Source organism: Diabrotica virgifera, chromosome 7 (genome assembly GCF_917563875.1).
Source record: "Diabrotica virgifera virgifera chromosome 7, PGI_DIABVI_V3a".
Taxonomy (NCBI): domain Eukaryota; kingdom Metazoa; phylum Arthropoda; class Insecta; order Coleoptera; family Chrysomelidae; genus Diabrotica; species Diabrotica virgifera.
In genome coordinates this window covers 146520802-146592890 of record NC_065449.1, presented here as the reverse complement: position 1 = coordinate 146592890, position 72089 = coordinate 146520802, and the positions used below count along the sequence as shown (strand labels likewise).

General features: G+C 31.7%; 1 protein-coding gene across 5 annotated transcripts; it reads right to left on the bottom strand.

The window, feature by feature from the left end:
* Positions 1-19869: 19869 nt before the first annotated feature.
* On the bottom strand, positions 19870-69570 carry LOC126888279 (uncharacterized). 5 transcript variants are annotated; one of them, XM_050656393.1, is made up of 2 exons: positions 69396-69570; positions 19870-20096 (listed from the first exon to the last, which is right to left on the bottom strand). In XM_050656393.1, the coding sequence occupies exons 1-2, from the start codon at positions 69504-69506 to the stop codon at positions 19959-19961; spliced, it is 249 nt and encodes an 82-aa protein (XP_050512350.1). In that variant the 5' UTR covers positions 69507-69570; the 3' UTR covers positions 19870-19958. The 5 variants fall into 5 exon arrangements, with proteins under 5 accessions (XP_050512350.1, XP_050512351.1, XP_050512347.1 ...); XM_050656394.1 differs by lacking the exon at positions 69396-69570 and adding an exon at positions 47137-47279; XM_050656390.1 differs by lacking the exon at positions 19870-20096 and adding an exon at positions 30044-30290 and having other exon boundaries at positions 69396-69550.
* Positions 69571-72089: the final 2519 nt, after the last annotated feature.

Genomic DNA, 72089 nt, shown 5'->3' with positions numbered 1-72089 from the left:
TTTTGGTATTATTCCGCTAACACAAAAATTTTGCTTTCATGAGTTCAAAGAGTTGTATTTTCTCCTAACTTTAAAACATTCTGTGAAAAAATTGAAGAGCTGATTTTATTTCATAGTCCTGTCATATTATCCCGGAGGCGTCTCTAAAATTTTGTTTTTTGAATTATCCGAATATCTCTTTTCTTGTAAGAGCTGTACTAACTAAAAACACTGATTTACTCATAAAATATAGGTTGAATTTATAAGATTAGAATGGCCCGCATGCTGCCCAGACCTTAATCATATTGAGTATTTATGAGATGAATTTAAAAAATACTATTCGCCGTCATCCTAGGCCTCCAGAAAATTTGGTGCAGTTATGGCCATGGTAGTGGAATATCGGGCTATTCACTGGGAAAGGATAACACATCCTTATTCGATGCCAAACAGATTGCGAGCAGTCGTTGCTGCAAGAGGTGGACATACCCGCTTTTGAATTGTTTTGTTGTTAATTTTGTTTTGTTTTGTTAATTTCAGTGTGTTTGATATTTTTAATTAAAAAAACCTTCAAAGCAGTGTTTTTACTTACAACTCTTACAAGAAAAGAGATATTCGGATAATTCAAAAAACAAAACCTTGGCGATAATAATAATATAGTGAAATAAAATCAGCATTTCCAATTTTTCCACAGAATGTTTTAAAGTTAGGATAAAATACAAGGCTTCCATTCACCCTCGTATAATAACATCTAAGTAAAAAAAGTTTGTTACTGGAATAATGAAAAACACCACCAATACACGTACCTAGGTACAAACTGATGCAAAAATTTTGAACAGGGGTCGTGTGATAGCTCATTTGAAAGGTAATTCAATTCTCTATTCATCAATATAACCAATCAATATAATCAATATAAGTTATTGTCAAAATAACTGTCAAAGTTTAAATACATAATTCAAAGTTTCTCTTCGAATTTTGTGATTTAACCACAGATTATTTAACGTAGATAAAATTTGTTCAGTCCATTCTTGTATCGGCATATCGAAGTAATTTAGTACAGCAAAAAAACACCCTGTTCGGGACTGTGACAAGCCCAGTCCAGGAAAACTAATACACAGGTACGCAAATGATGATAAATATATTTTTCAAAATATGTTTCCATCCGGGATAAATACAGAGTTTAGTAATAATTCAATAACCAACCCACAAATGTATCAACAAGTCAACACACAAGGGCAACTAGCCATGAATGTACAAACCACGCCATATCTAATATCGATGTCGCAACCAGCACCAACTAAACCAATGCCACCTAACTTGTACCCTCCACTACCACAGACACAAATTCCATTAGTGCCGATCACATATCATAGTTCTGCTTCAAATTATCAATTACAACGATTGCCATCCACCAGTGAAGAAGAGGAAGAAATCAACGAACCAGCTAGCAGCAACGATTGGCAAGAAATTAGAAGCTCAAAAAAAAAGAAAAATCAGAAAAACAACAGACAATGCAAACAGTACAAATATTATTGTAACAGAAAATAGATTTGAAGCGCTAGAAAATGAAGTAGTCCCTCCCAAGGAGACCAACACAGCAAACCCTCCACCAATTTTCATACACGGTGTACAAAACTATCAAAAAATGGTACAAAAAATTAAGGATGTAGCAGAAAGGGAAGAATATCATACAAAAAGTTTAACTAACAATGTCGTAAAATTAAGTTGTGGCACGCCAGATACATATAGAAAAATGGTTAGATATTTTAATGAACATAACATTTATCACCATACATATCAGTTAAAACTGGATCGAGCCTATAGAGTTGTAATAAAATACCTTCACCACTCTACTAACACCGAGGATATAAAAAACGAACTCCTAAAACTGGGTCATAAAGTTCGAAATATAATAAATGCACAACACAGAATTACTAAAGAGCCACTTAATTTGTTCTTCGTGGATCTCGAACCGGCAGCAAATAACAAAGATATTTATAACTTAAGGGGGCTACAGAATAGAGTTATTGAAATTGAACTCCAAGTCATATTGCAATAAACCATTTGTATGCGTCAAATGCGGAGGAGCCCACAATACGACAACTTGTAAGAAGACTAGAGACACTCCAGCAAAATGTGCATTATGTGGTGGGGATCACCCCGCAAATTATAAAGGATGTGAACATTAACAAAAAATTTATAATATTAATAACAGGTATCATAACAGAGGAAACGTATTAAATCCAGCAATAAATCAAATACATACACAACCCAGAATATATACACAACCCAGGATTCAGAATCAGTATGAAAGTTACGCTCAAGCTGCAGCAAATAATCAGAACAATAACGAAGATACAGCGAGTATACTTACCAAATTTCTAGAAGAGTTTAAAAATTTATTTAACCAGCTAATGCAACAAAACAGTATTGTGCTCAACATGATTTCCATGCTAGTAAATAAAGTAAACTAACAATGTCTAAGTTCATAAGAATTACCCAATGGAATGCCAATGGTCTTCCTAATCATAAAGAAGATATAAAACTATTTCTGGAACAAAATTTCATTGACATACTACTAGTAAGTGAAACCCATTTTACAGACAGAACCTACTTCAAGATACCTAAGTATAAATTATATTACACAAATCACCCAGATGGTACAGCCCACGGAGGTTCAGCCATATTGATAAGAGAAACTATAAAACATTATGAAATGCTAAAGTACGAAACAAATCACATTCAAGCAACATCGATAAAAATACAAACTCTTCCATATGATATAACTGTCACAGCAATTTATTGTCCGCCCAGGCACAGACTTACAAAAGAAGATCTTCTACCCTTTTCGAAACTCTAGGGCCAAAATTTATAGCAGGTGGAGATTACAACTGTAAACATACGCTATGGGGTTCACGCCTAACAACCACCAAAGGCAGAGAGCTAGCAAAAGTTATACAGGATAAAAGCTACTCATTCCTATCGACGGGATCACCGACATATTGGCCAACCGATCCAAATAAAACACCAGACCTATTGGATTTCTTTATTACAAACGGAATATCTCAATCATATACAGATGTAGTACCAAGTTTTGATTTATCATCAGATCATAGTCCCATAATTGCCACAATTAGCACAACGGTGATAATCAAAAAACCAACACCTCGACTGCATAACTTCAAAACAAACTGGGACACATACCGGCTAATCATAGAACAGGAAGTAAATCTACTAGTGAGATTGCAAACTCCCGAACAAATAGAAAAAGAAACTAATAATCTAATCAACTTACTTCAAAATGCTGCCAAACAGTCTACCCCTCAACCTGGACAAAAAATATTTTCAACCAACATTCCTCTTGAAATAAAAAGACTAGTAGCAGAAAAACGAAAAGCTAGATCAATTTGGCAAAGAACTCACAGACCAGACGACAGGACAATTTATAATAACAAAACAAGAAACTTAAAAACAGCTCTAGAACAGCTGAGAAACAACTCATTTGAAAACTATGTATCAAACCTTTCGCGTCAAGATAACTCTATCTGGAAACCAATCAAAAACAAAAATAAACCAATAAATACTTCACCTCCAATTCGGAAAAACTCATTACCACCAGGACCATGGGCAAAAAGCAACAAAGAAAAAGCTGATTTATTTGCTGAACATCTAACTGAAGTCTTCAAGCCACACGACAATGACCAAGTACAAGAAGTAGAGCAGGAACTAGCCTTACCAATTAATCAACGAGAGCGACTAACTTTAATTACACCGAAGGAGATCAAAGATGAAATTAATCATTTGAATGAAAAGAAGGCACCAGGCACTGATCTCATAACAGCAACAATGCTAAAACAACTTCCTAAAAAAGGTATAATGAAGTTATTGTACATATTAAATGCAATCTTAAGACTTAATTATTGGCCTATATCACTAAAAATTGCCCAAGTAATTATGATACCGAAACCTGGTAAAACTTTAACGGATGTTTCATCATACCGCCCAATAAGTCTACTGCCAATAATGTCAAAACTTCTTGAAAAGCTGTTACTTAAAAGAATTATGAGCGACCTAGAATTCCAAAACTGGATCCCAGAACACCAATTTGGATTCCAGCAAGGTCATTCTACAGTGCAACAATGCCATCGCATATCAAATGTAATTAATAGAGCTTTGGACAATAAACAGTATTGCACAGCAGCCTTTCTGGATATCAGCCAAGCATTTGATAAGGTATGGCACCCAGGATTACTTTATAAAATCAAAAAATCCCTACCCAACAAATACTTTGACTTATTAAAATCATATCTAAATCACAGAGAATTTGAAACTAAAGTGGAGGATGAACTATCAAATCGTAACAAAATTCAATCAGGAGTCCCACAAGGTAGTATATTGGGTCCACTTCTTTATGTACTGTACACATCCGATTTACAACCTCTCCACAAACCACCATTGGAACTTTCGCTGATGACACAGCAATATTTGCAACTGAAGAGGATCCAAGAGCTGCAGTATTAAAACTTCAAGAACACCTAGACCAAATTGGACAGTGGTTAAAGAAATGGAAGATAAAAGCTAACGAAACTAAGTCAACACATATAACTTTCACAGTAAGGAAAGACCAATGCCCAAATATTAGCCTTAATCAAGTCAACATACCATAACAGAACATCGTCAAATACCTGGGGCTTCATCTTGATTCTAAATTAAACTGGAAACAACACATTTTAAAGAAGAAGAAACAAATTGAGTTGAGAGTGAAAGAAATTAATTGGCTTATAGGTAGAAAATCTCGACTCTCAATTGAGAACAAACTGCTGATCTATAAAACAGTCATCAAACCTATATGGACGTACGGTATAGAACTATGGAGTTGTGGCAGCAAATCAAACACAAAAATTATCCAAAGAACTCAATCAAAAATTCTACGCACCATCGCAAATGCCCCGTGGTACATTTCCAACCAAACCCTTCATACAGACCTAAACATTCCGTTAGTCAGCACAGTAATTCAAGAAAAAGCCAACAGACATCACGAGAAATTGGAAGATCACCCCAACCAATTAATATTACCATTACTACAGCCACTAAACAACAGAAGATTGCGAAGATTATGGCCCATAGATCTTCGCTGAAACTGAGGTGAAACCGCTGGGTGATGTACCTCATAACGCCATTTTAGTGTACAATAATACATTGATATATAAAATCCACAAGGAAAAGAAAAAGTTTTCCTGTAATTGGCTGTATACCATCAATCACAAAATTGGAAAGAAATCCTTTGTAAAAGGTATAAAATTTTTTTTTATTAAAAATTCCTTAAAAGGGCTACATCACAACAAAACGTTTTCGATTTTTATAAAAAATCATCATCAGTGTTCGATAAACTGGATGCTAGCTGAGCCACAAAAGAAAAATATCTGGGTAAAAACCCTTTACATAAAATATAGATGCCTTAAAAGTGCATACTTCAAGAAAAAGGCCTGTGATGGTCACATGGCAAACAGGATAATGCCCTAAGGTAAGGTATACAGGTTTCCCAACACGTGGGATCCAAATTGAGTTGATCACATTTCAATGACTTAATGGCAACAGTTGCCATTAAGTCATTATACCTTACCATAGGGCATTATCCTGTTTGCCATGTGACCATCACAGGCCTTTTTCTTGAAGTATGCACTTTTAAGGCATCTATATTTTATGTAAAGGGTTTTTACCCAGATATTTTTCTTTTGTGGCTCAGCTAGCATCCAGTTTATCGAACACTGATGATGATTTTTTATAAAAATCGAAAACGTTTTGTTGTGATGTAGACCTTTTAAGGGATTTTTAATAAAAAAAAATTTTATACCTTTTACAAAGGATTTCTTTCCAATTTTGACATTGATATATGTTATTGTACTTGTTATCAAATTAGCTTATAGAATATGTAATTCTGATGGTTAATAAATGCTTACAAAAAAAAATCAATATAACCAATACCTAATTATTTATACAGAGTGTCACACAAAAATTTTTGGATTAAATTTACTGACATAAAAAGAAGAATGCAAGTCATTTATTTAATTCAAAATACATTTTACTGCTCTCAGAAAACAGAAAAAAATGTTTTTTTGAAAAATAATCATTGCTTTTCGCTTAAATTAAATGTTCAAACTGTCAAGAGGAAGGTGGGTGGCTGCTTTAATACTGAATTTAAGTAAAAAACAATATTTATTTGTCAAATAAACATTATTTTCTGTTTTCTGATAGGGGTAAAATGTATTTTGAGTTAAATAAATTACACACATTATTCTTTTTATGTCAATAAATTTAATCCAAAAATTTTTTTTGACACCCTGCACAAATAATTATGTTAATGTTTATATTACAGAATAGAGAATTGACTTACCTTTCAAATGAGCTATCACACGACCCCTATTCTCATTAAAAAAATGTAGATGATGTCATCACGCCAAGATAGGTGACGTCACTAGTATGATATATATGCCAAAAAGTCGCAATTTAAAAATAAAAATTTACCTCTTTCGGGATTTTTCTCCAAAATCGTCCTTTCTCGAGAAAATGAATTTAGTCCAACCTTTACGTAATCACTGCATACACAATTGGTGTAGAATGTAAACATACAACCCCGTGACGTCACGAGGCGTTTTGGGGTGGCTGGTATTCTTGTTCTCATGATCATTTTTCAGTGCGTCATTAATTATGACGTCATATACTGTATTGGGCGTGTCGAGACTTATTTCATGTAATTATTGACGAATCTGACATATGCTAGAATCGTACTTAGCCATAGGTGAAAAGCTTGTGGAATTAAACTAATTAGTAATTTAGCAGATTTGATTTTTACACAATATGTTAACGTGTCGTAGGTATTTTTTATAAAGGGGAATAAAATTAAAAAATAAACAATATTGTTAAGAGGATCGGTACGTTTTTGCGGCTGCAATGCTATTCAAATGGGGATTCATTTCTTTCGAATCCTGAGAAAACTAATAAGTATTTTTAAAAAATTTAAGCGCAGAATGAAAGATTACGTCATTAGCAAGGGCTGAAAGTCCCTGAGAACTTCTATAATGTTTATTTTAATAAGTTACAGCAAAAACCCATAGTGAAAAACTTATCACATTTATTAACTGAATTAATAATTTGCAATTATACAAAAAATAACAGTTATCCAAGAACATTCAAAAGCCATCTCTTTAAGCTAGTTATGACATTGTCAAGTAGAATGACATTCTAGTAATATGTACATATCCATACCCCCGGTTATTAGACTTTATTACGGTTGTCTTGTCCGACGGTGGTGGGGAGACTTATATTTTTGACTTTACGTCACAAGAGTTTACATTCACATATTTTAAAACTATTTTCGATCATTGAATGTGTGTTATTGTGTATATATGTGTATTATTTGTGCTTTTATGAAATAATAAGACAAATAGTACACATTTTATCTTATACCGGGTGGTGAATCGTAAAAACGGCCATAGGAAACTCAATGTAAAATTCTGAATTGTTGAATTCCTGCTTCCCTAATTATTCTATATCAAAAGTCATGAGATAATACTTGTAGAGAATTAAAATCTGTATTAAAATCAAAAGTTAAAATTGTTCTACGATTTAAATGCATTCCAAAATTTTGAAAAATATGATACATTTGCCACAACAGGTATGCGTGTAAAAGTAAGGCCACACGTTACTATGCTGACAGTGCTCACACCATTGACTGAATAAAAAAATCTTTATTATTAATCCTTTCTCCGCAACTGAGGGTACCTTATCAAGTGTATTGATTTTAAACAATAGATAATAAAATAAAAATATTGACAGTTCAAAAATGTGAACATTATTGCATTGTGTGTGGCCTAAGTTTGGGCTTAAAACTAAAATGTATTACATTTTTACAAAATTTTGGAATATGTTTAATTACGTAGACCAATTTTAACAGTTATTTCCAATACAGATTTCAATCCTCTTCAAATAGTTTCTAATGTCTTTTGATGTAAAATAATTATTAGGGAAGCTGGAATTCAATAGTTCAGAATTTTACATTGAGTTAATGCAAAACTTTGACGCATGTCAAAATTCTCAATGTGTTTTAATTGTATTCATTTTTTCGAATCCTGAGAAAACTAATAAATATTTTTGAAAAATTTAAACTCAGAATGAAAGACTACATTATTACTGAGGGCTGAAAGTCCCTGAAAACTTCCATAATGTTTATTTTAATAAGTTACAGGGCTGAAAATAAAAGAGAAGTGTGATATTTAGTTTCAAATATTTCATTCAATAGAATCTGCTTGTTTATTCTAAGGGGCTTTCCGCCCTCGGTAATAATGTAATCTTGCATCCTGCGTTTAAATTTTTCTAAAATACTTGGTTTTCTCAGGATTCGAAAAAAATCATATTAGGATTCAAATGACAGTAAACTCTTGTGACGTAATCTCACCCTTAATGTTTATTGGTTAGTCGATTTAGGCAACCGTAGTAATGTCTAAGAACCGTGTCCATACCAGTGTGAATTTTAATACACGTAATTTGCCATGTAAAGACAGAAAAGCTAGGGATAGCCGTAAAATATTTGCGAATTATGTACCCATAGCCTTAATTAAATTTATAAATATGGAAACATTAAAAAATGACACAAAACTATCCATAAATTGTTTTTATTTTCTTCTCTCGGTGCTGTCTCCGCTTCAAAAGTTGGCAATCATCAGAGAGATCTTTATTTCTGAAACCGCAGCTCTAAATAATTCATTGTTATTACATTCAAACCAGTTCCTAAGGTTCTTCAGCCATGAGTTAAGTCTTCTTACTATGGATCTTTTTCTTGCATAATGAACTGGAGTATTAGATATACTTCTCTCATCACATGTCCCACATATCTCAGTTTTCTTCTTATTTGTTAGTTCTTCTCGTTCCTTATGCGTAAGTCTCATTACTTCCACGTTGGCTATTCTATCTACTCATGAGATATTTAGCACTCTTTGGTACATCTCGAATGTCTCTAGTCTCCTCACGCCAATGACTAACTTTTAACGAACTAAATTCTAAACCAAAACAAAAAATAATGCACAAAAACGTTGTGAAACACAAGGGAAGTCGAATTCGAAATTTCAAAATGACAGGTACACAAAATACTGACCTGAATAATAACCGTCACTTGACTCTTTGACACTTTGACACTTTGACATAAAAATGGCCAAAATGGACAAAGTTTTCGTCAAATGTTCGTAATACGTGTATTTGATTGGCTAGAAAAAACGCGCATTCTAAATATCAACGAATCAAACGTAGGTTAGGAATAGACACCTTATGTATATAACTATTGTAATGCTGCATTATTTTTGTGTTTAATCACGGAGCTACCGCTTTTTCCGTCTCATCTAACTTAATGCATTAGAGAGAAATCGAAAAACTGTGACGCACTGAAAAATGATCATGAGAACAAGAATATAAGTTGAATTTTTAGTCGTTTTTATGGGCCCAACGAAAGACAAACAAAACTTTTTTTATCTTTGATACAGGTTCTAAATTATGATCTGTTGTGATTTATACCATTTTTTTCGAATTTAAAATTTTATACAAGTTCCCTATCCATTGTCCAGGAGAAAATAGACAGTAAGCGAGGGAGAGACAGGAGAAGACACTCGTGGTTCCAAAATCTGCATAAGTGGTTCGGGCTAACATCAGTCGAACTATTCAGAATTGCCACAAGCAAGATCAGAATTGCCATGTTCATAGCCAACAACAAGAAAAAGCAATTCTGTTAATATGTTATATTGGGATCTAAAAATACACAAACATGAGAATACTCTCATTAATTAGGACATTTAAAATTAAAAATAGGTTGTTCCAAGAAAGGCGATCTACCATCTAAGTCCTACTAAAACAATTTCAGTATCGTATTTCTTGTCTTATTCACGGTATCATTTTCATCCCACATAAAAATTAAATAAAAGAAAAATCGAGAAAAAAAAATTATTATAAAAGTACAAAACGATACTTACCAACTGAGGGATAACTACGTAATCATAATAGGGTATGTAGTGGGCAGTGGTTAGAGTTATGACAGCTAAAGCAAACAAGGTAAACCTCAACATGTTGAAGATATTTGGATATAATTTTTAAATAAAGAATTTTAGAAAAAAACATGTTTTTATATTTTAGTTGATGTACAAGTAGGTACATTGTAGGCACAATTAATTATATGAGATGATTATCTACGAGATAATTACGTATTGTTTTATACAGACTAAAATAAAAAACTAATTAACGCTTCTTTATTATAAAATAACATGATAGGAAATATTTTATTAGCAATCACACCTTATTCGATATTTTGATTAAAAGATAAGAATCCGTTTTCAAAATACAATAATTTATTCAATTAAAAGTTGCAGACAAGTTAATCCGCAGATATTAAAAAAACAACTAGAAATATGTTAAAAGCGCATATTGTAAACCGATTATTATACACTGAACGGCAAAAAAGTGGCAACCCTATAAATTTCCGAAAATAAAAATTCATTGGAAGTTTTATACACTGTTTCCATATTGCATCTCAATAAATATTTATTGCGATCACAATAGATATTGCGATTGTGACAGTCTGTGTCTTAGTTTTACGTTTATGTTGTTGTTTTCTGCAGTCGCTGTTTATGGTAGGGAAGCCCAAGCGGGGATTTTTTCCGTTACTCAAGCGCGTCATATTATCACATGGGGAGACGCCTGGTACCCTGTAAATGTATCCCTACCATATATTGGCTCTTAATACAGGGGAGTTCGTTAAGGGGGATCCGAAGAAAAAATCTATTCTTAGAAAAACTCGAAATCGCCATATTAAGAGCTGACCATTTGAGCGGGGCGTAAGGAAATGGGCGAGTTACAAAGTTTCACAAAAAAGCGGATATTTAGCGAAATTGACGTTAGATCGAAAAACTAAAAAATACAAAAATTGAAGAAAGACTTCTGTGTAAAAGGTATATTTATTAAAACCCCAATAAAGGGCTACATTAAAAGACAGAACGTTTTCGCTCTAGGGAGAGCATCATCAGTGTTCTGAGCCTAAAATAAGTACAACCATAATTAGTGAAGACAAGAGTAAAAAAATTTAAAGGTTGACCAAGATAAAAAATTTGGTTATACTTACAAGCTCTACATGCTAAGCCACCAAAAATACATAGGTTAAAACCCTTAAAACGCCGACCAAATGTCTTACATTGGCGTGTATTATGTTAAACCCTGGCGATGGGTGAAAATGAAATAGATATACCTCACAGCATTATATGACTCTACCACGTGTATGTGGGTGGTTGAGTTGATTTCTCTGTCTTCACAAAGAGAAAGGTGAAAGTCAACTAATTACAGGTGACAGGTAAGAAAGCGTTTCTGACTGATGACAGCACAAGACAGACGGTCCAACATGAAGATTTGTGAACTGATATGTAGTTAGGTACACTAGCCAATAGTTTTTAAAAATTTATTTGTAGCAAAATACGATAATAACAACAAACATCATATGCTGGGATTATAAGTATCCACTATTAAACTACCAAGAATGATATACAAAGTGGAAGTAACGTTATTTGAAAACCAATTGTCAGTGGGGTTTAATAAGTGCATTATCAAAAATAGGCAACCAACCATACATGAGTGTATTTTAAATAAAATGAAGATCTTGTTTTTGTTTTAATAGTTGAAAAATAATAATTTGCCCATATGATCTAATGCATTTAGGGCAGAGAAAATAAGTGATTTTTTTTTTCTTTTTCTCCTTTTTTTTTTCTTTTTCTCCTTTTTTTTCTTTTTTTTTTCTTTTTTTTTCCTTTTTTTTCCTTTTTTTTTTCTTTTTTTTTCTTTTTTTTTTCCTTTTTTTTTCTTTTTTTTCTTTTTTCTCTTTTTTTTTCCTTTTTGTCTTTCTTTTTTCTTCTTTTTTCTTTTTTTTTTCTTTTTTTTTCTTTTTTTTTTCTTTTTTTTTCTTTTTTTTCAATACTATTAAACATAGTGAAGGCAATGTCTAGGTTGAAATGTCTAGTAAAAAAAAATATTCACTTTTTTCTCTGCCCCAAATGCATTAGATCATATGGGCAAATTATTATTTTGCAACTATTAAAACAAAAATAAGATCTTCATTTTATTTAAAATACACTCATGTATGGTTGGTTGCCTATCTTTGATAATGCACTTATTAAACCCCACTGACAATTGGTTTTCAAATAACGTTACTTCCACTTTGTATATCATTCTTGGTAGTTTAATAGTGAATACTTATAATCCCAGCATATGATGTTTGTGGTTATTATCGTATTTTGCTACAAATAAATTTTTAAAAACTATTGGCTCGTGTACCTAACTACATATCAGTTCACAACTCTTCATGTTAAACCGTCTGTTTTGTGCTGTCATCAGTCAGAAACGCTTTCTTACCTGTCACCTGTAATTAGTTGACTTACACCTTTCTCTTTGTGAAGACAGTGAAATCAACTCAACCACCCACATACACGTGGTAGAGTCATATAATGCTGTGAGGTATATCTTTTTCATTTTCACCCATCGCCAGGGTTTAACATAATACACGCCAATGTAAGACTTTTGGTCGGCGTTTTAAGGGTTTTAACCTATGTATTTTTGGTGGCTTAGCATGTAGAGCTTGTAAGTATAACCTAATTTTTTATCTTGGTCAACCTTTAAATTTTTTTACTCTTGTCTTCACTAATTATGATTGTACTTATTTTAGGCTTAGAACACTGATGATGCTCTCTTTAGAGCGAAAACGTTCTGTCTTTTAATGTAGCCCTTTATTGGGGTTTTAATAAATATATCTTTTACACAGAAGTCTTTCTTCAATTTTTGTAATTAATGGTATACAGCCAGTTACGGGAAATTTTTCCTTATGGATTTTAAAAGATACGTTTTCAATATTTTTCAAAAATCTGTTGAATGATACCAAACACGAAAACACAACCCTTCACGGAGAGGGGTAGGGGTAAATTTAAAATTTTAAATACAAACCCTGCGAGATTTCGCGAAATGAACATCAGATCGAAAAGCTGCAATATACACGTATTCAATATTTTTGAAAAATCTATCGAATGTCACCAAACACGACCCTTCACAGGGGTGGGGTGGGGGTTACTTTAAAATCTTAAATAGAAGTTCTTAATTTTCATTGCAGATTTGTATTCTTTACGTAAATATAAGCAACTTCTATTAGAGACATATTTTCGAATTATGAATAGATGGAGCTACAATCGGATAAAACAATTGTTGGAAATGGAAAATTAAATTAAAAAATTTAAACTCCTTACTAAAATGAAAAGCTTAACTTTTAATTTTTTTTTGGTTTTAGGACCTACTCTTCACATCTCAATAGGTCCCCAAAACGCTCGAGTAATTGCAAATTTAGCATACCTTCCTCCCCTAGCTTCTAAGTTGAAAACATTTAATTAAACAGTAACTTAGCTTACCAATTATTGTGTCATCTACAGTAGATGTTGCTCGAATTATTGCATTGCTACAAGACGGAAGAAGTCAAGTTTATGTATCCGAAACTTTAGGTATTCCGAGAACTACAGTAAGCTTTCCATCGCTTTATAGAGACTGGTAGAATGGTACGGTACATACTTATACTTACTCGACTTGGTTCTTGTCGTAAAAATAGTTACGTCGCAAAGAGATGATCGCTTTATTTTCATGGAACTTTTAAGACATTGCCATTTTACTGCAATTGCTGCAAGAAACCGTCTGCAGGAGATTCTAAGTGTGAATGTAAGTGAGAGGACGGTTAGAAGACGCTTCAATGAAAGAGGACTAATGGTAAAAAGGCCGGTTATTGCTCCTAAATTACAACCCAGACACTGTATGAATTGTTTAATTTTTGCTCGACAACATCAACACTGGGATATATAGGATTGAAGCCGAATTATCTTTACTGATAAATCGCGGTTCTGTTTGAATTTTGACGATGACCGAGAGAGAGACACACAGAGAGAGAGAGAGAGAGAGAGAGAGAGAGAGAGAGAGAGAAATTCGTTTCGAGATTACACTTAAATAAATTATGCTAAGGAATCAAGCAGTAACGGCCATTTTTTTTTAAATGAAAGATGTTAAGTACACAATATGAAACAATGAATAAAATTTCCAAAAGAATTTAATTTTCGAAAATTTATAGGGTGGCCACTTTTTTGTCGGTCAGTGCATTTCATTAAAATTTTGAGTATCTCTTAACTCCTTCACACTTCTGCAAGAAGATAAGGAAGTTCATAGTTGGAAGAATTACTGAGCGCGGAAGATATAAAAATATATAAAGGATTTATAAAATGAAATTTTTAATTATCATGTTGAGTAATAAAACGGATTAAAATTACTGCGACGTCTGATTATATTTGTTGATAATGAAATACATAAGATCCTTTTTACATGCTTTTCATAGTCAAAAGTTTTTAAATTATAGCATTGGTTATTTGGTAATGATCTGCCAAATAGTCCCTATTAATACAATAATTCTTACTTTATGTCAACGTTCAAAATATCTTTGTAGTACATTCTTTCATTTCAGACATGGAATTTGGCATACGCATAGCAAACATGTCAAAGAAAAAAAGTGATATGGTGCCGATGTGTGCTTTTGCCCTGAGGGTGAGTTTCGCCCCATCTCGGGGGTGAAAAAATATATGTCCAAGATAAGTCCCGAAATGGATAACCTGACTAATTTTAAGCAACTTTTGTTCCATAGAGTTCATCAAATCAATACTTTTCGAGTTATTTGCAAGTAAATATGTTCATTTTTCAACAAAATAACAACGTTTTTAGACGGTTTTTCGCAAATAACTCAAAACGTAAGCATTTTGTCGAAAAAAATATTCTTCGCAAAACTATAGCCTATCAAAAAGTGAAAAAAACGGTGTATACAATAGGTCTCTATACATAGCAAAAGCAGAGTTACAGCTAATGAAAAATAGGTTCATATTCTAAAAATTCCAAATAGAATAATTCAATGTGAAATATCCAAATAATGAAGCATTCTTGGGGAAAACACATTACAACTTTTTTAAAGTGTTTAAAAAAAGCTTTATTTATTTTTTATAAAAAAAATTTCTAGCATCAAATGTAAGCAAGTTACGCTCAAAATTAAGTTGGTCCTTTTTGTTTTGGCAAAAAAAATCAGGAAGATCACCCCTCAATTAGCAACTTAAATGAAATTATTCGTTACCGTTTCAAAGTTACTTTACTTATGTTGTGTTTACATTATGATATGTAAGTTTCATCGATTCAAAGTGCTTATTTTTGAAAAAATTTGGTTTGAAAGTAAAATTTTTAAAAAGTTTAATTTTGAAGAAAATGTTTTTTACGTAGAAATTGTCTATATGCGCGCCTACTCGTTCGATTTCAAATGAGAAATGCATTGAAAACATCATTCAATCACTATGTGTTTGTAGCTTTATTTAACAATAAAAAAATTAATTTTTAGCAATGAAAGTAATGAAAACTCATATAATTTGACTTGAGCTTTTAAATGCGGTAGGCAGAATTGCTATTTTATTTTTTAATCAAAAGTTATTTGGGTTAAAAAATTGCAATTTTTCGATTTTTTCAAAGTTCAACCGTGTTTATCTCGAAAACTATGCATCCTACGAAAAAACTTGTAAAAACATTTTTTGCTTAGAATGACCCAAACGATACAAAAAATGTTTTGTTTTGAGAAAAGTCGCTTGTGTGTGATTCCTCAAGTTCTCTGTTTATAACAATCTTCGACATCCGGATCGACTGTTACCCAAAAAATTCGTGTTTTACGGGTCAAAATACATAAAAAAAACTTGGGTAAGTCCATCTGAATTAAGGACTGGCGACAGGACTAAAGCGCGTCGTAACGTCTTATCGTTGTGTGTTTACATTACGCACCAACAAAGTACACAAATTGTATACAGTGAGCACGCAAAGGTTGGAATAAATTCATTTTCTCAAGAACGGACGATTTTGGAAAAAAATCCCGAAACAGGTCAATTTTTATTTTTAAATTACGACTTTTTGGCATATGTATCATACTAGTGACGTCACCCAACTGGGCGTGATGACGTCATCAATGATTTTTTTAAATGAGAATAGGGGTCGTGTGATAGCTCATTTGAAAGGTAATTTAATTCTTCATTCAGTAATTTCAACATTAACATAAATATTTATACAGGGTGCCCAAAAAAATTTTTTTTAATTAAATTTATTGACATAGAAAGAAGAATGTGTGTTATTTATTTAATTTAAAATACATTTTACTACTATCAGAAAACAGGAAAAAATGTGTTTTTGGCAAATAAATATTGTTTTTTTACTTAAATTCAATATTAAAGCAGCTACCCACCAGCCTAGTGACAATTTGAACATTTAATTTAAGCGAAAAGCAATGATTATTTTTCAAATATACATTTTTTCTGTTTTCTGACAGCCGTAAAATGTATTTTGAAATAAATAAATTACATACATTCTTCTTTTTATGTCAATAACTTTAATCAAAAAAATTTTTTGGACACCCTGTATAAATAATTATGTTAATGTTTATATTACTGAATAGAGAATTGATTTACCTTTCAAATGAGCTATCACAAGACGCCAATTCTCATTTAAAAAAATCATCGATGACGTCATCACGCCCAGATGGGTGACCTCACTAGTATGATATATATGCCAAAAAGTCGTAATTTAAAAATAAAAATTGACCTGTTTCGGGAATTTTTTCCAAAATCGTCCATTCTCGAGAAAATGAATTTATTCCAACCTTTACGTGCTCACTGTATAATTTTAAATTAGACATTATAAAAATCAGTAGAAAATACCGTTATGTTATGACGTCACAAGTGTTTTTGATCGTTTGAACGATTTTAAAGAGGTACATAGAAAACTTGTACTTTTACAAAATGGCACTAAACAACACTCATGGTGTTTTCTTTTATTTTCGCTAGCAAACATTCTTTCCTTTCCTTCAAAAACTATATCAATTTCCAATCTTAACAAACTGGTATATATTATTACAATGACATACAATAAATGTCATATATAAATATTTTCCCCTTATTCCGCGACGATGATTTAGCCAAATACCCAAGTAGGTGGAGGGCAATAAACTAAAGAAAAAGAATATACCTAAACCTAACCAAAAAGATAACCATATAGTAGAACTATGTGACGTCACGGGTCGTTTGAGCTATTGTAAATCACATAAGATTTTAAATTTCTAAGGTATTGTGAGTTTTTGAAGCGTGAAATTTTGGAAATCTCATTTTTGAGCAAAACTGAACAATATTATATAATAAAAAAATGTGCAAGTTCCCTACTGTTATTGATTAAAGAACTAGTAAACAATTAGCGGGAAAATCGGTTAGTAGAACTTTTTCGTGGTTACATCTAAATAAATTTTATCTACTTTATCTCATATTGTGTATAAGTTTTTACTTTGTACAAACTGTCAATATAGATAGCAGTGCGTGAAGGCTTTAAAGTATGCGTGAAGTAACAAGGTATTTTATAAATGGGATTTACTTTTTTGCACTGTTTTTTGGCACACTTTCATATAATCAAATATCCTTAACTTTTGCGTTGTCATGGTGATGACGTGTGAGCAATAAATTTCAACAAAATTTTGACAGTTTTGTGGTCTGAAAGAAGTTAGAATTTTTAAATGTCAAAGTTCTAAAAATTGTAGAATATAAATGAATTCCAGTGACGAAGAGTTACAGTTTTTTTATTTGCTTATCTTATATAAAATATTGTACGAAACTGTGCGTGAAGTACTTATATAGCACTCGCTGCTCTCGTGCTCTAAACATCGCGTGCGTTCGCAAAGAGCATACTTAACGAACTGTTTAATAAATAGCTATTTTCTAGGAGTGTGCAAAAAAGTCTACTTTTCCGCACGTGTTTTAGTTTGGAAAGTTTTACTTTTCCGCATTACTTTTCCGCACTGAATTTACATACTTTTGCTTTTAATGCACACTTGCTTCGCATGTCTTAGTTCGAAGATAACGTATAACTCAAAATTACTAAATATTAGGTAAGTTTAATATAAAGTCAACTTTTTAACAATTTTATTATTATCAATTATTATATCTATTTATTATTTACAATGTTTATATTGAACGTACAACTTGTTGTATTGTGCAAATTAATGGCGGATGATATACAGATTTTTTGAGGTGGTGAAAGCAGCCGGTAGTTCTACCTTTATTGTACCTGATTGCTGATGTTTCTGGTAACAGATCAAGATTATTGGCAACGTCAAGAATAGATGGGGGTAGTTCTTCGTCACTGAATGCCATATATATCACTGAATTATTTTAAAATTCGTAAATAAAGATGCGTTCGTAAATAAAGTGTGTGACGTGTTTTTGACAATAATTGCTTTATTTGACATAATTGCTATGACTTTAAAATATTAAAACCTGTATTAAGATACACCATTCATTACTGCAAAGCAGGTATTTAGGCACAGCCTTGACTTTAATTCGGGATTATTATAACTTATTAGCGTTATTTTTTAATTCAATTAATTGATTAAGATTTGGTTATTTTTTAAACGCTCGTAGAAAAAATATTGTTCCTAACTCTTGCGGAACGTCTCTCTTCCGCAATCGACTGCTTGCCGATCTCCGCTTCGCGTCGTTCGGCAAACTGCAATCGCGTGCGGAAAAGTATGACTTTTCGCACTAGTTAGGAAAATAAATAATATCTAATTTTAATATAATATAGGATATTGCCATTGTAGACATTTCGTTCAGCTTGCGAATATTTTGACAGATTCATGGTCGAAATCATATAACAAAAAAAACCTACCTGTCAACTCATCGTCTAGTTTAAAACATTTAGCACGTAGGTTTTTGTTCCATTTCCACTACTTAATTTACACAATATGTCACTCTTTTCTAACTTTGTAGATACCACACTACGTAACCAACCAATCTTTCGGGTAAAACCAACTGCTTCCTTTATCTTAACAAAAAGCAATGTTGTTCAAATTAATTTTAATTTTACTTTTAGCGTCGTATGCTGCTACTAATTTCACGATGCATTTTGATAATCCATCTAACACTAGGAAGTTCCCAAAATGAAAGCGCCCAATCTTTATCATTTTCTCGTCATTTTAATTAAGGTACGTTTAGACGCCTGTTTGCACCCACTCCTGAACATAAATTCTCCATTCTTCTCTGTTTTGTGCTATTTGCTGCCAATTTCTTCCCATTTTTGCTTTGATGTCGTTTAGCCATCGTTTTCCTCTACTACGACTGTGCTCGCATGGTCTCCAGTATACAACGTTTCTCGGTCACATTTCGATATGTTGTCGTGCTACCTGTCTCACCCAGTTCCATTTCATTTGCGCAATTCTTCCAATTATATCTTCCACCTTCGTCCTGCTTCACACGTCCTCACTTCGTAGATGTCTTTTTGTCATGTTCACTTAGAGATGTTCCGAATATAGCTCGTTCGATAGCCCTCTGTGTCGATCTCAATCTATTAGCTGATAGCCCTGTAAATGCCATCGTCTCCATTGCACAGGTCATAACTGCTAGAATACAACTGTTGAATACCCTTTTCTTTAGATTTATTGGTATTTTTTTGTTTTTTCAACACATCACTGAATCTTCCTACTGCTGCCAAAGTCATTCGGATTCTTCTAGTTATTTCTGCGGTTTGATCGTGTGACCTCGGTGTATATTATTATACTCTTCGAAACTTTCGATCTTACTTTAATATAAGTCGATTGTGACATATCTTGATTTGCCATTACTTTTCACTTATTTTATTTAAGTTCATTTTTAAACCGATTTTTTCAGATTCTTGTTTGTTAGTTCTTCGGTTCCTCTGCTGAAGAAACAAGTAGACAAAAATAAAAAAAAAATGTTAAATATATTTTCTATATTTTCGTTAAAATGTTATATTTTACGGCCACAAAATTTATTTTATAACAGATAAAGGTATCTCTATGTTTTTCATGTGCTAAATACTATAGTACCTTCTCCATTTCCTTGGGCACTACCACCTATGACACCTTTTATTTTTCCGATGTTGAATTCAGTTGGATCAAGTTTTATGCTAGCTTCACCTCTTACATGAACAGAAGCATCTCTCTATAAATATGAAAGATAGTATTTAGAATAATAAATACAAGTAAAAACTGATACCTTAAAACTCATAAAAAATTGTATAATATTAGGAATACTGATTCAAGTCGTTTGTCAAAAAATCATAATAATCATGTTAGTAGTGATATTTTAAGCCCATTACTCTCGCTATGCTTGCTAATTTTTAAAATAATGTTTTTTTAATGAATATTATCAACTTGGTTGGCTATAACCATTGTATATTCGTTGTTGGTTTGTAAATGCATTAGCATTTAGTGAATGTTTTCAAGCGGTGGATCAAGATGGGCTATAACCATTGGATATTTTTTTGTACCTTTTGCTTCTCATCAAAACGTCTTTGTATTTAATCCAGTCCAGTCGCGAATGTTTTCATCAGAAGGATATTATTTGTCGCCTACCATCTACAACAACTCGTTCCTTATCGTTTTGACGTACATGCCCCAAATACTCTGTCTTTCTCCTTTTAATGGCTGTCAACAGTTATCTGTCTCTTCCCACTCTGAGTAACACCATTTTGTTCGTAATATGATGGGTCCATGGTATTATAGTATTTTAAAAATGCTCTCAAAAAGCCACATCTCACAAGCATCCTCATTATATCAACATTAACAGAGTCCAATCTTCGGTATCATAAGGAATAATGGACTGGATATAATATTTTACCATCCCATATCGAATTTGCAGATTTGGTTACTCAGAAACTTTCTCATCTCCAAGAAGACTGCTCTTGGTTGCGCTATTCGGATTTAGATCTTCAGTAATCTAGACTGCTAATATTTCGTTTTGTCCACTTGTTCAATATCTTTATTTTTTATCAGGCTTGACTTTACCGCTTTTTATCCTTGACTTTACCTCTCTTACTGATAACTATGACTGTGTGTTCTCTATGTCTATTGTTAGAAAAAACTGTGTTCTCGAACACAAAATATAGACGGAGAGGCAGCGCTGAAAACTGAAAAATCTATTTTGAATTTACTAAGGCTAGATTTTTCACAGTTGATTACTGTGAGTGTGTAGAGAAACATACTGCGGTCGGTCAAGCGAAACGTAGACCAGGGGTTACTGAGAGGGTATCAAAGTTGCTTTCCTAAAGGTAATTATTTCCATTTACTAAGGCTGAAAATCAGTATAAACATTCTAAATTAAATATAAATAAAAGTTATTATAGTCAATCAGCTGTATGACGGGACAGAGCCGGTCGGTCGGCCCCAATAGTCGATTGAGGAAATAAAGCATTTTGGCTCGCAATTTTTTCGTCCAGCATCGATTTACTTGAAATTTTCACAGAAGATAGGGAATAGTCCAAGGATCATTTTTTATATCATGACGCTATCATACGCTAAAACCTTGGGGTGGTTGCCACCCCATCTCTGTGGTGAGAATTATTTATTACATTTTAACCATGTAATTCGATGCAAAAAGTGATTCTAAGAAAAAAGTGTTTTTTACATTTTCTTCGTAAAACTAATATTTTTCGAGTTATTCGCGATTGAAAATAACAGTTTTTCGACGAAGAAATTGACTTTTTTAGAGGGTTTTTTGAGAATACCTCGAAAAATATGCATTTAATCAAAAAAACTGTAGATATCAGAATTATATCCTTTAGTAACACAAATCAAATTCTTTTCCAATAATATCTTTAAGACCAATACAAACCGAGATACGGAATGTTAAAGGTTAGCTATTTTTTTCGTCAAATGCATAATTTGAAATATTCACATCCAAATAATGGGAAAAATTTGCATTTTTCAAGAAAAACTTAAATAATCTTTTTTCAAGTATACAATTAGACCTTTCAAAAAAAATAATAAAAGGTTTCTAGCATGAAAATTAAGCGACTTATAATCAAAAAAATGTAGGTACCTGTTTTTCTCTACAAAAAAATCAGTGAAACAACCTTCCTAATTCAAAATTGGTATTCTCCTTTGAGGAGTTTGACCTTTTTTAAAATGCGTAATTTTGGAAAAATATTATATCTCACTGTGTACTGATTTTCAGCCTTAGTAAATGGATTTAATTACCTTCTTAGGAAAGCAACTTTGATACCCTCTCAGTAATGAGACCCCTCAAAAATAATTTTGTAGGATTTTTAAAGAGCTATAAGACTGTGTAAATTAAATTCCGTAAGATGCCTTAGTTTTTAATTGGGGCGGGTTTAAATGGCTCGAATAAGGGGGTGTTTGCTGGCAAATAGAGGTTTTAAACAGCTATATCTGGCTAACTATTCACTGTAATGAAAATCTATGCACAGGGTAACTTTAGTCATTAAAAAAGCTACAATTTATTAGTTCATAATTTTTTTCATATTTTCAGTATTTTCGGTGGTATTTTGAAGTAAAAGGTGAAAAATACCAAATTGCAAAAAATCAATTTTATTAAACTCCAATTTTTCCAAAATTATTCATTTTAAATAGGTCAAACTCCTTAACTGTATTGATAATATAAATATAAAAGGAACTAAAGAAAGGTGAAGACCAATTTTGAATTAGGAAGGTAGTTAGGGGGTTGTTTTCACTGATTTTTTCGTAGAGAAAAGCAGGTACCGACATTTTTTTTTAAGTCGCTTAATTTTCATGCTAGAAACTTTCTATTATTTTTTTTTGAAAGATATAATTGTATACTTAAGGTTATTTAAGTAAAAAAGATTATTTAAGTTTTCCTCGAAAAATGCAAATTTTTCCGATTATTTGGTTTTGAATATTACAAATTATGCATTTGACGAAAAAAGCTAATACTCTGGGCTAATTAGCAAAATTCATGGAAAAGTTATTTACCAGCAATTTTATTGCTGGAATCGAATTATAAGATCCTATATATTAATAATATAGGTATGCAAAGTCCGCAGATAGTGTACTACATTTTTTATAAACAAAATGGCGCCGACAAATCGTATTTTTTTCAATTATAGCTCTATAACTCCGAAGATTATAACTTTACAACCAAAACACCCCAATAAAAATTCACCGCAATTAAATTCTGCATAGAGATATGTTTTTCACGATTTGCTCCGACGAAAATTTTCCTCGGAAAATGCGGGTTTTCCTAACAAAAACTCTAATTTTCAAATAAAGTTTTAGGTAAGTAATTATTAATCAATAATTAAATAACTTAGTAACATCAAAGCTTTCTTGATATAGATTGTAATTCCAGAAGCCGGTGAAAATTAAACGAATATTTTAGCAACAATTCAATTGTTAATTAGCAAATTACGATCGCAATAATAACCAGAATAATCATGATACATTGATCAAACTTATAAAGATTATAAAGATGAGATGCCTATTTAATATTTTATTGACAAAATATAAATTTTTCTTTTTTTTGCATAATCTTTCAATTTTGAAAAAAAAATAGTTATAATACGCTGGTCTAATTACTAAAGTATAAAGAAAGGTTATTTACCAGCAATTTTATTGCTGGAATCGAATTATAAGATCCTATATATTATTAATATAGGTATGCAAAGTCCGCATATAGTGTGCTACTTTTTTTATAAACAAAATAGGGTGTCCCAAAAGTAGGGGAACGGTCGAATATTTCGCGAACTAAATATCGGATCGAAAAACTGAAAAATACGTGTTCAATCATTTTCAAAAATCTATTCAATTACACCAAACCCCAACCCCCACTATACCCCCTGGAGGTGGGGTAGGGGGTAACTTTAAAATCTCAAATGGAAACCCCTAGTTTTTCTTGCAGATTTGGATTTGTTACGTAAAAGTAAGCAACTTTTATTCAAGACATTTTTTCGAACTGTGGATAGATGGCGGTATAATTAAGAAAAACGATTTATCCTGATACCGTAGGTAAATTATAGAAACGGTCAAATATCTCGAGAAATACACTTCCAAAAGAAAAAATAAAAAAGAGGTTTTTAATATTTTTCGAAAACCTATCGACAAACACCAAACATGACCCTCCAACCCACCCCCTGGAGGTGGGGTGGGGGGTAAATTTAAAATCTTAAATAGCAACCCCCACTTTTAATTGCAGATTCGATTTCTTCATGCAAACATTTATTCGAAACATTTTTTAAAATTGCTGACAGATGGCGCTAATAAATCGTATTTTTCCAATTAAAGCGCCATCTATCAACAATTCTAAAAAATGTTTCGAATAAATGTTGCTTAATTTTTCATGACAAATCCGAATCTGTAATAAAAAGTGGGGGTTGCTATTTAAAATTTTAAAGTTACCCCCACCCCACCTCCAGGGGGTGGGTTGGAGGGTCATGTTTAGTGTTATTCGATAGGTTTTCGAAAAGTATTAAAAAACTTTTTTTTGGTTTCTCATTTGGAAGTGTATTTCTTGACATATTAGACCGTTTCTATAATTTACCTGTGGTATCAGGATAAATCGTTTTTCCCAATTATAGCGTCATCTATCCACAGTTCGAAAAAATGTCTTGAATAAAAGTTGCTTACTTTTACGTAACGAATCCAAATCTGCAAGAAAAACTAGGGGTTTCTATTTGAGATTTTAAAGTTACCCTCCACCCCACCTCCAGGGGGTATAGTTGGGGTTGGTGTTTGGTGTCATTGGATAGATTTTTGAAAATAATTCAAAACATATTTTTCAGTTTTTCGATCCGATGTTTAGTTCGTGAAATATTCGACCGTTCCACTACTTTTGGGACACCTTGTAGGTATGCAAAGTCCGCATATAGTGTGCTACTTTTTTTATAAACAAAATGGCGCCGACAAATCGTATTTTTTTCAATTATTGCCCTATAACTCCAATAACTCCAAAGATTTTAACTTTACACCAAAAACACTCAAATAAAAATTCACCCCAATTTAATTCTGCATAGAGTCATGTTTTTCCCGATATAATTATATAGCTTGGTGAAATAAAAGCTTTCTTGTTATAGATTATAAATTCAGAAGCCGGTGAAAATAAAACGAATATTTTAGCAACAATTCAATTGTTAATTAACAATTTACAGTCGCAATAACAACCAAAATAATCATGAGACATTGATCAAACTTAGAAAGATTATAAAGGTGTGATGCCTATTTAATATTTTGTCGACAAAATATAAATTTTTAATTTTTTTGCATAATCTTTAAATGTTTAAAAAAATTGTTATAAACAAATTAAGCTTTCTCAGAAATTGTTTATTATATTCTAATTTAAAAAAAATACTTAAAATGCGTATTTCATAGGTCTTGAAAATGAATGCTTTAAAAAATTTTTCCAACCATTTGCAAAAAAGTTATGAAAGAGCAAAATAAATATACCAAATCTCCGTTGTTTATAATTTGTTTTAATTGTTTCAAAGCTTAAAAGTTAGTCTATGGTACAACCTAATTACTCACAAAGAATGTCGAAAATTAGTGCAATGGTTATATTTTAATCAAAGATTAAAACTACTTTTTTTTTCTGTAATTTTTAGCGCAAACGTAGGCCTGATACAGAGTCGGAGCTAAAATGTTCACTCGAAGCGACTGACACGCAGCATGCATTATTTATTAAAAGTGTACATCACGCGGCCGGTCGTCGATCCGAGTTAAAATTTTAGCTACAGTACTGTGTTACTCTACTTTCGCGCGTGTAAATTACAAAAAAATATATTTATAATCTTTAATTAAAATATAACTATTAAACTGATAATCGATATTTTTTTGTAAATAATTAGCTTGTACTTTAAACCCACTTCTACGCTTTGAAAGCATTAAAAAATATTATAAACACAGTAGAAATCGTATGTTTATTTTGCTGTTTCATAACTTTTTTACAAATGGTTGCAAAAAAGTTTTAAAGCATTTATTTTAAAGATATTTAAAATGCGCATTTTAGCTATTTTTTAAAATTATAATATAATAAAAACTTTCTGAGAAACGTTAATTTGTTTATAACTATTTTTTTTAAACATTTAAAGATTATGCAAAAAAATAAAAAAATCATATTTTGTCGACAAAATATTAAATAGGCATCTCATCTTTATAAGATTTCAAAGCTTGATCAGTGTATCTTAATTAATTTGGTTATTATTGCGACCGTAAATTATTAATTAACAATTGAATTGTTGCTAAAATATTCGTTTAATTTTCATCAGCTTCTGGAACTATAATCTAAACCTAGAAGGGTTTTAAGTCACCAAATTATTTAAGTATTGGTAGATAATTACTTATCTAAAACTTTATTTGAAAATTAAAGATTTTGTTGGGAAAACCCGCATTTTCCGAGGAAAATTTTCGTCGGAGCAGATCGGGAGAAACGCGTCTCTATGCAGAATTTAATCACGGTGAATTTTTATTTTAGTGTTTTTGTTGTAAAGTTAAAATCTTCGGAGTTATAGAGCAATAATTGAAAAAAACACGATTTTCGTGCGCCATTTTGTTTATAAAAAAAGTAGCACACTATCTGAGGACCTTACATACCTATATTATTAATATATAGGATCTTATAATTCGATTTCAGCAATAAAATTGCTGGTAAATAACGTTTTCCAAAAATGGCCTATTCTCCGATAATCAGCCCAGACTATAACTTTTAACATGCCGTATCTCGGTTTGTATTGGTCTTAAAGATATTATAGGAAAAGAATTTGGTTTGTGTTACTAAAAGATACAATTTCGATATCTATAGTTTTTTTTTCATTAAATGCATATTTTTCGAGGTATTTTCAAAGAACCCTCTAAAATAGTCGATTTTTTCGTCGAAAAACTATTATTTTCAAGCGCGAATAACTCGAAACATATTAGTTTTAGAAAATGTAAAAAACATTTTTTTCTTAGAATCACCTTTTCCATCGAATTACATGGTTAAAATGTAAAAAAAAATTCCACCCCCGAGATGGGGTGGCAACCACCCCCAAGGTTTTAGCGTATGTTAGCGGCATGATATATACAATAATCCTTGGACTATTCCCTACCTTCTGTGAAAGTTTGAAGTAAATACATGCTGGACGAAAAAATTGCGAGCCAAAATGCTTTATTTCCTCAATCGACTATTGGGGCCGACCGACCGGCTCTGTCCCGTCATACAGCTGAACGACTATAATAACTTTTATTTATATTTAATTTAGAATGTGTATACTGATTTTCAGCCTTAGTAAATGGAAATAATTACCTTCGTAGGAAAGCAACTTTGATACCCTCTCAGTAACCCCTGTTCTACGTTTCGCTTGACCGACCGCAGTATGTTTCTCTACACACTCACAGTAATCAACTGTGAAAAATCTAGCCTTAGTAAATTCAAATAGATTTTTCAGCGCTGCCTCTTGGTCTAATAGATTAACAAAGTGTTTACATTAACCACTTAATGCACAAGGTTACTGTAAAAAATTAACAATTCAAGGGTACTGTAAAAAAATTATCTCTCTTCTTCTTCTTCTTTTTGTGTAGACATTACTGTCTGTTTTTAATTTTGCCTCCAGTAAGTGGTCATTGCATTGTTTTCGTGGTCTTCCCACTGATCGTCTTATTATTGGGGAACAGTCTCTCGCCGTCCTTACTACTCTATCTGTTGTCATTTGGCTTATGTGGTCGTTCCATTCTACTCTTCTGTTTTTCACCCAGTTATTAATGTTGTCCATCTTCGTTGTATATCTGCACTTCTAGATCTATCCTATAGTGTCTTACCAGCGATTTTTCGAAAAAATTTTATCTCTGCTGTTTCTAGCATTCGTTTTGTCCTTTCTGTGTCAGCCCGTGTTTCTGCCACGTATGTCAATATTGGTCTGATGATTTTGTTGTAAATTCTGTCTTTTACTTCTTTTCCGATATTTTTATTTCTCCATAGATATTGTTTCATGTAGGCAACCTGTGGATCTGTTTGCTTTATTCACATAATCTTCCACTTCTGTTTTGAGCTTTCCGTAGCTAGATAGTGAAATGCCTAGATATTTAAACTCCATGACTTGTTCTATTATCTAACCCTCCAGATCTAATTTACACCTTATTAGATGCTGTTATAACCATGCATTTTAAATTTGCGGTTAATTATCTAAAATTTGTGGTTAATTATGTTAAATTTTCTAGCGGTTATATTAAATTGGTGCAGCATATGTTGTAAATCATCTTCACTTTGAGAGATTAGTATTGCGTCGTATGCATAGCAGATTATTTTAAGTTGTTTATCTCTCATTATTTTGTCTAGTTTTTGTTTTATTGTTTATCTCCCAAAAATTATTCATTTTCTTATTTCAAAATTTGATTGTTCATATAAAATAATTAAAATATATATTTTCAGGGGCGTAGTAAGGTATTTTTCATGACGGGGCGTAATAAATTTATTTTAGAATTATAGTAAAGGCATAAATAAACAAGCTGTAAATGCGAGCATTATCATAACGAAAACTTTGTTTATTTACGAATTTAAATTCATTATTATGGAAAATTGCTATTATGAAAAGTTGTTTAAAATTAAAAATTATATTTTAATGTGGCATTATATCATTCTAATTTAAATGTTGTGAACTATAAAGGTACTTTACTCTTGATCGAAATTAATATTTTTTATATACTTTGTATAAAATTAATAAAATTTGATATATGATGGTTGCATCATAAATCTTTGACCAAAGAGCTTTTTATGAATTATAACTTTTCTTCGTCAAACTAAAAATAAAAGAATTATAAATGAAAATGGTGTTGGTATCCATAATTTTAGGAAAGGCTTCAAATATTTTTTTCCATTAGAAGGATTTATCAGAACATAATTTTTTATTCCAAACATTTCTTAATAACAATAATAAAAATAAAATATTTTAAAATAAATAATGATACTTTTTACTGATGAACTGTAGTAAAGTGTTTTGAATCGTCAACAATAGATGGAAAGGGAACAGTCCATTTATCATTAGATACTCCCATTAAATGGGAGGCCATATACTCGTACAAACCTTTTTGAAGTTGTTAATAAATTATTGCTTTCCAAATATATTTAAATTGTATCTTTAAACATTTTATTTATATTATATAATAATTAAATGCACGAACAGATGTCATTTATATTTTATTAATACTTAATTTAAAATTTAGTTTGACATTCACGAAGTGTCAAACTCAAATGTAAATAAGCTATGCTTTGCTTAACAAATTCAGATTAAAACTAGCCTACTTACTAGCAACGATTTCAGTTGACGTTTAAAGTGTCGGCAAAAAATGAATATTTTAAGAAGGATTGTGACGTCACATTTTAGATTTTGAGGTCGGTTATCTCGAAGTGGTTAGAGATATCGAAATGCTGTTTTCAGATTTTAGATTCAGAAGACAAAACTACATGAAAATCCATCGGTAAATTGGTTCTAAGTGTTGCAGCACCAACGACGCACAAACGAACAGACTTTGCGAATTTATAAACCAAATTCTTTCGTTGAAAAAAAAATCAAAATTTTTTCTTTGAAGTCTGATGATATAGTTGTAAAATTTAGTTTAAAAATATTTTGTGCACCGGCCTGCAATACTGTAAATACTGCAATACTTGTAATATTAGAAAGATCTAGTACCTAACAGTAACAAAAATAAAATAAACTATAGATATTGCAAATATAATACAAGCAACATCTACCAGCTTACAAAAATGAAAATAAACTAAAATACAATTGCAGGTCAAAATAATTTAATATATTCTTTATGAACCAAAAACCGCCATAACGTTTGAAAAGCGCTGTACTACGGCAGCCCGTGTGAGACACCTGCAAGTTACAACTTTGCCGGCAAGCTGCTTCATGTCAGACACGGGATAATGCATTAAGTGGTTAAGATAAACAAAATTTACAGAAATATTTAAAAATAAAACAACTTGATGGCAACTTTCAGTGTTACCGGACGTATTAACGAACTATCTATAATAGATATTGTAGAAAAATGGAGTAGCTTTAGTTATGAGGTGAATATTTTCCTCTATAGTACATTGGTTATAAGGAATTTTTGTTGGAAAGTAAGCATTGGAGTTTGGTTAAGGAACAAGAAGAAAAAATAAACTATAATTTAACATTCAATATATTTCCTATACTCCGGTATAATATTAGACATTGCATCTTGCAATATTTAAGCATGGCACTCCATAGTAATCTGGTCTTGGTGTTGCCTTATTTGTATTAATTTGTACAAAACCTTCCCCTCTTCCTTCTACCTTACCACCTACGGTTCCTTCTAGACCTAAAATGTTGATATCCATGGGATCGACGTTAACTCCACCTTCACCTCGACCTTGTATATAAATGTCTCTCTATAATTGGTAAAAGATAATACTTAGAAAAATAATAAAAATATTTACTAACAGTTAAAGGGCATAGGTGTAATTTCTTGTGTGTTTTATTTGTATTTTATGCCGAGAGAGAAACGTGAAAGTGTGACTTTTCTTATTAATTTATTTGACAACTTCTTAAAACAATATACTAATCGTAAAACTAAACTATATATGGTTTCCCACAACAACGTATCATATCTAGTGTATATATTAGATTCTAGTGTCCCAACATTCTCCGGACCCAGGAATCAGGCGGCAGTGAATCTATGTGGAGTCTTCAATGTTCTTCCATACCTTGACTTTTTACCCTTTTCTGACTTATCTTGTTCTGTTGATTCTTCTTTGTCTTTTCTTAAATTTTCTTGAATATCATTGATAGGTAGTTCAACTCTATATAGTCGTAGACATGGACGAACCAATACACCATTTTTTGTCTTTACTTTTGCGACCCTTTGGATGCCATCTTGCCCAGAATATACTTCAATGATTTTGCCCATGGGCCAGTTTATTCTTTTGACGTTGTCGGAACCAACCATTACTACATCACCAACCTTCACTGAATCTCCTCTTCTTTGACCATAATTTACTAGTTCCGCAAGGTATTCTTTCCTAAATCTGTCGCGTAACATTTGCCTTAAATTTTGAATATGACGAAACCTACCTTTAAAAAATTCTGAATCCACGATGTCTAAATCAACAACCTCATCGGAATTACCCTGTAATGGCTTTAAAAAACTTGATGGGGTTAAAACCTCAAACTCATCGACTTCAGAAACATAGGTAAGTGGTCTTTGATTTATCACCGACTCTATGTCGCATAACACTATGTACAGCTCTACATAATGCAACGATGCTTTCCCCAGTTGTCGGCGCAAAAGTTCTTTTACTACTCTTACTAACCTCTCCCACCACCCGCCCCACCAAGAAGCGGAGGGTGGATTAAAAATCCATTTTATTCGACTTGTACCTGAAAATTGCTCTATTTCTACCCAATTTAACTTTCCAAAAATATTGTCACTCCCATGAAAATTTGTCCCATTGTCCGAATATATGATTTTAGGCCTCCCCCTTCTACTAATAAAGCGACGAAGAGCGTATAAAAATGCTTCAGTAGAGAGAGATTTCACCAGTTCCAAATGAAGCGCTCTGTATACTGCACACGTAAATAAAACTATCCACGTTTTTTCACCTCCCTTTAAATATAAGGGCCCTGCTAAATCTATACCAACAATCTCAAAAACCCCAGCATCGTTTATTCTATTAGCAGGTAAAGGAGCAAAAGGTGTTTCAATTTGTTTACCGTTTAACTTTTTACATGTGACGCATGAGTAAATTACAGAGTTTATAGTTTTCCTGGCTTTTATTAACCAAAAATTTTCTCTGATTATTCCTAAAAGTATTTTCGGACCAGCATGACAACTTTTTTCATGTTCTTCAACTAAAAGTTTTCTTACTATTGTATTTTTGCTTGGAAGAATTATTGGGTACTTAAATTCTTGTGAAAAATCGCCATATGCAAGTCTGGTTTTTAACCTTAAAATTCCATTTTTGTCTTCAAATATTTCGAACTTCCTCAATCCCTTTATATTTTCTGTTAAATTTTGAGTTTGTGCAAATTTTATTATGCATGTTTCAGCTCTTTCTAGTTCTTGAGCATTTAAGTAATCAAATTTGTTGCTTGTCTTAGCTTCTACACATGTTCTTCTTCTTTTGTTCCTAACATTGTGGTAAAATCTAAGAATCCATCCTACTAATCTCCGTACTTTTGAATATATATATATATATATATATATATATATCCGGGGTGTCATATCGGCTGACGCCGCATCCCCACACCTAACCGCCATCTATTTCTATCCTGGGCATCTTCCTCTTCCAAATCTCGGTGTTCCATGGCCTTCCTTATCGTGTCATTCCAGGATAGTCTTGGTCTTCCCCTTTTCTTCCTACCTGGGGGTTTCCATTTCAGGAGTTTCTTTGGCCATCGTTGGTCGTCCATTCTAAGTAAGTGACCGAACCATTTTAGGCTTCTTCTCTCGAGCCTGTCTACCGCTGTATCGTGTGCCTGCATCCTTCTTCTTATTTCTTCGTTACGTATTCTGTCCAATCGGGAGATTCCAGCGCTTCTACGTATGTAGTCCATTTCCACAGCATTGATCCTTCTTCTGGACTCTGCTGTTAATGTCCAGTTAACTTTCCAAAATAATTTAACTTTTGACAAAATTCTTCCGAATTTTCTGCTAGATTAGTATTAACTAATTTCATACATTCTTTCATTGCTTCTTCTTCTGTAGCGCTTACTTCTCCTTTTGGCCACATATTTTCTGGTTCTTTGAGCCATTGAGGGCCCTTCCACCATTGTTTTTCCAAAAGTTGTTTCCCGCTACAACCTCGTGATAAAACGTCTGCAATATTCATATCACCTGGCACGTGGCGCCACTGATCTACTGCAGAATATTTTTTAATCTCTTTTACCCGGTTCCCTACAAAAGTATTCCAAAGACCCTTTGTTTTAATCCAGGTTAAGACAACCATCGAATCACTCCAGTAGTACGTTTTAAGCTCTGTAAAGTCTGTTACTTCTTTAACAGTTTCTAATAACCTAACACCTATCACAGCAGCCATTAATTCTAACCTAGGGAGAGTAATCGTTTTAACTGGACTTAAACGCGATTTTGCTAACAAAAGTTTGATTGAAATTGAATTTTGAAATTCTAGCCTAATAAAAACGCAAGCGGCATAAGCGTATTTACTAGCGTCAACGAAAACGTGAAGAGTTTTATTTATTATTAGGTTCTCTTCTTCTGGATATGCTAAATATCTATGTATGTTACAAAAATTGAGACATTTAACACTTTTTAACCAAATTTCGAAACGTTTATTGATATCGTCAGGTAATTTTTGATCCCACGTCAATTTCAAGCTCCAAGTCTCTTGCAATAAGATTTTCGGTATTAACGTAAATGGAGCAGTGAAACCAATAGGATCGAAAACTCTCTGCGTTGCAGATAAAATGCCTCTTTTTGTTCTAGGAATCTCGTCAACACTGTCTAAATTTTTTATATCACACGCTAAAGTGTCAGTTTGGTAATTCCACTGTATACCCAAAATAGAGATAACCTTATTTTCTAATTTTTCATTGACGCTAGAAACATACGTATCGTTATTTTCATTAAAAGTCCACCCCCTAAAATCAAATTTTGCATTCTTTAGAATTTCTGTTGACTCATCAATAAATTTTTTAAGTTCTGTTTCATTCCTAACGCTAGAAACACAATTGTCTACGTAAAATGCGTTAAGAAGTTGATTAGCTGTTTCTGTGTATGTTTTTTCCTTTTCTAAATGCAAATTAACTGTTGCTGCTAAAAGAAACGGACTTGGTTTTAGCCCAAAAACTACTCTACAATGTCTAAATATTTTTATTTCTCTTTTTTCATAGTTTTTCCACCACAAAAATCGTAAAAAATCCCTATCTTTCTCTGAAATGCTTATCTGCAAAAATGCCTTCGCTATGTCTGACGTTACCCCCAATTTTATGTAACCTGAACTTTAAAATTAAAGGTATTATTAGCTCAATTAGATTCGGACCCTTTTCTAGTAAATCATTAAGAGAATTACAGTTACCATCCTTAGCTGACGCATCAAACACTGGTCGGATCTTCGTAGTTAAACTGGACTCTTTGACAACTGCGTGATGTGCCAAGTAGTGCGTATTCTTTTCCAACGGCTCTTCTTCTACTTCTTCAATGATTCCTGTATTTTCCCAATCTTGGAATATATTGTCATACTCTGTAAGCTTGTTCAGAGAAAGTAACCGTTTTGTGGTAGAAAAAAGTCGCTTTTCAGCTAAATTAAAATTAGAGGTTATAGCCGGATAACCTTCTGCCCATGGTAAACAAATTTCATATCTATTTTCACTATTTACCACAGTGCTTTCTTTAAATTTTTCTAATGTGCGAATGTCTAACTCTTCTCGACATTTCGTCTCTGCTGGATCTTTTATACCCAGAACATCTAAACTCCATAAAGTACTCAATGAGTCAGTAAAATAAGTTGAAACAAAGGTGTTTATTTTATTATTACTTTTTGTGTCCCCATAACGGTCCAACCAAACTTGGTTTCCAAAGCTACTAAAGAATCATTTACATTTACCAAGTTTCCCGTTATGATTTGACCAAACATGTCTGCCCCTATTAGTAAATTAACCTCTAATTCTTTAGAAGCAGAATCATTTATATAAATATTTTTATCTTTTAATAAATCTAGCACCTTTTGGTCAATTAGTTTTGGAACGTAATTGCAAATTTTAGATTGTTCCAGTAAAGATAACCCGATGCTGAATTAATTTTCTAAATTTTCTATACCTGCCTTAAACAAACGATGAATCTTTGGAGCTCCCTGCAACCCACCAAAAACACCTTGAACTATATTTTCTTGTCCAATTTTAGTTAACCCTAAATCTTCCGCGCATTTTGTAGTTATATAGGAACGTTGCGAACCCGAATCTAGCAGTGCCCTTACTGTCATTGACCTTTTATTATCAGAAATAACCCTAACATTGATCGTTTGCAGTAAAGTTTCAGAAGCGACAGTTGTTAATGTATTTTCTAAAGATTCTGATTTTTGCAAATCTCTATTTTTGTTTTCTTTTTCATGCAAATCAGGACACATTAATGTAAAATGCTTGCGAGCGCATTTTATACATTTGACAGTTGTTTTGCATGTCCGAAAATTGTGAAACTGCTTTAAACATGAAAAACAACTCCGTTTTTTACTTATAATGGATTTTTTCTGCTCTAAAGTCATTTTCTGAGCTTTAATGCAGTCCTGACTGGCATGTGTATTGCTTTCGCAAAAAATACAAGAAAACTTTTGCTTACCCTTGATTTTTAAACTCTCTGTATGTAAGGTTTCTACAGTATACTTATCGTCAATACTTTTTGGAACTGTGAAACTAGACTGAGCAAGTTTTACACGCTCTTCGGCCTCCACTTCTGTTTTCAGGAACTCTAGTAGACCCTGCAACTCATTATTAAATTTTAAATTATTAGAAGCCCTATTTCTTTCCCAAATTTTAAGCAACTCATAAGGTAGCGCGGATTCAACAAGTGGCAAAAGCATCGCTGCATACTTGTCGCTAGTAACACCTAGTGTTCCCAAAGCCCTAAGCTGAGTCTCCAACCTATCATACAAAGTAGATAAAGCCATACCTGGGTCCTCCTTTGAGGTTTGTTGATTTAGAATTAAATTTAATAACTCCCTAACGTATACCTCAATTAAAATTTCGTCCCTTGCGAATCTATTTTTCAGTTGGTCAATGGCTATTTTATAATTTTCAGCGGACGGTGGGAAGCTTTCGACAAGGCTTCTGGCTGGCGTGCCATCTTCTGTTGATTGGATCAGGTATTGGAACTTGTCTTCGTTTGGAAGGTCTGCGTCTTCATCGATTTTTCTAAACTGGCCCCAAAAATTTATCCAATTTTTGACATTTCCATCATATTTCTTTATTTCAAGTTTTGGCAGATGTAAATTTTTGACAGGTTTTTCATTTTTTGTACCTTTATTTTCTTGATCTTTCAAAGTTTTTAAATTTTTGATCAAGTATTCACATTCTATTCTAAATTTTCCTACCTCGTCACGAAAGTTTTCTTCATCATTTAATTCCTTGCTAATAGTTTCCGTGCTGGTTTCTTCTGCAAATAGAATGTCTTTTATGCTGTTGTCTAGAAGAAATACTCGCTCTGCTTTATCATCAACTTGTTGCAGGAGTCTTTGTATTGTCTTCTCGTCACTGGGATTCACCTCTTCAATTTCTTTAAAAACTTTTTTCAGGGATCCTTTTATTGTTTCCCTCTCTAGCTTTAGGTTCTGCATGTTTTTCAATTAACCAGGGATGCCAATAATGTAATTTCTTGTGTGTTTTATTTGTATTTTATGCCGAGAGAGAAACGTGAAAGTGTGACTTTTCTTATTAATTTATTTGACAACTTCTTAAAACAATATACTAATCGTAAAACTAAACTATATATGGTTTCCCACAACAACGTATCATATCTAGTGTATATATTAGATTCTAGTGTCCCAACAATAGGTGCAAAATATCGCCTGTCAAAATGTTTATTGTTTTTTAACCTTCATCCGATCAACACATTTTACTTACGTAACCGGACAACTCAGGTCCGTTGGGACCACCACTGTTTTTGGATGTACTATTCATATTTACCCATATACATATTATTTGTAATATTCTGTTTTGATTTTTTATTAAAGGTAAATTTAAATTGTCTAGATTAAAAAAGGTGCTACTATAGTATGCGGTTTACCTCGAGAGTGCGATCTACCTGAAGGATTTACACAAAATAATGGAATGCAAGAAAACTTTTGTAGAAAAAATATTTATTCACAAGTAATAAACATTTGGAGCCAAATAACGACTTAATTAATAAATAAATAAAAACTTTTGTAAATGTACCAGGGCATTTTTTTGAAAATGGGGGTTGATGTTCACGCATACCCTGGAAAAAGATTACGGTGTTGCTGCCTTTCATTATGGTGTGAAAACCCTTCTGAGAAAAGATTATGGTAATTAGCCGCTCACGTATAAAGTACGGACAAAAATAATCTTTACAAAATGAATAAAACGCATAAGTCAGAAGAATATTATTATTTTACTTTTACAAATTAATACCTTGTCATATCAATTTACTATTTTAGTTGGGACTAAGCCACAAGATTAGCGTATTCCCAACTAGAATAGCAAATTGATATGACAAATTAAATTATTATTAAGTATTAGGTTAAAACAAACAATAATAACAAAAAAATAGATTAGTCATTTATTTATTTTTAGGGGCTTAGTTGTCGACACTAACATCGATATCAAACGGCTGATAGCATATGCATTATTTATTTCAAAATATGTATAAGTACCTACCTAACAATATTATTGCATTCCAACAATGATTATCAGTTTTTAAAATTCATTTAGAATAGATATAACATTGTAAGCATCTCTTTGATGCTAACATCAAAGAGATGTTTACATTGTTTGTTGCACGTTTAGACTTTATTATTGGATTTCCGGAATCATAAAAGTCATTTAGGTAATCCACAAAAACATTACCTGACTGCCAGATTAACTTCTGTAACAAAGATTTAGACTTTAGGTATAAATACAAATAGGCCCGACGCACAGTGTTCAAAATTGGTCAAAACGTGAACGAAACTAAATTTGTTTAAACTGTAAAAGTGATCCGGCTGAAAACTTGGAATATTTGAGGTATTATACCGTATAACGAGTATATTATAACAGGGGTCGTTTTTTTTAGTTTTCATCCCTTCATTAGGTGGTGAATTACTTAAAAAATATCGTTATACAGGGTGTTTCAATAAGAATGTCCAATTTGATTTGTAGATTTTAGACCTCAAAATATTAGGATTTAACCCAAATCACTTAAATAAAATGTGGCTCGTTACAGAGTTACAGGGTGTTTTATTTAAAAATTTAAAAATATTTTTGCTCATTGGTTTAAAACTATTTGATGTATCCTTTTCATACTTGGCAAAAAGTGTGGGTACTGTACACCCTATAAAATTGCGTTAAACAATCGTTTCTGCCTACTACCAGAGGCGTACGACAGGGGACAGTGAATGGTTGGGCCTTCCCAGATTCTACGCTACTGGCGGAAATACCATTTTAGCACAATTTTTCGATTCTACAATACTATCTATGTAAATAACATACACTTCATTCGCAACGATAAAGTCATCAGTTTTCGAGATATTTGAAGTTAAGCATGTAACGGCACATATATTTAATTAATGTATTGTGCCGCTTAATTTTAAACTTCAAGTATCTCTATTACCAATAATTTTATCGTTAAGAATGAAGAGTATATTATTCATTATTAATGATGAAATCATAAGTTTTCGAGATATTTTAAAATTAAGCGACACAATACATTATTCAAAATGTCTGTGCCGTTACTTGTTTAAGTTCAAATATCTCGAAAACGAATAATTTTATCGTTAGGTGTGAGGAGTATGTTATTTACATAGCGAGTATTGAAGAATCGAAAAATGGCGCTAAAATGGAAATTCCGCCAGTGGAGTAGGAATTGGAAAGGGTCAACCCCTCACTGTCCCCTATCTCGTACGCCTCTGGGACTAACCAGAAACGGATATTTAACATAATTTCGTAGGGTGTATAGTACCTACACCGCCTGTCAAGTATGAGAAGGATACGTAGAATAGTTTTAAAATACTGAGCATAGTTTTTAAATTTTTAAATAACACCCTCTGTTACTCTGTAAGGAGCCATATTTTATTTAACTGATTTTGGTTAAATCTTAATATTTCGAGGTCTAGAATCTACAACTCAGACATTGGACATTCTTAATGAAACACCCTGTATATATATTTTTAACAGTGTTATGAGTGGTAAGAAATACTCAATACTTTTAGAAAAAAACACAGTATTATTGGTACACCCGGTATACAATGACATCTTACCCGCCTAGCAACAATATTATTACGGAGATATTGTTAAAGAATAAGGCTATAACATATTAAATAACTTAAATCGGACAAGAGGTTTAGGAAATTCGAGACATCAAAAATGTCCCATTTTACAGGTGGTGCGTTAATTTTGCTGCTTAGTGTATTAATATACCCGGATTATGCGACAGATTATGACGGAAGCTCGAAACAAATGAGAAGCGTTGAAAAACCTTTAACGTATCTGCGCGTAGAGCTAACAATTTTTGATGAATTCGCGCACATTTACATTTACGTTTACTCCAAATCCCAACATTTTTCCCAATCGCGCCTAAAGAAATATAACTTCAACAAATTGTTAATATAGCTATTTATAAAACTAATGTACAATATATTCTCCATTAAGCAAAAACACTACTTCATCAAAACTAAAATCTCTTTTCGCAACCCCAACAAATATCATGTGTTTGACATGCATGTAAACAATACGTACAAATGCAATTAATTCAGACTAAACGCGCGCAGCGCTCGATGCAATGCGCCATGTACTCAGTTGCGCAGTTTTCCGCAGTTTGTGTTATATATTTTTTTATTCCTTACATTGTAATCTTTCATCTAGTGAAGGATTTAACGTGGCACAAGATGGCACAATAAACGTAATAGGCTGTCAAACATTAATTTTATCAAAAATTGTATAGGTTTTTAGACAGCCGATTATATCAAAATTATAATCACCTTTCCGTGAAGCTAACTGTATCATTTTAATCTATAAAGTATGTATTTTTATCTCCAATAATTACTTTTACATTAACTATCCACATAAATGAAGTAATAATCAAAGTAAAAGGCATATTCTGAGGATTTAAATTTGATGTATAAAATTATATTGAATTTTGTAATTTTGATCATTAATACATCTGGCCCTAACAAACTTAAAAAGTCAATTTTTGCTGAAAAGTTGCATCATGAGTAGTTCAAACAAAACCCTTAATTTCGGCATTCTCAGATTTATTTTTTTTTTTGGACTTTCGATCACGTTTCCTTCAATTTTGAACACTGTGCGACGGGCCCGTGTTGTCCCTTTACGTAACAAAATTCTTTGGACGCAATAATTTCAAAAATGAACATGAATATTTTGAATATCTCATGACTATGTGGAAGGAAACATACTTCTAAACAAATTCAGTGATGCATAAAATTCAATAAAAATTTGTTTATCAGTTTATGATAAAATAATTGGCGTCTGGGGCCCGTTGGACCCCCCTTGTCCGGATAAGGGTTAAATATATTAATTTTTTCGAATCCTGAAAAAACTAATAATCGGGGAATCACCATAGAACGCAAACATGCATTGTTTCGGAAAAATTCAAACAAGCTTATATATTTCTAAAACTTTTTTTGTTAGTTTATATACATGTTAAAGTAAAAAGTTCTACTCACAGATTTTGACGCTAATTGTTTACTTTGATCAAATATGTAAACTGATTTGATGTAAATTTTACTTTGATCAAAGATGTTTCTATTTTGTTTTTAATTATGCTGAATCAGAATATGGCATTACAATTTGGAAATTCTTATACAGAAGCCCTTATACAGTATATCTGCGTAGCTAAGAACTATATTATGAGAAACTTTTTTATTATCAATTTTTCTAAAAAAATATGTTTCATAAAATGCTCTATCTGGTCTAAAGCTAACATACAACTATCAGATATCAAACTTGTTTAATTTTATACGAGGTATCTAAAGGCGCAGTCTCTCTTATGCGATTGTCGCATGCGTTCGACGCAAGCAGTAGTCGCAAGCAATTAACGCAGTGGTTGGGGTGGTCTCTCTTGTGCGTTTAGACGCATCAGATAGAACAGCTGATGAAAAGCGGGAATTTTAAAAATAATAGGTTAAAGGTTATGTTATATATTATCTGATAAAGGATAGCACCGATAACAGTAAAATTGCTTCATAGTAATTTATAATACTATTTTTAATAATTTATAATTATAGTAATACTTAGTAATTAATAATAATAGGAATATTTAGTAATTTATAATAATAGTAATCCTTAGTAATTAATAATATTCATTAGTCATTTATAATAATAGTAATATTTAGTAATTTATAATTAGTAGGTAGTAGTAATAGTAATAACGCTTATTGATGAATATACTGGATGAATATACCCCTCTATATTTATCAATCAACGGTAATAGTAAGTAGTAATTAATTTAGTGATAATAATAATGGGGTATCTACAGAGACAGGTTTATCTTCACATATTAAAAGAGCAAGAATTGGAAGAGAACCTTTTAAAAATGATGCTCTCATATGAAGGTAAACCAAAAAAGAGTAAAACTGATGAAATGTATGTGAATAGGGTTGAAGAAGGATACCAAACCAATTTAATAAGTAAATATATGGTTGATAATGAGACCAAGTTTCATAGTTTCTTTCGCGTGACGAAGAACCAGTTCCATTAATTTCTTGTTATGTGCTATTAAGGAAGACATAACGAAATCTCCTACAAGAATGGTAAAGAGAGTGATAACACCAGAAGAAAAACTTGGTGTCACATTAAAGTGCAAAATGTTTATTCTCTGTGCAATTATGAAAACAACAGCATATTGCTTATTTATATCTGGAATTACGTATTATTAAAATATTAATTAACAAAGCTTCTTAACCTCGAACCTCATTATCATAAGTTGATAAACAATAAACAACAAACTTTTAAATTCTATGTCAAATTTTTTGTTGTTTTATGAAATGGACGCATGCAGTCACTGCAAAGCACTGCTATTATCACCAGTCGATGCAGCAGGCGCATGCGATTCCTCGCGTCGGACGCACAAGACAGACCGGCCGCATAAAGTTTACATTTGAGGAGTGCACAGAACATCGCTTGCGACTGCTGCTTGCGTCAAACGCATGCGACAATCGCATAAGAGAGACTGCGGCTTAAGAGATATGAATTTCGCTTAACAGTTAAGTACCTTTATAGTTCACAATATTTCAATTAGAAGAGTGTAATTGAACATTGAAACATAGTTTTTAATTCCAAACAACTTTTCTTAATAACAATTTTCGATATTATTATATATAAAGGTAATTTAATCTTAAGTGAAATTCATATTTTTGACATACCTCGTGTAAAATTATTAATAAGGATGATTTTAAGGAGACAAAGGATGATTTTAAAAAAATTTAAAAATGCGCTCTGTAATTTGATCTTATTTTTTTCACAAACCATTCATGTTAAACCAGTCCAACTTTTTGAACATAGAAATAATACTATAATAAAAGGTATTGTAGTAGGAAAACAATACATTTAAATTCTGGTAGATGAGGGGTTAAATATACTTTTAATTTTTTCTTAAAATACATTAGTCAAATTTTTTGCAGTATATCTCGCTTAGTTTGAATGTAATTGACAAATTGCTCATTTTAAAGGTATTTTCAAGATCTACAAAAGTTATTGGTAGCACAGCATTACACACCTAAAATCGACCGTTTCTCTGATATTTCAAGTTGAATACAGCGATTTGAGCATGCACAAAAAGGAAACTATTTTCACCTAACATGTTTCTTTTTGTATTTTATTTTCTAGAAGATTTACGAAGGAACGAATCTCTTTGTTTTTTTATAAGCTGTAAAAATGTTTTACATAGTTTTTTTAGTTAGATGCATACATAGTTATTAAGGTATTCGCAAAAAGCTGTCCAAAAAGGTGTCATTTTTCAATGAAAATGGCCAACTTTCAACCACGAATAACTCAAGTAGTGTTGAGTTTAAAAAAAATATAAACCGGTTGTTTGCTTAGAATTAGGCTCTAGTCATTTTCGTTTTTATTTTGAAAAACAAAATTTCCACTTCCTTTAATGGGGGGAACTACCCCCAAGATAAAAGCGCCGTAGTATATAGGGTAGACTTTGAATTAGGAAATAAGTGAGTCTATTTCCAACATTTCATTAAAATCCATGCACTACGATAGAATTCGTAGGTAATATCCTATTCTTGCTCTCATTGACTGGCGTAAGTGTAACGGTTACCGTTACCATGTGGTAGCCATTGTGGCTTAATCACATCAGATGTAAAAAAAATTTAATATCTAAAAGGTTTTTTACCCCAGATAATAGGCTTATATTTTGTTAAAAAATTTTGAATATGTTGTATTTCAACAATTATTTCACTCTTCTCTGAGGCATTTGTGACCTGTAAAACGTAAATTTTTTTAACCATTTTATCTGTATAAAAATTTCTCCTAACTTGCTTTTGTTTATAAAAATCTCTGCTGATGGCATGTGCTATTGCCGAAAGTACTAAGGCTGAATTTAATAAATAATTTTACACACTATTAATTTTTTTGAAAACATACACCTGTTGCCGGTTTGACATGCATTTGGAAGTGTGTACAAGTCATACAATATTTTTCAATAGACTAGTTTATCCTATCGCGTTTAGGACAAACTAGTTTATCCTATCGCGTTCAGGACAAACTAGTTTGGCCAAGGCCAAACAGTTTGGTTTGGAATTCGGTTTTGGTCGGTAAAATAATATATACTTAATAGACAAGTCGAAAACAGCGGGTTCTTTGGAGAAAATATTCCCATGAGATTTTTTTGCCTAATCAGACTCGTGAGACATTCCAGAATAAGATTCAAGAAGTCGCCCACGCGAAAAGTGGTCCAAATTTTTTAACAATTTTTTTAATCGAACTGCAAAAGTCAGTATTTTTGGCCGGAACAATTTTTTTTTAGGTTTTTTGGACCATTCTGGATAAAAAAGATCTGTTATAATTTTTTTCCAAATTTAATCGTTTTCGAGGTAAAAGCATTTTAAAATTGAAAAAAAAACGAAACATTTCTATTTTCAAGGCTTAATAACTCGGTTAAAAGTTATTACTATGAAAGTCAGAAAGTAACCAAATCAAAGTTTAAAGCCCCCCTACAAGATCCTGAAGAAATTTTTGTCATTATTTGATTCTTCTTCTTTAAGTACCGTGCCCAAATTTTTAGGCGTGGGTAGCTTCCATAACAATTTGCCGATATCGTTCTCGATCTTGTGCGGCATGTAACAATTGATCTGCTGATAAGCCAGTCCATTGACGAAGGTTTCGGAGCCATGAATATTTCTTTCGACCAATTCCTCTTTTTCCGTCGATCTTTCCATTGAGTATTAACTGCAGCATCCTGTATCTGCTACCTCTCATTATACGCCCCAGATATTCAAGTTTTCTCTTTTTTATCATCTTCATTAAGTCACCTTCGCCTTGACCTACTCTGTTTAAGACTTCTCTATTAGAAATGCGTTGAACCCAAGATATTCTGAGCATTCTACGATATGACCACATCTCAAAGGCTTCTAATTTGTTCATCATGTTAACCTTCATGATCCAGGTTTCACATCCATATAGTAATACAGGATACACATAACATTTTAGGAACTTGATTCTTAGTTGTAAGTTCAGCTGAGAGTTGCTCAGAATAGATCTAAGTTTCATAAATGCTCCTCTTGCAATTTCTATACGAGTTTTAATTTCTTCATCCGGATTTAGTGTCTCCTTTATCCAACATCCTAGGTATTTAAAATGGTTAACTTTTGTTATTGATTCATCACTGACAATTAGTTGCATAGGGCCGACGTCTTGTTTACTAACCACAAGTAACTTTGTCTTTGTTGCATTTATGTTAAGTCCGTTATTGGAGCATTCTCTAGTGACTCGATCTATAAGGAATTGAAGATCTTCGATGTTTTCAGCCATGATCGCGGTGTCGTCTGCATATCTGATGTTGTTATTATTTGATTACTAAGCTGTTATTTTTAAGTAAAAATAATGAGCGCCATACACGTGTTAGGCGGCCGTTCATGATGAGTGCGAAAGAGATGCAATTCAGACAGTCCAATGGCGCATCTCACTCGCACTCACATTTTTACAGCCGCGTTAATACGATCTTACCACTCATTTTTAACTATTTAGAATGGGAAATAAGCCACAATATTATTAAAAAATGATTTTTATTAACGTTTCGACGCCCAAATCGGGTGCCGTTGTCAAAATACAAAATACTATTAATATAAACAAAAATTTTGTTGCTTAGTAAAAAAATTCTTCTAATAATTTATTTAATTTGACTCATTTATATCGGCAATTCAGATACATATGATACATTTTAAAGTAGAAGACTTTAAAATGATATTGCCAATATTTATGAGTTGCGTTCCTGGGACGACTTTACTGAAAGATAGTTCATTCGATTACATGAAATCAACCCCAACTCAAGAATATCCGTCACAAAAAAATCATAGCATGTGATCTGTCTTTAAAAAGACAACCACATGCAACGGTGACATTAAAATTCTCGCGTTAGAGATCTCATAGTAAATCACGAGGGAAAACCAGGAAAAACCTCGTGATACTATCTCGACATCGTAAGTATTTGGTCTTACATTTAATTTACTCTCAAAATTAATACCAAATTCTGACTTTACTATAATTTTGTTTAAATTATAAATAATATCAATAATACATGGGTATATAAGTAATACTAAAATATAAAATATGTACTAACTCGACTATTGACTTACTAATTGTGGTATTTTCTTTCTATTGACTTCCTCTTTCAGTATGGGTATCCACATCCTACTGCATTCCACCGAGGAATTTGCGACACAATTGGTTTCGTTTAGCATAATTAGAGCCGCTTCTTTGATTTTTCTCTTTTTACTACCTGTTTCTTTCAGGACTATACTTGAATCTCTCCACTGAACTCTATGTTCATTATCCCATGCGTGTTGACATATTTGAGATCTATCAAATTCTCTATTTTTAATATAAGATTGATGTTCACTTATTCTAACGTTTAATGGTCTTGATAAAAAAAAAATTGAAACAGATAGTAAAAAGAGAAAAATCAAAGAAGCGGCTCTAATTATGCTAAACGAAACCAATTGTGTCGCAAATTCCTCGGTGGAATGCAGTAGGATGTGGATACCCATACTGCAAGAGGAAGTCAATAGAAAGAAAATACCACAATTAGTAAGTCAATAGTCGAGTTAGTACATATTTTATATTTTAGTATTACTTATATACCCATGTATTATTGATATTATTTATAATTTAAACAAAATTATAGTAAAGTCAGAATTTGGTATTAATTTTGAGAGTAAATTAAATGTAAGACCAAATACTTACGATGTCGAGATAGTATCACGAGGTTTTTCCTGGTTTTCCCTCGTGATTTACTATGAGATCTCTAACGCGAGAATTTTAATGTCACCGTTGCATGTGGTTGTCTTTTTAAAGACAGATCACATGCTATGATTTTTTTGTGACAGATATTCTTGAGTTGGGGTTGATTTCATGTAATCGAATGAACTATCTTTCAGTAAAGTCGTCCCAGGAACGCAACTCATAAATATTGGCAATATCATTTTAAAGTCTTCTACTTTAAAATGTATCATATGTATCTGAATTGCCGATATAAATGAGTCAAATTAAATAAATTATTAGAAGAATTTTTTTACTAAGCAACAACATTTTTGTTTATATTAATAGTATTTTGTATTTTGACAACGGCACCCGATTTGGGCGTCGAAACGTTAATAAAAATCATTTTTTAATAATATTGTGGCTTATTTCCCATTCTAAATAGTTAAAATTGTAAAAATGCCACAAGAAAATAGCTTCAGAACAACACTTACCACTCATTATTAATAATTAAAAATAACAGCTTAGTAATAAATTAATGACGCAAATTTCTTCAGTGTCATGAAGGGGGGGCTTTAAATTTGATTTAGTCACTGTCTAACTTTAATAATAATTATTTTTACCGGAGTTATTAAGTCTTAAAAATGGACATTTTCGCGTTTTTCAAATATTAAATTGCTTATAACTCGAACACGACCAACTTTAGGGAAAATTATAAGAGACCTTTTCTGTCCGGAATGTTCCGAAAAATTAAAAAAAAATTCTCCTGGCTAAAAATATTGATTTTTGCAATTTGAATAAAAAAATTTGTTAAAAAAAATTGGACCACTTTTTGCGTGGGCGACTTCTTGAACCTTATTCTGGGGTGTCTCACGAATGTGATTATGCAAAGAAATCTCATGGGAATATTTTTTCCAACGAACCCGCCGTTTTCGCGTTGTCTATAAAGCGAGTTGGAGTTATATTTCTTGTCTTGTTCACAGTTGTAATGAGAGAGACAACATTTTCATTCTACATCAAAAATTAAATAAAAAAACACCAAAAGATTCATATTAAATTATTTAAATCTTTAGAAGGTTTAAGTTAAACTTCGAAAATATACAAAACATAATATGCTGATTAACTTACCAACTGAGGGATAACTAAGTAATCATAATATGGTATGTAGTGGGCAGTGGTTAGACTTATGACAGCTAAAGCAAACAAAGTAATCTTTAACATGTTGAAGAGATTTGGATATTAATTTTCGAATAAAGAATTAAAAAAAACATGTTTTTATATTTAAGTTGATATACACGTAGGTACATTGTAGGCGCAGTTAATTATGAGATGATTCCCTGTGAGATAATTATGTATTGTTTTTACAGATTAAAATAAAAGAAAATAATTAACAACTTCCTTAAATAGTATAACATAACCTCATAGGAAATATTTTATTAGTAACCACACTTTATTCGAGATTGTGATTAAGAGATAAGAACTCATTTTCAAAATACAATTATTTTTTTAATTGAAAGTTGCTAAATAATTAATCGGCAGATAAGGAAAAACGAACACATATCATCATCCAACCTCAAAAGACCGCTGCTGAACATAGGCCTCTTTCTCGTGTTTCCAACTCGTGTGACTTTTTATACCGTCAGTCCATCTTATAGGTGGCCGACCGACGCCTATATGATGCCATCTCTTGTCTTCCCTCGGCCTCCATTTCAATAACCTCCTTGTTCATCGCTCATCTGTCATTCTGGCTATGTGTCCTGCCTATATCCATAGTCTAGCTGTCCTTTCTTGACGTCAGTCACATTCGTTCTTCTCCAGATCCTGTCGTTTTTTAGTTTCTTAAAAACACTTACTGATAGCAAACAGTTGAAATTATTAACCGCCGAATTTTAACAGCCAAAGTCATCTGCATTAATAATTGGACAGAGTGGACTGCAAATAATTATATATTTATATAGCGCAAAAGAAAAGAGTGACTTGGGTCAAATACGTTTTTAGCTACTTCAAATAAGCTACTTTTTATACAAGCGTTAACTTGCAAAAGTTACTACCTGCAAAAGGTTGTGCAGAGCTGCATAGTACATACTTACATATAATCTATACTCAAGTAATGGAATAGTTGGGCGTGAAGAAAGTCCCTACTAAATTGGGATGGAAAATAATCAATTAGAGCTCCACACCTATATATTCATCTGATCCTATGGTGCCTGAAGAATTAGAAGAATATTTGCTAGAAGAACTAGAAGAATTTTAATTCAATGCAAAAGCAAAGGAGAATGCAAAAATATGGCATGTGCGCAAAAATGGCTTCAAATATAAGACATATATGGTACAGGTACATGCGTATAAATTAAATGTAATAATACAATATTTATGTATTTATTAAGCTCAATAGGACTTGTAGGCCTAGGGCTAAAATGTCTACATTTCTAATTACATTATATTTTAATCTTATAAATTTTATTTAATCACATTTCAGTCATTTTATACACTCCCCCACCACCTCCCTCCATCTCCTTCTATCCAATGCTAATTCTTTCCATCTCTCAATGTTACTTTTCTTAAGGTTTTAGTCCTTCCATCTTTTACATGTCCTGCCTTTCTTTCTCTTTTGTATTGTTCTTTGTAAGAGTACCATTTTTGGCATTCTTTTACTTCCCATTCTCTCGATGTGCTTCAATTGTCTTAGTCTCTGTGCTTTAATCGTCGTCGTGATCGTTGACCCTTTATATATTCTTTCAAATCTTTATTGGTTCTTCTCCATTGAACTTCTATTTTCACACCTCCATATATTGCCTTTAGATTTTTTTCTCCCATCATTCTAAAAGGTCTGTTTCTGACTTTTTAAGCACCCATGTTTCGTATGCGTAGGTTATCGTAGGTCTGATAACAGTCTTATAAATTATGATTTTTGTTTTTCTTGATACGTATTTTGATTTTATTAATGTGCGTAATGCTCCATGCGTTTTATTTCTTTTAGCTATTATGGCCTGTATCTCCCTTTTTCATGACCATTTTATTCTACATATATTGGCTACCAGATAATTAATGTCTTTTGCTCTTTTGAACGAGTATCTTTTTTCTTCATCTATTTGTACTGTGATGTTATTTTCTTTTTCTTTTTGGATCTCTCCTATCAGGGCCGGCGATAACGGGCCTGCAAGGGATGCACTGCAGGCGGGCGCCCCTGCTTGGGGGGCGCCAAATTGAGCTTTTTTTCTGCTGGTACTATACAAAATACTAATGTAAAAGAGACCAAAGGGAGCCTATGCTAGTTTTGCAGGCGGGCGCCTTATACCCTAGCGCCGGTACTGTCTCCTATTATCATATATTTTGTCTTTCTTCATTTATTTTAAGTCAAAATTTTTTGGCTTCTGTTTTTATGTTTTTCACCAACATTTCTGTAGTTATTTCTTGTTGCTAATAGTGTCAGACTATCTGGAAGTGCTATGCATTGCTGGCTATTTTTAAATATCGTTTCTTACATGCTTATTTTGCTTTTTCTGATTATTCCTTCCAATGTCAGATTGAATGCAGTTGTTGACAGTGGATCTCCTTGTCGTAATCCTTCTTGGTTTTAAACATTTTGGATGTATGTTTATCCTTTTTAATCGATAATAATGTCAACGAAATTATTAATAAAGAAGAAAGCCATATAACAGATGAGTAAGAGACCATGTATTTAACTGAGTTTGATGAGAACAGCGACGATGAATGTGGATTTGATAAGAATAGTGAAGATAAAAATGAAGTTATTTATGAAAGTAATAATGCCAGTGAAATTGAACATGAAATTGATACAATTTGTATAATAGTGACAGTGACGATATAAAAATTAAGCGTAGAAAATTGCATTAAATTAAATTATAAAACAGTTTGTAATAGTCCTGTAATTTTGTTAATAATTGCAGGTTTTTCCTGTCAGTAAGTTATTTTTATAATTATCTATTTTTTACTTGTTGAAAGAGGCCGGAAGTGATCACAGTCAGTCAAGCATGAAGACATCCAATCATACCTTTCAATTCTTATACTTTAAACCATCAATAACTGTATATAAACTTCATCTTCCTTCTCGTTGCGAGATTTATATAAAATATTTTTTTAAATTTCTTTCTTTTTATATATATTTATTTATTGAGATCAAGAGGTCCTGTAGGTCTAGGGCTAAAATGTTTACATGTCTGATTACATTTTATTTTAGTCTTATAAATTTTATTTAATCTTTTCAATCTTTTTATACAATCCTTCACCAACTCCCTCCATCTCCCTTCTGTACAATGCTAGTTCTTTCCATCTCTCAATGTTACTTTTCTTCAGGTCTTCGTACACACTGTCCTTCCATCTTTTCCTTGGCCTGCCTTTTCATCTCTTTTGTATTGGTCTTCGTCAGAGTACCATTTTTGGCATTCTTTTACTTCCAATTCCCTCGATGTGCCCCAATGTCGTATTCTCTGTGCTTTGATCATTTTTACCTATAATAATAAGTAAATCAATACCTTCGCCAACAAGTATTTGATGTTCCATATATTTGATATACCAGCATCAACAACTAACTATTTTGAATAAGAAATAAGCCACAATTGAAATGAAAAAATAATTTTATTAACAAATTTTTAGTTTCAACGATCAAACAAACTGCCTAATCTTGCCCGACTTTCGTGCTATAATTATTTTTGAATTATTTCTGAAGCAAATGAGCTCTATCAATCGGATTTTATTATTATCGCTATTTAAAAATTTATCTTAAGCTTGGGTAATTACAGTATTAAAACCGAATCGTACTTTTACACCTAAATTTATATTTTGTCTGCGCAATCTTTCAATTGAATTTAGTGCATAAATTTAAATAACCATCAAACACAATCGTCCCATTAGTATAGTTTTTTACAAAATATATACATGCCTTTAACATTTCATTTATTAAAGATTGTGTATTTCATTTTATTTTGTGTATAAAACCCACCATCGATGACAAAAAAAATCATTTACGGACGCCACAAAATCTTTCATTTTTTTTTTAAATTTGAATCAATCTAGTCAAATTATCTGGACCAGCGAAGCGTTAGAAGTTAGCTCGTTTTTCAAAAAATTTTATAAACAAATCAAATTTTGCAAAAACCATTCCAGAGATCTGAACCATTTTTTGCACACTATTCAAATATGATAATATCCTCAAGTTCAGGTACATTTAGCAAATTTCAATAAATAATAAAATTGCTTTTAGCAATATGTATTAAAAAAAAACGATTTGGTCGTCCGTTTTGCAATAACAATTTTGTTTATTAACCGATTTTCATTTAGTGTCCCATTTAAGGTATCTTTTTTTTTCTGAAGAAGTTGTCTGTTGACCTCAAATCTCTAAATAAACACGTTTTTAATTTCCAAAAACTAAGTATGTATAAGGTTTTGATTGTTTATATAACAATATTGTTCTATTAAAAAGTTGATGAATCCCTAGATGATAGTCTTGTTATAATATCTCATACTATAGATTTCAACAGTCAAATCAATCTTTACATTTATGTCGAAAAAATTCTTATTTTTCACTAATTTGGTTGATCTATAATGACATTCAAGTAGATGAAAGGCTAAAACATGTTTACGTGCTTCTGATGAAATTGCTCAAGGAAGTTGCTGAAGGAACAAAATGAAAAAAATAAATATAACAATTTAATAGTCAATATATTTCCTATACTCCGGTATAACATTTACAAATTTAATATACGGAATCAAAAGGTCTCGCTGCCTTATTTGTATCAAGTATTAGAAAACCTTCTCCTTGCCCTTTGCCTTGGCCACCTATGGTTCCATGTACACGTCCAATGTTGACCCTGGTGGGATCAACTTCAATTCCAGCTTCACCTTTAAATTGTGCAGAAAGATCTCTCTATAAATGAGGAAAGATAATATTTACAAAAATATTTACCAACAAATAAAACATTATTTTGTCATTTAAAACGTTTAAAAAACTGTTTCTCATGGATAGAATATTGCATATTTTGAAATTATAATGTGAAATAAAATTTTTTGTGCAGCTATGTGCAGTGTCATAGGAATATGATTTCTGTTCCGAATACATACGATGTCTTAAAGTGTCACATAAATGCTCGATTAGAAATCTCATATGGGTTATAGGGTATCCAATATAATTTTTGAAGTGAATCTCATCAAGGTAACTATTCACTATTTTTATCAAAATAAAGACGTGCTTTATCGTGCATTAACACGAAACTGTCATATTTAATATGGCTGTCAAATGTCAAAACATGATCTTCTACAATGTCTTTTTACATGTTAGCTCTCATTCACTTAATCCCCTCCACAAGTTTGGTATGTCCTTTCCAAGAAAAACCCCTTTATAGCGCTATGCCGCCATTACCAAAATTAACGCTGTGTATGAGATTACAACTAACATACTGTTCACCATCATAGAAGCGATATTGACAAAACTTCTTCTACAGAAGAGTTGGCGAATCTTCTTCTTCGTGTGCCATGTCTTTCAGAAGGTGGATTATCGTCATAGCTATCTTAATTTTATTCACTGCCACCCTAAGTAGCATGCTTGTATTAACGCAATACCAATCTCACAAGTTCTTTAACCATGAGGTTCTCTTTCGCCCTGGACTGCGTTTGCCTGCTATTTTTCCTTGCAGAATATTTTGCAGCAACCTATATTTGGGACTTCTCATTACATGTCCGAAATACTTCAGCTTTCTCTGCTTGATGCTTCATAATCTCAGTCGTCTTGCTGAGACGTTCTAGTATTGTGGAGCCTGTGGAGTTTCAAACCTTTTTCACCCAAGTATTGTGGAGTTTCAAACCTTTTTCACCCAAGTATTGTGGAGTTTCAAACCTTTTTCACCCAAGAAACTTAAAATTCTTCTATAGCACCACATTTCGAAAGTCCATTTAGATCGATTTGAATAACAGTCCAGGACTCGACACCGTAAAGTAAGACCTAGATCACGTAGCAGCGAAGAAGACAGATCCTCAATACTAATTTTAGGTCTCTGTTACATAACACCTTGGACATCCGTCTAAATGCGGCTCTGGCCTGCTCTATCCTAGATCTAATTTCGCCGTGACTTGCTGCATTACAATTTATTTGCTGTCCAAGGTAAACGATTTTATCAACTCGCTCAAGTTTGGTATTATTTATATAATAGACGGTTTTGTATTCTGCTGTTTACTTATTACGAGTATTTTGGTTTAACGTATGTTCAGATCTAGACCTACCATCCTACAACTCTCAACGACACTATCAAGTAGCAGATGTTGGCAGATTTTCTTGACTAGAAGCTAGGAGTACTGTATCGTCCGCCTATCGCAAATTATTGATGACTTCACGTTTCACCTTTTTGTTTTTCAGAAAGTGCATTTCTGAAAATTTTTTTGGAATAAACGTTGGCGAATGATGTGCCAGTTTTAACCTCATACAGAGGGTTAGTTTTGGTGGTGGCGGCATAATGCGATGTAGAGATATTGCTTTTAAAGGAGATGATTGGGCGAATACCAGCTAACACGTAAATTAAAAACATTTTAGAAAATCATGTTTTGCTATTTGCCAGACACATTGGATATGACATATTCATGCTAGTGCACGATAACGCTCGTCCTTATGTCGCTAAATTGCTGAATACTTACCTTGATAAGATAGGTATAATGTAAAAATTATATTGGCCATCATTAGACTATATCAGATTTAAAACATGAATTTGTAAAAGAAATCATATTGCTATGACGCTAGGAGGGAAAACTAAGGATTGCAGCATAAAAAATTTTACTTCAATGAGTATTTTAAAATATGCAATATTTTTGTCCATGAGTGTATTATTTATTATTAATCATTTAATTTTCAATTGAGTCATTTAGGAAACAAAATATTGGAACTAGCCAATACTTTTTTTTTCAAATTTTTATATTTTATTCTCTCTATGGTTTTTGTCTTATATTTTTCAATTGATAATAGCCATATCCGTAATTTTTTCACTCTATTATATACCTGTGGGCCGAAATAAAGGAGTACATTTTTTAGTTGAAAATAACTTTTTTGATTTTGGGCAATTTAATTTCTTTTTGCAGGGCTAATAGCCCAACATGTCCTCAACATGGCTGCAAATTTGGAAGCAAAAATTACGTACAGGGTCGGACTTATAAAAAACTTATGTAACGGTGCATTTGAGCTCGTTGCAAATGAAAACCGTCTTAGCTAAAATTGAACTGATATGCTCTTTTGGTAGGCTAAGTATCCAAAACACTTCAGTAAAAGGAAAATTTTTCAAAATTGCCGTATTCGCAAAATATTATTTTTTTATTAAATTAGAAAAATATAACATTTTAACAAATAACACATGTATGAAAGCAGGTTAATAATTTTAAAACTTAGACTAAAATATTATGAATGTGGCCACCATTATTGTTTACCACTTCTTGAAGTCGTCTGCGCCATACATTGAGAGCCCCATTTATTATACCCTGTTCAAAATTGTTCCAAACAAACTGCATTCTTTCTTTGAGCTCTTCGATGATTTCAAATTGTTGTCAATTCAATTCAATTAAAAGATGCTCTATAGGAATTTCTCTCTTAAATTGTACGTCAGAATACACCCTATTAATTTAGGTATTTTTAGGAGGCCGTAAATAAAACATTTTTTCCGTCATACAAATTTTGTTCGAAAATTCCCCAAATTGAATAGTCAACCGGATTTAATTCTGGGCTATTAGGTGGTCACTTCTCTGGCTCAATATAGTCCGGGAAATTTTCACTCAAGAATATCCTTGTATTGTGGGAAGTGTGCGAAGAAGCACCATCCTGTTGGAAAGTGTAATCATAACATGTTTTACCCCGGCATCAAAAAAATCAGACGAGATTTTCCCAACATGGATACTGCAACAGAGACTATGGCACCTTTTGAGAAATGACTTTTTTCAATTAAAAGAGGTTCTAGAGGAATTTCTCTCTTAAATTGTACGTCATAATACACCCTATTATTTTGGGTATTTTTAGGGGGCCGTAAATAAAATATTTTTTCATCTGAAAACCATATTTTTCTAATGTCTTCAAGAGAGCGTAATCTTCTTAGCTCAAATTAAATCTTTCCAGTCGTTTTTCCCTTACATTGGCAGTAAGTTTTTGACACTAAACTTTTTTAAATACTTTAAGATGTCAATCTTCTTTCATGATTCTTCGAACTGATCCTAGTGCGGGAAATCCTTAGTTTCTTTTGCGATTATCCTTATTCCAACAGATTGGCCAGGTTGCAAATTTCCTAAAACAACCCTTACTCTAGCAATGTTTTCTTCAGTTTTTCCACTTCCTCTTCCACTTTCATGTTTAATAGTCCCATGGGTTTCCCTTAAATGTCTTAAGAACTTTCCTATCGCTCCAATATGCCAATTGTTCTCAGGAAATGCATTTACAATTTTTCTTGCGCCATAATTATATTTTTCACGGTAATATTTAATTAAAATTCTGTCCTCTTTGCTTAAAAGTGGCATTATGAACTGGCCAATTTACTTATTTAACTATAAATGTCAAACAAATTTCATGGCAACCTAAGCTGTCAGGGCTTACTAAGTAAAATTGACATATTTGAGTGTGAGAAATTCTTAAGACATTTAACAAAAATTACTGCTAATAATAAGCAAAACGATAGAAAAGATGTAATTTAGTGCTAAGAGGGTTTTGTTCTGGTGAACATATTAGAAAATTACTCGAATAAGATTTCCTAATTTAAGTAAAAAATAACATTTTACAAATTTGGGTTTTTTTTTTTAAATTTCATGGCGAAGGTGTGTAGTGAACAATATTTACATAAAAAAAAGATATTTTGCGAATCCGGTAATTTTGAAAAAATTTCCTGTTTGCTGAAGTTTTCTGGATAGTTAACCTGCCAAAAGAGCATACCAGTTCAATTTTATTTAAGACAGTTCTCATTTGCAACGAGCTCAAATGCACCGTTGCATAAGTTTTTTTATAAGTCCGACCCTGTACGTTATTTTTGCTTCCAAATCTGCAGTTATGTTAAGGATATGTTAGGCAATTAGCCCTGCTAAAAGAAATTAAATAGCCCAAAAATTAAAAGAGTTACTTTCAACTAAAAATGTACCCCTTTATTTCGGCCCACAGTGTATATTAGTTTTAAAAATTAGGATATTTCAGCACAACTGTTCGTTTGGCATCGTTTTGAAGTTACTGGCATTTTTTTGCTTAAATGATAATTTTAATTTGCTAGTTTTGGTAAGTAGAGAAGGCTATTAGATGTGCCGTGTGTTTAATATTGGTTTCTGACAATGGCTGCTTTTTAAAATTTTTTCCCTAAAATATTCCATAAATGTTCTAATGGATTCATATCAGGACTACAGGCAGTCCAGTTCTTATGGATAATTTCGACAACATTTAGGTATTCCTTGATGATTTACGCAGTATGTGGACGCGCATTAAACTGCATAAATAAGTTGACCTCCAGATATTGTCCTATGTATCTGTTTGCTGTTAGAGCGTCATTTGAAAGAAATGCCTGCCCATATCATAACACCTCCGCCTCCAGACGGCGTTCCAGGTGAAATAGAGCAAGGTCCTAGTCGTTCCCTGGGTCTCCTCTATACACATTCGTGTCCGTTTGGAGATTGTAATCAAAAACGAGACTCGTCTGAAATCAATATAAAACTCCATTGCTGAACAGTTCAGTGTCTATGATCATTCGTAAATCTCATCCTGTTAGCTCGATGAGCTACTGTTAATTTAGGGATAAGAATGTTAAACACTTTCATGCAGGATTCTTCTTATAGTTGTATATATCAGAGTTTATCAAAATAAACGTGAAACATCGTCAATGCAATAAAAATGCAAAAAATCTGTTGTTAGTAAATAAGATAAAATATATTTTTTTTGCCAAATGTTAAAATTTTGTTTCTATCTTTACGTGATCATTATTTAAAAACGTTAAAAAACCGTTCTTATTGTTATAAGCAAACATTTTTTATTCTTAATGCTTACTTCCTCCCCATTAAAACCACATAGTGATATAAATTAAATAAAACATACACAATACAAGTGTCCGGATTTTTTTACCAGGAGTGTAGATGACTACGTTAAACTAGTAAAAAGGCTCACATTAGAAGTCTAATTATATAAATGGGAAATAAATATACCGGGTGTCCCAAAAAGAATGTCTCTCGGCCATATCTCAGGAACCGTTTATAGTACAGCGTTGAGAAAAATATATTTATAACAAAAGTTGCCTCGGGAAAAGTCTGGAAATTATTTTCATAATTGTAGGTCCACCGCTAGAGGGCGTAATTGAATATCAAAAATTAAAAAATCAAAATTTTAAAAAATTTACCTATTCAAAGGGCACTTGCATCCTTGTATTTAATATTTTCCAAAGAAAACTAGATTTCTGAAAATAATTAAATAACGCCTTCTAGCTTCCATATTACTCATTAAGCTATTTCAAAAATAAGACCCTTACATTGACGGAAAAGAGCTGTTTTTAAAAAGACCAAGTATGCAAAATTCGATTTAGCAGAACCGGACTTACAGCCATTTTTTCATAAGAAGGTTCCCACTCACCCCCACCTCTTATTTGCAAAGGTAGACTTAAACGTGAAATCAAATATGCGCAGAATTTTATGAAGAATACGATGATTGGATTTCAAGTGCCCTTTCATTAGGTAAATTTTGTAAAATTTTGATTTTTTAATTTATGATATTCAATTACGCTCTCTAGCGGTGGACCTACAATTATGAAAATAATTTCCAGGCTTTTCCTGCGGCAAATTTTGTTATAAATATTTTTTCTCAAAGCTGTACTATAAACGGTTCCTGAGATATGGCCTAGAGCCATTCTTATTGGGACACCCGGTAAAAATTAAAAACATATTAATGAAGGACAAAAAAGCATATGTGTTACATTTAATATTGTAATATTGAATGGGTCGCACGTGTGAGTACATACTAAGTAAGATATCAGTAAACTATCAGTCACTACCGGCATCATTTAGTTTACTGTTACCGGCACCTGATCATGCTGTGCTAATTATAGACAGCGAAACCGGTGGTCCGGAGTGAATAAATTGATTCTGAGAACGTCTTTTATTTCATTACTTATTTAATATTGTGTTTGTATGGGATTAAGCCACAATTTATTGTACTGAAAATCACATTTTAAATTAATATTATACAAGCATATAACAAGATTAGCCCGATCAAAGAACAATCTGACCCAAAAAATAAAGGAAGGATAAAAATTTGGGAATAGATAGTTGAAATTGTCTATTATTATATAAAAAAAAGTTTACAATTCTACATCACCTCCATTAAAAAAAAATGGAGGGGAATACCCCCACTCTCGAAGATGAAAAAAATACATTCAAAATAAGACCGGTATTGGATAAAATGACTAATTCTAAACAACCTTTCTTCTATAGAGTTTTTTCACTAGGTTAATACTTTTCGAGTTATTTGCGAGTCAATATGTTCATGATTAACAAAATAAAACATGTTTTTGGACGCTTTTTCGGAGATAACTCAAAAAGTAAGTATTTTAGCGAAAAAAAATTTCTTAGCAAAAATATAGCCCATAAAAAATTGAAAAAAATGGTGTATACACGAGGTCTGTAGACATAGTAGAAGCAGAGTTGCAGCTAATGAAAAGTAGGTTCTTCTTCGTCAAATTCCAAATCGAATATTTTAATGTGAAATAACCCGAAAACGGAGCAGTTTTAGGGGAAAATTCATTGTAACTTTTTTAAAGTGTTTAAAAAGGTTTACTTTTGTTTTTAAAAAAACTTGTAATATTAAAAGTAAGTGAATTACGCTCAAAATATTGTTGGTCCCTTTTATTTTTTGGTAAATAAATCGTGAATTTCACCCCCTAATTAGCATCACATATAAATTTTAACATTACCACTTCACAAGTTATTTTGTCTATGTATTATTTATACGATCTGTAAGTTTAATTGGTTCAAAGTGGTTCGTTTTGAAAAAGCTGTAGTTATGGCTTAAACGAGTAACCAATCACGAGTTTAGGCAAATTTTGAACAGCCATAGCCTAACCAATTTTTGTCTAATATGAAAACAAAAAATCAAAAATTTTCAGAAAAGCAAGACATACATTTCATTACTCTTTGAGATTTTTGGTATTCCTAATTGTTTTTAAGTTAATTCCATAAACAATAAAGATTTTTTTCTAAATTAAAAAACTGTTTTATTTTAAACCCACTTTTTTTCAAAACTGAGCACTTTGAACCAATGAAACTTATAGATAATATAAACAATACATAAGTAAAGTAACTTGTAAAGCAGTAACGACTAATTTTATTTGAGAAGCTAATTAAGGGGTGATTTTCGCCATTTTTCACCAAAAAATAAAAGAGACCAACAATATTTTGAGCGCAACTCACTTACTTATATGTTAAAAGTTTTTTTTTAAAACAAAAATATACCTTTTTTTAAACACTTTAAAAAAGTTGGAATTAATTTTCCCCGAAAAGTGCTCCGTTTTTTGGTTATTTCGCATTGAAATATTCGATTTGGAATATGACGAAGAACAACCTACATTTCATTAGCTGCAACTCTGCTTCTACTGGGTCTGTGGACGTCACGCATACACTATTTTTTTCAATTTTTTATACGCTATATTTTTACTAAGAATATTTTTTTCGCTAAAATAATTTCTTTTGGAGTTATCTCCGAAAAACCGTCCAAAAACATTTTTTTTTGGTTAAAAATGAACACATTCACTAGCAAATAACTCGAAAAGTATTAACTTAGTAAAAAAAACTCTACAGAACAAAAGTTACTTAGAATTGTCCAATTTTGTCCAACTCCGGACTTATTTTGAACGTATATTTTTTCACCCCCGAGAAAAAAATTTTCACCCCGTATTTTCCAATTTTTGTAAAATGGAGGGGATGTAGAATTGTAAACTTTTTCTTATATAATAATAAACAATTTCAGCTACCTATTCCCAAATGTTCATACTTCCTTTATTTTTTTGGAGGTTTTCGTAAAATTTTGCGTTCCCTGATCGGACTAGATAGGCACATATCTAGGGATAAAATGTAATTAAAAATATATGAAATGTTCCTAGAACTCCCTAAATTGTACAGATATTAAGCCATTGGAAAAAATCATAATTAGGGCTGGATGGTCACCTACACACAAGAATAGATTACATAACTTAGCTTAGGTTTACAATTTTGTGCCTTCTTTAAAACACAAATTAAAAGAAATTCGAATATCCTAAAATAATTTAAACTCTTTTTGATTATACCGCTATTATATAATAAGACTAAGCTTTGTTTTTAAACCAAGAGGAGTAAACTAAAAAGACAGATTCACACCCAAGAAGGTTACTAGAAATATCACCAAATATATCTTCTTTTTTGGTTGCTCATATCGGCCGTTGACGGTAATCCATAAATATTATTATTATACTAATACATCGCTAAAGAGTTTTAGACACATCTGTTTTTATACCTATAAAAACAGACTAAAAATCTAAAAATTAAAGTAATAACGCAGAAAATACAAAAATCGCTGACATAACTTAATTAACCTATGAAATGCCAATAGTGTCAAAATTGTATACATGTCATTAGTGTCAAAACTTGATAACAGTGGAGCAGTAAACTTGTCTGAGGTTGGACCAATTACAAACAAGCTTTACGGCGCAGGAAATTTGAATTACTTCTCTTGGTTTAAAAACAGACTATATTAAGCATCAAGGGAAATCGTCAAAGCGATAGTAATATAGAAGGTATAAGTACAATTGAGTCCGCGAGTCTTTACCCGTGCGTCATTAATACCTGGTGAGATAAAACACATACATTTTATTTAGCATCATTCTCTTGCACGCATGAAATTAATGACAAACCAGCTGCCGCCTGTTATTAAGTAAAAACACATGTTATTTTTATGAACGATTTAGACTCAGTGTATTGAAAAGAGATAGATACAAAGAAAGACGATTGGGGATGTCTTCACATATTTTAAGTACAATTTCTGACGTTTTGCTTTGTTTACTTTTGTGGCTGTCAGTTTGTTGAATTTTTTGCTGTTATTTTGTCGAATTTTTGCATTTTGAAGTTTTTTATAGTATACGCTCTGAGCTTCGCTGGTGGCGCTCCTAACGGATTACTAATTCAACTTTCACCGGTAATTTTTAAATTTATTATTTAATTGTTATCGCTTAATATTTACAACGCAAAAAAGTAATTAAATTGTAATCGATTTTTTTTTTTAATTTTTCTAATCATTTTGACGTTCTATTGATAAAATATGAATTTCTTACTTCGGATACTTCCACAATTATCGTGTAGATGGCGCTAAGATTATTAGAATAATTTATAATTACATATTGCGGAACAGTAAAAAAAACTTAAATTCAGTATTTAAAACGTAAGTATATTTAAGGTAAAAATATATACCACAGCTTGGACCAACTAATATTTTTTATAATTAATGTTTTCAATTTGAATTTTAAATTAATCACTTTGACATTTATGTCAAATTTCCGGTAAACGTTTACAGACTTGCCACTACTGGCTCTCGCGAAGTTGTAAATATCCCCTCTACGTACGAGCTCACAGCGTATACAAACAGTTGTTTTCACAACTAATTTTATATTGGAGTTAGAAATTTTGCAATAAGTTTATGTTATTTAACGATAAATTTTGACAACGTACAAAGCTAACCTCATTGTTGACACAGTTGAATGCTTGTGTTTAAGGTTCCGCCAAAGTGAATAAAATAACAAAAAGAAAATATGTTATTGAATTTTTTTATTAATTGTTTATTTATTTATTAATCAATGATAATAAAATAATTTATTAATCTACTTCAAATGTAGCTGTAATTATGCACCAAAATTTTTAAGCAAAACTTAAATTTGACATTCTATTTATTTGATAACGTCAAATTTTATAATAACCCGTGATCGGAATAATATCCATTTGCCGTTGTGTTTAGTAAATTTCCGACTTATTTCGTATGCTTTAAATGATGACGCACGGGTAAAGACTCGCGGACTCAACTGTAATTTAGGTATATTTTCTACAAATATCTTATTTGACGATCGGAGGGTCCGCATCTGATCAAACAGGCAAATATACCGTATTTACCTAATATTTTTCTACCACGCATATTTTTATACTTACTAACAATGATTCAGAGCTAGTTCAATAGACAGAAACAATTAAAATATCCGAATTCAGATTTGATTTTATTAATAATAAAAAATAATTAAAGTTATATCAAGAACAGAAAAAATAATCTGTATGAGCCATTTATAGTAGAGGATCCGATATATGGTCGATTTGCACCGATCTGTTTAATGGATAAAAATTATTGGATATGTAATTTAGCATGTTAACAATTACAAAAAACAAGGGTTGCCCGATCTAATTTTGTTCTAACTATAATTAATCAATAATTAAAAAATGATATTTTTTTTTAAAACAAATTTCGACACGGACAGATATTATATCAGATTTTTTGGACCATTCTAAACAAAAAGGACTTTTGTAATTTTTCTATAAGGTTGATCGTTTTCGAGTTATATATAATTTAAAACTGAAAAAAGAGCGAAAGATGACGATGAAGAAGTTCGAAGGCTCAAAAACACAAATAAAAAATATCATTGTAATCGTCAAGTACAAAAATCCAAGTTCAAACTTTTTTCTATCAGGTCTCGATAATAATTTTAGGTATGTTTTATTCTAAATCATATTTTGTTAATTGTTGAATGGGTTGCATGAGAGAGTTCATTTTAAATGAAGTAAAAGACAGACGTACTCTCAATCATTTATTGTAACTTCCGACGACCGGTTTCGCTCTCTATAGATTGCAGAGCATCATCAGGTCAACGGTTACAAGTCACTAAATGCTACAAATAAAAACCAGAATTAGAACAATGTCTGGTTATAAAAGATGCTAAAGATCCATGAGATCAAGCCATGGATCTTTAGCATCTTTTATAACCAGACATTGTTCTAACTCTGGTTTTTATTTGTAGCATTTAGTGACTCGTAATCGTTGACCTGATGATGCTCTGCAACCTATAGAGAGCGAAACCGGTCGTCGGAAGTACACAATTAAATGATTGAGGGTACGTCTGTCTTTTACTTCATTTATTTTTTTAATTATTAATGAGGAGGGTTTCTTATGGGGAGACGGGCATTAACAACTAGAAAACAATGTTTCAGAATGAAATAAGCTCAAAAGACTTATCAAGAAGTGATAGAATAAGGTTTGAACTTGAATTTAGGTACTTCGTAATTTCAAAGACGATATTTTATACTTATGGATTTGAGCATTAAAAATCGTCATTTTTCGTTCTTTTTTCAGTTTTAAATTGTTTATAACTAGAAAACGATCAACTTTAGAGAAAAATTACAAAAGACCTTTTTTGTTTAGAATAACCTAAAAAATCTGAAATAATATCCGCACGGGTCAAAAAACTTTTTTTAAATTCATAAAAAAATGTAATTTTTTAATTATTAAAATAAAAATGTATACCATTTTTATTCAGTTGCAATGCGAAGGCAAAACAATCCCACTTTTCAATTAGAATACGGAGTGCAGTCCAGTCCCTTGAACCGCGATTTTCGGCTCTTATTGGAGCCTTCATCGGAAGGAACGTAGGCACTGTTCTGGGATTGTTTTGCCTTCGCATTGCAACTGAATAAAAATGGTATACATTTTTATTTTTTATTTTATAGTCGTATTACTCCGTAGAGTAACTAGGTGCATTTTTCCGTTGGAACTTTACCAGCTGCAGACGAGGGATGTGAATTGCATAGTGTAGAATTCCTTCCCTCTCGTCTTCACTGCAGCATCCATTTGACTTGCAAATTGTAGAAGTCTTGGAGGTGTCACCAGGAAAGTGTACCAATAAGTTTTCAATTTAAAAATCTTTTAGTAATATTTTTAATATTTTCAATATTAATAATTTACTATTAGGATTGAAAACTACTTCATCTTTTAATTATTAATTAATTATAGTTAGAACAAGATTAGATCGGGCCACCCTTGATTTTTGTAATTGTTAACATGCTAAATTATATATCCAATAATTTTTATCCATTAAACAGATCGGTGCAAATCGTCCTTATATCGTATCTTAGACTATTACAGACAAAACTTTTTATCATCACAAAAAGATTAATTACCAAAACCTGTAGAAAAATAGGCCTGTATCCAGGATACAAAAATGTTTAATACTGAGAATGATGGTATACTATCTTAATGTAACTCGTAACAAAGTGCATCTAATAACAAAAAGTAAAATAATTCAAACCACCAAATATAATACATAGTTCATAAAAAATATGCTAATAATGTCGCGCTAAAAGTACACCTACCTGTTATCTATGTATAATAGGTATAGCTTCATAACACGTTTTTTTTTTCATCAAGAATCTACAACTTCCTTGCATTTTCTACTCGGTCAAACAAGTTGTAGATGAATAGTTTTTAAACAATGGATGCTTTATCACTATAAACCAGAAGTATCCAAACAGTTGATCACGACAGAATTCAAAATTAAACAAGGCCTGGTCGAAAAACTTCAGACTCGTGAGGCAAAGCGACAAAGACGTTCAACGAATATTACAAATTTTTCTCTCGTTTCAAATAAAATTATAATAAGCTACGGCGACGAAGCGTTATGCGTTATGTCAATCTTTGTTAAAATAAGTACAAGTTCTCTGTAATAGTTATTTATGATATAAGTGTTAAAAGTACACGTTTAAGGCACACATGTGAAAGTTTGCAGAATGAGCGATAGCGAGTTCTGCAATTCACATGAGTGCCTTAAAAATGTACTTTTTAACACGCATATCATACAATATTTTTTCTACAAACATAATTATAGGACAATATCTACAAAAACTTTTACTTGAACTTGACTGACATTCCAATTTTATATTTTTTTGACATTACATCAAAATTGCATATACGGCCAATAGTGCAGTCACTGAAGGTTTTCACCTCCGATTTCGTTGAACCTCCATCGATTTTCATGAAAATTGGTGAGTAATTAGAGGATACCTCAAGGAACAAAGGTGATATGATGCCAATTTGCGCTTTTCCCCTGGGGGTGGATGCCACCTCCTCTCGGGGGTGAAAATTATTTTATTAAAAATAATACCATAAGTCGATAGAGGGACAAATTATAAGCAAAATTTGTTATATAAAGTTATTAAAATAAATCTTTTTGAGTTATTAAAGACCAAAGATGTTATTTTTTCGTAAAAAATGCATGCTTTAAATCGGTTTTTCACGTATAAATCAAAAACTATAAGCTTTTACAAAAAAGTTATTATTACTGAAATTAAAGATAATAAAAAATTGAATACATTCCTTATATAAAGAACTAAACTAATGTTAACTCAAAGTGAGTTATTGGCAATTGAATGTGTATTTTTTTCGACGAGTATTCAAATCTAAGTATTCAAGCTTAAATAACGGGAAAACGATGCAATGTATAAAATATTCCTGCTAAATATTTGTAAAAGTACTTCGGAATACCTGTCAAATGAGCTTCAGAACAAGGTAATAGCGTCAAAATTAAGCAAGTTGTGATGAAAATAAAAGAACCATTTCGAATTTTTTAGGAAAAAGAAAAATGAAACATACGCTATTTCCACAAAAATTAAAATTTATATTAATCCTTACAAAAACTTCTTTATATTAGCATAAGTAATGTTTTCGATAATTTTGACCGGTTTAGAAAGCATATTTTTGAAAACAGATATAATTTTAAAAAAATCATAATTTTTAAAATTATTTTAATTCTCATATTATTTTGATAATAACTTCAAAAATATTCAATATACGTAAAAAATTATATATAATGAAATTTAGGTTTTTCTGTACCAAATATTTTACCTGTTTTACTATTTCTATAGGGTAAAAAATAACCGAGATAGAAACGTTTAAATCTTAAATTTTGGTATGGGAATCATGCAAACGGGGCCATTTAACCTTTTATTTTAAAAAAATAAGGGGTTTAAAAGATTAGATTCAACGTGCTTAAATAGCACTTGAAATTAAGTTTCAAACAGTTTTTAGATGAACCTGATATCGTAAACACGAACGGAGTTATTAAAAAAAAACAATAACATTTTTTGGAAAAAATTTTAAAATATAAATTTTGAAAAATTTTTAGAGCATAAATTTTAACGCTATCAACATTTTCGGGAGCTCATTTGATAGATAATTTTAAGTACTTTGACAAATGTTTAATAAGTTTATGTTATAAAATGCATCCATTTCCCGTTATTTCAGCTTGAATACTTATGAGTTTTTTACCTGCCGAAAAAAATATATATTCAATTACCTCTAACTCACTTCTAGTTAACATTAAAAGGTTTTTCTAGCAAGGGGTTTATTTTCTTTTTTAATAGCTTTAATTTTGATAATAATAGCTTTTTTGTAAAAACGTATAGTTTTTGAGTTATTGATGAAAAATCGGTAAAAACATGCATATTTCTCAATAAAAATTAAAATCTTTGATCTTTAATAACTCAAAAAGTTTTGATTTATTTTAATAACTTTATATAACAAATTTTGCTTAGAATTTGTCCCTCTATCGAATTATGGGGTTATTTTCAATAAAATAATTTTCACCCCCGAGAAGGGGTGGCATCCACCCTCAGGTAAAAGCGCAAGTTGGCACCATGTCATCTTTGTTCCTTGAGATATCCTCTAACCACTCACCAATTTTCATGCAAATCGATGGAGGTCAGCGAAATCGGAGGTAATAGCTCATATCCACCTTCAGTGACTCCACTACAATACGAACTGCAGTACCTACCTTAAAACTTTTTTAAAGAACTAGTGCCTTAAAGTAGCATTTTTAACGCTCGTATGGAGTGCTAAAAATTGCATTTTTAACACGGTTGTAGAAAAAATATTTTAAACGCATAAAAATTAGTGCGGTGAGAAAACGTAAAATGAATCATTTTAATAGTGATTAGGAGAAGAATTATTTGTGTTTGATATGTTCCAAAATAAGTGAGTTTAACTAATTTGTTGATATCCAGTGGCACTACACTGTAAGTATAAAAACGCGAAACCTGTAGGTTTAAAAAAATAAAAATTATTTTTCACCAAAGAGTTAAGAAGACGAAAATTGCAAGATTTGAAAAGTAATTTGAAGGGAGAGTAATCCATATTATCTAGACCAGTCAACCAATCAGCAGCTGCAGCAATCGGGTCTTTTAATATTTACCAGATACTTCCACAACAAAGAAATTTTTCTAAGGTGGAGTAATCGAAAAAAAAGTATTTACTGAAGCAACTAATATATTATTTGATGACTTGAATACAATGACAACACTTTGGAAAACGATGGCCTCACCTAATCTCTTACATGGTCGATCTGAATCTATAAAATATACTCTAGAAATACTCTAGGAATCCAAGCTACCGTAATGAAGCATTCAGAAGAATAAAAGCGGTTATATTATATAACTTGATAGACATAGACATGAAGTAAAAAACTGAATATCCAGTCAATTAATAATAAAATATCAAACAATCCAGAACAAAATGAAAAACTATATTTAAATAATACTACTAATAAAACTACATACATTAAATAATTTGTATTAATATAATATAAATAGATTTTTATCGAGTTATACGCGATATACAATTTGAAATATGCTATACTGGCCATTTTCAAGGCTTAATAACTCCTAAAAATTATTATTATGTCATTATAATATTTGTCATTATTTATATCAATAATTTTTGTCATTATTTTATTACTAAGTAGTTATTTTTAATTATCAACAATGAGCGCTAACAGCGTATTGAGGCAGCCGTCAATGTGAGTGCGAGTGAGATTCACAATTGGACGGCCGGAATGGTGCATTTCATTCGCACTCACAATATTATTGTCGGCCGCCTAATACGCTCTTAGCGCTCATTGTTGATAATTAAAAATAACCGCTTAGTAATATAATATTGACACAAATTTTTTCAGGATCTTGTAGGGGGGACTTTAAATCTTTGATTTGGTCACTTCCTGATTTTCATGTTAATAATTTTAAACCGCGGTAGTAAGCCTTTAAAATGGCTATTTTCGCGTTTTTCAAATTTTAAATCGCGTATAACTCTACAACAAATCAATTATAGGGAAAAATCACAGGAGACCTTTTTTGCTCAGAATCACCTAAATTATCTAAAAAAAAATTGTTTAAAATAAAAAAAATGTGATTTTGTTTAAAAGAAGTTGTTTAAACAATTTTTCGACCACGGTACCGTCTGACACCCTATGGATTGGTTATAAGAATCAGCCTGACTATATTAAGGTTTGAATTTGAATTTAGACATATCGTGATTTCAAAAATAATGTTCTTCTGAAGCTATTTCCTTGTGGCATTTTTATAATTAAGTATTTTCTATGAGAAAACACCACGAAAAAAATATACGAAAAAAATACAAAAACATTTGCGACGGATATTCTTGAGTTGGGATTGATTTCATGTAATCGAATGAACTATCTTTTAGTAAAGTCGTCCCAGGAACGCAACTCATAAATATTGGCGATATCATTTTAAAGTCTTCTACTTTAAAATGTATAATATACGTCTGAATTGCCAATATAAATGAGTCAGATTAAATACATTATTAGAAGAATTTTTTTACTTAGTAACATTTTTTTTTATTTTAATAGTATTTTGTATTTTGACAACGAAACCCGATTTGGGCTTCGAAACGTTAATAAATTAATTTTTTAGTAAAATTGTGGCTTATTTCCCATAGAAAATACTTAATTCAAAAATACTAGTTTTTAGTTTAAGTTTTTTGGCCTTGAAAATCGTCATTTTTGGTTTTTTTCAGTTTTAAATTGTTTATAACTCGAAAAGAATCAACTTTAGGGAAAAATTACAAGAAACATTTTTTGTTCTTAATAATACAAGAACCTAAAATAATGTCTACCCGAGCCTAGAAAAAATTGATTTTTATAATTTATTATTTTGTGTACACAAATATACAATATGCTACAATAAATGTAGCAATAACTCCGAATTTACGGCGTTTAGGTATAGGCAATATTACATAAAAAATTCAAAACGCAAAAAATATACAGGTTCCATTTGAAATAAGAAAGTTTATTAGCTTTCCAGAAAAAAGGAAGATCTGACAACAATGTACACACCACTATAATATGGCCGTATTAGAAGACCAATACCCACCAAATTCTAAAAAAAATCATGTAAACTGTTTCTGAGATAATTGAGGCGTTCCATACATAAAATTCACTCTGTATACACGAAAATGAGACAAGGAAAATTCTGATAACTTTAAAAAATTTAAATGTGCTTATTTAATTTGTAATATACAAAATATAGGGACATCAACTTACCAACTGAGGAGGCAATAAGTATTGTGGTCTATCGTATAGGTAAGATGGTATATAAAAGGCATTGCTCAAAGTTACGATAATCGCTAAAACAAACAACGTAAATCGGAACATGTTGAAGAATATGGAAATAACGATGGAATAACTGTTAGGTATTTCTAAGAACCGGTTTTATATTTGGCTAATGTGTAAGTAGGTGGTACTTTATTAATACGAGTTGTATTGTTTTATTCAAATTAATTAAAATAAACAATAACTACCAAATATTACTAAATATCTTTTTGGCAATTAGTTGATTAAGTACTAAGATAATCAAGAAGTGTAGGGTTTCATGGCCACTGTTTTGAAATGGTACATTGTTTTCCCGATTTATTGGCTGTTATGTGAAATTATTTGTTTCTGGCGTTCTTCTGCGGCATTTTGTTGGTTCGGCGATGGTTCACTTCAGTTAGGACCATCGACGCATCGGATTTGATAATTTACTTCTTCTTATGACCTTATACTTATTTAATCCTCTTCACACCATGCGGATCATAAGGCGAATTTAGACTTATTCACTTTACATATACACTGCCGATGACAGATGAATAGCGAAAGTGTAGATTGAAAAATTTACATTTTCACTGACGGAATTCGTTTCACAGTCTTTTCAAAATGGCGAATAGTCCTGGCGTGGATATAATAAGTAAAGCATTACTAGAAGAAGGTCGAAAATTAGAAAAAAATCAGGGAGTTTGCCTCTTTCAACCACAATAAACTAAGACTATAAACATCAGCGCTTTCTGCTCCACTCTTTTCTGACTTCCTTATTTTTGCTACCTCAACAATAATATCGAGTGTGCATAGTTTTTATTTTTGATTTTATGTCGCCTATATTTAATCCAGATAAATGTAGCTGTTTTGGTAGGGACCGGTATGCATTTTCACAAAAATATTTATTTTATGGTAGTCCTCAGATTTATTATTCCACAGGCACTCATGATTACGATATATTTATAGAAATATATATGCATATGTGCATCTTTCCACTGAAAAGTCATTTTACGTAGGTATTAAAATATAAATTTATGCGTGACCAGACACCTCGTAACGCGACAGTTCGTAACGGCGACACTTGGTAACAGTGACAGTTCGTAACTATACAAATTCGTAACGGAAAATTCGTAACGTCCAAATTGTTATTACAGTACTGTTATTACAGTTATAATTAAAATTATGTTTATCAATTTAACGAATCACTACGGATAAACATGTTTAACACATTTTATATTTCGCGTTTCAGAATATTTAAAAGTCTTTAAACACAAATAAATATATTTAAATACATAGAAACTTTAAACTTTTTTTTTTAATTTTATCACTCTTATTGTTCCTTAAATTTGCATATACATAGACAAAGGAACAATGAAGTACTTAATTCCTGAAATCTTGAATCTGACAACCGTCTTGAGACATTCCAAACTTTTTAAATTAACATTTTGTAAAGGAAATATTAGAATTACCTGTTATAGTATGATAGAATTTATACAAAGGATGGCATAACCCAGACATCCAAAGTGAAAGTTATCCTCCTACACCAAATTGTTCTATATGGTCCACATAATGTTCAGAAAAAATTTTTAAGTTTTCCGTCAATATTTCTAAAGCTGTGCGGTTTAGCATGAATTACCCTCTATACAAAAATGTTCTACATTAAATTTGAAATAAAAAAGGTCCTATGCATAATCCTTTTAAAATGAACGGTTTCAAAGTTACGGAGGTAGTATAGTATAATTGGTCCAAAAAAAGGCCCAATCCAGACATCCAAAATAAAAGTTTTTCTCCTACACCAAATTGTTCTATATGGTCCACATATGGTTCAGTAAAAAGTTACACAATTTTGAGCGTCCGCTTTGGGGGGGGAGATGGGGAGAAGTCGGTAAATTTGTAGTTTTTCGTCAATATTTCTAAAGCTATACTTTAGCGTAAACAATGATCTATACAAAAATATTCTACATAAAATTTAAAACAAAAAAGGTCCTATACCTAATTGTTATAAAATCAACGGTTCTAGAGTTACGGAGGGTGAAAAGTGGAGGTTTTCGATACTTTTTAATTTTTTGGGCAATTGATGATAATTTTGGGTGGTGAGGTTGACGTTTCTTCAAGGGCTTATCACTAACATACCATCAGCCACTGAAATAGCAAATTTGATTTATAAAACACAATCCTGTTAAAGAAAATCTATAGGGAATTGCCCAAAAAATATAAAAAGTATCGAAAACCTCCACTTTTCAGCCTCCGTAACTCTGGAACTGTTGATTTTATAACAATTATGTGTAAGACCTTTTTTGTTTTAAATTTTATGTAGAATATTGTTTATGCTAAAAAGCATAGTTTTAGAAATGTTGACGAAAAACGTAAAAAAACTACTAATTTACCGATTTCTCCCCCATCTCTCCCCCAAACCGGACGCTCAAAATGGTGTAACTTTTTACTGAACAATATGTGGACCATATAGAACAATTTGGTGTTGGAGGAAAACTTTTACTTTGGATTTTTAGGTTAGGCTTTTTTTTGGACCAAATATACTATACTACCTCAGTAACTTTGAAACCGTTCATTTTAGAAGGATTATGCAAGGGCTTTTTTATTTCAAATTTAATGTAGAACATTTTTGTATAAAAGGTTGTTTATGCTAAATCGTATAGTTTTAAA

Coding starts and splice junctions, on each gene's coding strand:
- LOC126888279 (XM_050656390.1), bottom strand. CDS start 69,506: ATGTTCCGATTTACGTTGTTTGTTTTAGCGATTATCGTAACTTTGAGC. Junction 30,291..69,395: donor ACTTATTGCCTCCTCAGTTG/GTAAGTTGATGT, acceptor TACCAATTATAG/AGAGACATTTATATACAAGG.